The sequence below is a fragment of the Apium graveolens genome, chromosome 5, assembly GCF_009905375.1.
Source record: "Apium graveolens cultivar Ventura chromosome 5, ASM990537v1, whole genome shotgun sequence".
Taxonomy (NCBI): Eukaryota; Viridiplantae; Streptophyta; class Magnoliopsida; order Apiales; family Apiaceae; genus Apium; species Apium graveolens.
Window position 1 is genome coordinate 18,015,053 of NC_133651.1, and position 72,089 is coordinate 18,087,141.

The window sequence follows — 72,089 nt, forward strand, 5'->3', positions numbered from 1 at the left end:
CCAGTATTTACAGATATTACTATCTTTATGTATTATGTGCTTAAAATTGAAATTTTCTAAGTGCTGATTGTTGTCTGATGTGAATTTCTAAACTCTGATAGTGATATGAATGTTTCTGTGACTATTCAATCCAATGAGGATAACTGTGCTAGATGCTGACCTAGTAGTCTCTAATATACTAAAGATCCCATGTTTGCAGTAATTATTTATGTGGAAATCTTTTAACACAAGCAAATTCTGATATTGAGCTTAGTTAAAGTTTATTTTGTGTATCTTATTACTAAGTTAAAAACTAGAATAATGCTTCTTATCTGTTAAGTTCTGATGTTAGTAAATCTGATGGATGTACTAAGTGCTAATAAGCCTCACTTATCAAAAGAAAAAGACAAGAAAAGTAATAAATATCAGGTACTCCTTTGAGATCTAGAGAAAAATATATGTGGAAGGAAAGACCCAAGTGCATTGCTGGTATTCAGTAATATGCATTAGAAAAGCAAGAAAAAATTTTCTTGGTGACTTTTCACATTCTCTGATTACTGGAGAAATACTCCGATAATAGCATAAATTCTGATAAGCAGTTGTGACTCACTTACACTGAGAAGCCACTGTAAAAAGGAATTTCAAAAGATGCATAAAATGAGCATAAAATGAGCACAAAACAGTTGAGGTGGACTCATGCATGAACTCATTCTATAGTAGACTTCAGACTAAGAACATATTTTAAGCAAAGTTCTTAGTTATGCCTTATTTCTAAGATGTACTGAAGTAAATCAAACTTTACTCTTTGTCTGATATTTAGCTTAAAGCACACACCTGCACTCCATATGAATGATGAAAATTACTATGGTGATCAATGTTGTTTTAGATGAACAGTTTAAGTGTCAGTTGCATAAATTCCGAGGACAAGTTCTGATGGAAGTTCTGATGATTAAGTTCTGATGTACTCATATCAGTATTTGTGTGAAGAATTAAAGAAATAAACATTCACTTTTTGAGTTAAGGAGCCATATTCTGATGACTTTTAAATCATGATAATAATCAAGTTCTGATGCTGACGTAACGGTATTTATTTACTTGGTTTATTTTTGGTCATTACTTGAACGGTCATATCTTCTCAGAATACTGGTTTATGTGAGATAAAGCAGTGATAATCATTTATTTAGTGAGAACAGTTTTTATTTAAAAAACTGAATGTGCAATGTAATTATTACTTATTTACCATGCCCATTAACTTTTGCCTTAATTGTTGCATGCTTGACAGGTGTAAAGGTCTGTTCCACTTCTCATTAACTGCTGACACGTGGGGTGTCTAAGTAAAAGAGCTAAAAGATTTTCAAATCTTTTATTTTCATTTTTATTCTACTCACTCTCTCTCTCTTCTTATTCTCTCTCACATTTTTTGACGGTTTCCATACAGACATTTCATCAAACACCTTTCACGCAATTTTATTTCTCACTTATTTCTGATGGCGCCCAAGGATTTAATTGTTGATGGAGCCAAGTTTGTACCGAATAACTATGCTGCAATCTTGAATAAGGTTGAAGCTCCATCAGATCTGCACTTTGTGCAGGATTTATTAGCCAATAGTGAGATTGGGTATGCTTTGACCCAACCACAAACTATTTCAAGTCAACAAGTGCTGACATTTTGGCGAACTGGGCTTTTTGATGATGGTGGTGCTACTGGTACTCCAAGCATTGTTTTCACATCAGGAGATGTAGAGCATGTGGTTACTCCTGGAGCAGTTCGTAAAGCTCTTCACTTACCTGAAGGTTGCACATTCTTAACAGTGGAGGATCATGTCTTACAACAGCTTATGGCCAGTCTGGGCTATGAGAAAAGTTTGGGAAAGCTAGGTCAACTGAAAAGAGCAAATATCAGAAAGGAATGGAGCTTTTTCTTTGATTGTATCACTAAGGCATTCGCCAATAAATGCTCCAACTTTGATGATATTCCCAACATGAGTCAGCAAATCGGGTATGCCCTTATTCATCAAACTCATTTTGATTTTGCAAGTGTTATGCTAGGTTTCATAGGGGATAGGATGACAGAGGATAGGAATGTAGTATACTTTTCTAGATTCTGTCAGCTTATATATACTTTCTGTTGTGCTGATGAACTCCAACCTACCAGTGATTTAATTCCACCCTTTAAGCTTGCAAAAAGGGCTTTTAATGATTTGTTAAATGCTGACATTAAGAAACAAGTACAGAGACCCTTACAGATTCCTCAGTTAGTAAAACAAATCTTGGTAAATGTTGATCCACAAACATACACATCTGTTTACCCTGATGCCCAACCCACCAACACATCACAGCCAACACAACAACCATCAGAACATACCATCTCTCACCAACCTCAAACTTCTCAACCAACTCAACCCTCCATCAGGACATATTTCAAACCAACACAGTCATCTCAACCTCAACCTTCAGCACGTCCAGTGAAGCCTTCATCTTCAAAACCCAAGAGGACTAAGATAGTACCTCAGTCTCAACAGAAGAGAAGGAGAATTGTTCTGAGAGATGAGTTAGACAATGAGAAACAGGTTCCAATATCAGTACCTGTTGCTGTAGAAGCTGAGAAGATCTCTTCTCAGAAAGATACTGAAACTGGGAGTTCTAGGCCCCTAAAAAGGCTTAAAAAGCTAAATTCTGATGATGAAGCTCCCAAAGTCTCTAATTCTATAAAGAGACTTAAAAAGCAAAGAGCCAGGAGGGCTGTAAGTGAACTATCTCACTCTGAAGAAGTTCTGGAAGAAGCAGCTAATGAAGGGGGTCAGGAATCTCTGATCCCAACTGAACCTATAGTAATTAAATTACTTCCCACAGCTGAAACATATTTTACTCAAGCTCCAAAGTCTCCTATTCAAGAGCAAGAGGATATTCCAGAGAAAGTGTCTACACCTCTTGTGTCTCCAATAATTGATCCAGTACATACTGAAGACCCATGTACAAGTGCTGAAATTGATGTTCATAACTTGATTATGCCTGAGGTTCTGTACTTGGAAGCTCCACCAACTCAACTCACTCCACCAACAACACAAATTCCAGATGCTGATTATAATGAAGATATTTCAACAACACCAATTTTGAATCTGGATGATGAAAATCAGATTTTAGGTGGGCATCAACATTTGGATGTTGATCATAACTTAGTTGCAGATCAGAATTTAGAGGATGATGTTGAAGCCTCTATAGCCTCACATACTGTAATTTTATCAGAGGATGCTGATACTGCAGGATCTGTAAGTTCTGATACTGACAATGCTATCTACTGGTGAAGCTGCTAATAATCTAGATGTTGATGCAGCTGGTCTTTCAGGACATGCACCTCAACAAACAGTTAACAAAGCTGATTTAATCAAGAAGTTTGTTAGAGAGGATGCCCCAGTACCTTGGAGTGAAACTCCTAGAGGAAATGAGTGGACTAAGAAATGGAACAAATTTACTTTTGTTCCTACTGTAAAATTCTTGTTGAGCACCTTGTCAAAGCTGATAAAATGCTGATAAATGATGATTTCAAGGCACAGCTGAGAGTTACTGCAATGAGTACTAGGCACCTTCAAGGTCAACACTCAATAACTCATGACAAGGTGAATAAAATTCAAGAATCTCTAATCCAGCAAGATATGAATATAAAATTGGAAAAGAACAAATTTTTCAAGCCAGCCTTTGACAGAATTGGGTATATTGAAAAAACTCAGGAGAAGCAACAAGATCAAATTTCTGAAATTCTAAAGAATCAAGCTTCTCAGCAAACTCAGCTCAATGAGATCCAATCCTCAGTAGAATTGCTTGTCTCTCTTCTTTTACCTGCTGATGCCAAAAAGGGGGAGAAAGTAATTAAGTCCAAATGCAAATCTAGTCAAGTACTGAAGGGTAAGGATGATGGAAATGATGACCAGGGAAACTCTGGAATGGGTAGAGGTCATGGTCAAGGTAAAGGTTTTTCATCAAGCAAAGCTGGAACTACAAGTCAAAGAACAAGTTCTGATACTGGTAAAAGGATAAGTTCTGATACTGGTAAAAAGATAAGTTCTACTGGCATCTGGAGCTTGATGAAGAGATTTCAAAGAGATTATTTCTCAAAGAAAATCCTGGAATGGACTTTGAAAGTCTAAAGGAAGAAGAAGCTAGACTTAAAGCAAAAATTGTCAACTCCAAGTCTAAAGCTTCTGTTGTTGAAAAGAAACTTCCAAAACCTAAGGGTATTGTGGTTAAGGAAAGGACAAATTCTGAGGCAACCAAAGCCAAATCACAAGTGGAGATAGATCCAAGATCCAAGGGCAAAGAAAAAGTTGATGAACCTGTAAAGGTAAATGTGCCAGTCATGGATGAAGAAATATCTGATGAAGATGCTAGTCTTACTCTGATGAAAAAAAAGATTTCTCAACCAACCTCTGATATGACTCAAGTTGTTCAGAGTCAAGATGTAGTAAGTTCTGATATGACAGTGAATCAAGCAACCTCTGACATAGCTCAAGTTGACTTGATATCAGAAGATAAGGAAAAGGAAACCTCTGACATTGCTCATGTTAAACCTTCAAAGATACTACTACCAGGATTCACCAAAGCTCAACAGACTCAACCTTTAAAGACTACATCAAGTGGTTTTGAAGCAAGAGTTGTTATAGGAAAGGAAGCAAGAGATAAATCAGGATTGGGTAGTTCTAAAGAGAAGAGAGTACACAATACTACAAGTGATCCAACTTCCTTAAGTGAACCAGGTGTAGGAGCAACTCCTGAGAGATTGAATCAAATTGAATCTGTACAAATGGTTTACCATTCTGTTTTGAAAGAAGACATCATATTATACTTTATGATAGATGGGAGGGTATTCCAAATCAGGGAGAATGCAATTTTATTGAAGTATTTTGAAGAATTGGAACATGTTCTATTTCTGCTTCAAGTGAAAAACAGATCAACAGATGGTGCTGCAGGGTGTTTAAAATCAAATATTCAAAGACAGAAGAAGCTTTACTCTGTAAAGTCTGATAGCCCATACTGTCCCAAGTACAGATCTCACAGTGGAGAAATTGTTGAAATGAAGCCTAATACTACTAAAATCATCACTACATTTTCTGGTATTAAGGGACTTGAATTCAATCTAGAGTCTGATAAATCCTATATCATCGGACTAGATCAGGATATAAGGAAAGCTAAAATAAATGATCTCAGGGCTGCTATCTTTCAAATTGGTGAAGATACAGTTGAACTGAAAAATGCTAAAAGAAGGATGGTCAATGAACTTAAATATGCTGAGAGATGTCTGTTGAAGAACTATCTCAGAACAACTCCTGACATCAAAGAGATCAGAAATTGAAGCCAAGTCAAAGATCTACAACTGCTTAAATTCTGAAGGATATACAGACTGAAGCTGATATCAGACTTTGAGGATGCTAAAGCTATAAGGACTGTAAGTTGTAGTTATCTAGTCAAATTCTCATGCATTTATACTTAATATTTTTGACATCATCAAATATCTGTTAAACTTGTATATTATGCTAATTTACAAGTTGGGGGAGATTGTTAGACATATTTGTGATGTCATGTCTAATATGATTTGTGTTTAGTTTTCAGATCTTACTTAACATAACAAATCAGTACTTAACTGGAAATCAGTTTTATACTGAAGTCAGGACTTAAGATGTCAGAACTTAAGTTGTCAGAACTTAAGTTATCATGAGATATTTATCAGGAGATAATATCAGGACTTAAGGAGGCTTTCAGATAAGGAAGACGGCTGATTGAAAGGAAAGAAGATCAAGACAAACATACGAAGAGATATGCATGGAGAAGAATTCTATAAGGAATAGAATACTTGGAAGGAAAGATAACTGATTGATATATATTAGGAAGCAGAATTATTTTCGATATTAGTTAGAAGATTATCTTATAACTGTGTGTCTATATAAACACAGCATAGGATTTACACTATATTGTTATCTTAATCGAGTTTATTATATATTGTAACCCTATCAGCTCTCGTGATAATTTGTTCATCACTGAGAGAGAACAGTTCTTTGTAATAGAGTTTATTGTGTTAAATAAAATCTATGTTTTGTTACTTGAGTTCTTATATTCGATTTGATTGTAGTAAACACTGTATTCAACCCCCTTCTACAGTGTGTGTGACCTAACATCATACGACCAATATTTGAAATAAAATTTTATAATGAGAGCGGCTCTTATATGGACAATTAGTGACTATTCTTCTATGAGTATGATAAGTGGGTGGTCGGGCAAAGGAAAGATGGGATGTCAAGTATGTCTTGGAAGTGTGCAAGGGTTTCAGTTACAATATTGTGGAAAATGTAATTTCTATGACACAAAACAAATATTCCTTGAACCAAATGATCCACTCCGTTAAAAAAATAATTTGTTTGATAATAAAGAAAGAAGATTATTTTGTAGTCGTTTATCCGGGGAGGGTGTTAAGGAGTTGTTTGACGCTTTAGTTTTTCCACCACCCGGAAAGACTAATTCGAAAGCAAGGAGTGTCAGATACGGGGAAGAGCATCATTGGACTCATATCCCAATCTTTTACGAACTCCCTTATTGGTCATCACATAGTTTACGATATTCAATTGATATCATGCATACGGGAAAAAATGTTTTTGAAAACATATTTTTGACTATTGTGAATGCGATAAAGTCAAAAGATCATAAAAAATCAAGAGCGGATTGCAAGTATTTTGGGGTGTTACCTCATTTATGGATCGATGAAAAAGGAAAGTCACCTAAAGCACCTTATTCCCTTACTAGAATATAATGTAAACTTTTGTGTGAATGGATTAGTTCACTAAAACTTCCAGATGGCTATTCCTCAAATATATCACGTTGTTGCAATGTTGAGGGGTGTACATTTTATGGATTTAAATTGCACGATTATCATATTTTTCTTCAAAATTTATTGCCTCTTGTAATTCGTGAACTTCTACAGGCGCCTATTGCGGATGCCATCACGGAAATTTCTAACTTTTTCCAAGATGTATGCACATCCGTGGTTACAAAAACTGATTTGGAAATAATGGAAAAATCGGTAATCAAAGCGTTGTGTTTGTTGGAAACGATTTTTCCTCAAAATTGGTTTGATTCGATGGAACACTTGGTTGTACATTTAGCCGAAGAAACTAGACTTGCTGGACCTGCTTATTGGCATTGGATGTATCTGATTGAGCATTTTTTGGGGAAATTAAAACAAAAAGTCGGTAATAAAGCAAGAGTTGAGGGTTCAATTGCCGAACGATATATGGAGGAAGAGATTCTTAATATTTGTTCCTTTTATTTTGCCCCAGACACGATTCATAATAAAGTACGTCGTAACGAGGTTTTGTTTGATGTGTAAAATTCCGAGAATTTAGAAGTTTTTAAATATCCAATTCAATCTCTTGAAAAAGAAGGAACTCGATACATGAATGATGATGAACGAGAGCTAGCTGAAGAATATGTTCTTTTAAACTCTCTTGAAGTTCAACCTTATCTAAGGTACCAAAATCTTACTTTAAAAAATAATTTTTAGTTGAGGAATAATTTTTTATAGTGACACTTACATGCATGATTTTATATTTTAGAAAGTACCAAGATCGTGTTATGAGACAACACCCGGAAACAACACCTAAAGATTTAAATCGTATTCTCAAGAGTCGATTTAAAACTTGGTTTAAACAAAAGGTATTTATCTATTTATCAATCTTAATTACATATTTTATTTTTAATTCTTATAATTCCAACGTCTCATCACATGTTTTATTTTTAATTTTTTTAATCATTAGGTTGATAAAGATGAGGTGGAAGGACCTCTTTTTAAGGACTTTCTTGAAGGACCGGTATTAAAAGTCGTGACTTTTAAGACTTGTCAAGTTAATGGATATAAATTTTCAACAAAATCTGCATCCGGTTCTGATATTCTTGTTAAAGAAAATTTGCACGGAAATAATCTTGATTATTTTGGTCAACTACAAGAAATTATTAGACTTATTTATCAAGGATGCAATCATGTATATTTGTTCAAATGTATATGGTTTGATAGTGTCGGTAATGGTGTGAGGATTGATAAAAATCTTGTGGTTACACTTGATATGACTTCAAGATTAAAGTCAAATGAGATTTTTATTTTAGCTAGTCAAGCCTCACAGGTATATTATGCTCCTAGTGTATTGAATCCAAAATCGAAAATATATATAGTGGTCAAATCTAAAAGTCGCCCAATTGATGAATCTATCATTGCGCAAAATGATATAGAGGACGCTTTTCAGGAAGATAAATCTAATGCATCGACCTCATTTTCGCTCTTTGTCTATTTCACACAATATGGACAAATACCATTTATTCGGCAGAAGAAGAAGAAGAAGAAGAAGAAGAAGAAGAAGAAGAAGAAGAAGAAGAAGAAGAAGAAGAAGAAGAAGAAGAAGAAGAAGAAGAAGAAGAAGAAGAAGAAGAAGAAGAAGAAGAAGAAGAAGTTGAACTTAACATCCGATATATCATAAAAAACAAATTTTATTTATACGATCCAATCGTACGGATGTTAACTTCATGTCAAAATATGTTTATACACAAAAAATTAGATTATTTTAACGAGTACAAATACGTTTTTATAAGTAAATTAGAAAATATCCTAAAAAATGTGAAATAAATAAGTATAAATTTAAAATTATAAAATACACATGATCTAACCGTATGGATGGACAAACTCAATAAAAATTAACAAATATACCAAAAATTAGGCTATTTAAATAATATTATAATTATAATAGTGTGAACCATAATCACTTCAAAGTATATATGCCGTCAAATTAGATTATTTTAATGAGTACAAATACGTTTTTATAAGTAAATTAGAAAATATCCTAAAAAATGTGAAATAAATAAGTATAAATTTAAAATTATAAAATACACATGATCTAACCGTATGGATGGACAAACTCAATAAAAATTAACAAAATACCAAAAATTAGGCTATTTAAATAATATTATAATTATAATAGCGTGAACCATAATCACTTCAAAGTATATATGCCGTCATTCTGTAGACATAATAAGTTGAACTTAACATCCGATGTACATAGCACAAATTTTTTTTTTATTTAAAACGATCCAACCGTACGGATGTTAACTTCATGTCAAAATATGTCTATACACAAAAAATTAGATTATTTTATCGAGTACAAATACGTTTTTATAAGTAAATTAGCAAATATCCTAAAAAAATATGAAATAAATAAGTATAAATATAAAATTATAAAATACACATGATCTAATCGTATGGATGGACAAACTCAATGAAATCAAACACATGTACCAAAAATTAGGCTATTTAAATAATATTAATCATGTTTTTATAAGATTTTTTTGAATTTAGGGGTTTCTAGGGTTAGATAAAACTGACCATTAGGGTTTCTAGGGTTAGCTTATAACCGACCGTCTTAACCTAAAAATCGACCGACGTATATTTAGGTGGTCATAACCAACCGTCTGAACCTAAAATCGACCGACGTATATTTAGGCGGTTTATTTTTTGTGAAAAATTAAAAACCCCGCCTTTAACAACAACGACGTCATTTTGCATGTTGCACAGTTTCCAACTCAAAACCGACCACCTTGTCGGTCGGTTTAACCCTAGTATATATATAAAAAAACCGCTTTATTTTCTTTTATCTGTTTCTTCTCTTCTCTCTTTCTCTCTTATTTTCTCACCGAACTCAAAATCACCGAACTATGGCGTACAATCAACGAAGAACCGCCTCTAAATCTCCTCTCTATTCCTCACGTTTCACTCTCAATGTAAGATTTTTCACCCGATTATATATTTTTCACTCGATTGTGTGTGTGTGTGTATGTGTTTTGTTTTGTGTGTGTAAATATAGGATTCGAAGTTATATATATATATTGTGTAAAATATGAATCGAAGTTCAAATAGAACTTTTTAACTTCAAATCGAAGTTTAAATCGTATTTTTCAGTTTTGATGAGTTTTTTGCATGAAAAATATTCGTCGGTTTTGGTCGGTTTGTTGAATATAAGTATAAGTACAAATCTTGGGAGTTTTGTCGGTTTGTTGAATATAAGTATACGTATAAATCTATTTTTAGGGATGCCAAGATGAACTATCAAGTTCTGTTGCAGCTTTCGATTTTCAAGGATAGTTTTCAGGAAGCATAGTTAATCGTTTGTTAGGGATCTAATACTTATATATCTTATATATAATATATCTGAGCTCAGTTTTAATCATATTTAACCGTGCAAAAGTTTTCCTATTATATAGATATTTGTTTCATATCCGAACTCGTATCTTTTATATAACAAATTAATACGTTTGAGACTTATATTTTGTATATCTCTTCTTCACTCAAACGTATATTTTTTAGAACGTTGGCGTTTCAAACTGAGGTGACATTACCTTAACAAACTTGAACGTTGAATGGGATTCAAACGTTAAGTTGTTATAGTAATCTTACTGTTGTTTGTCTTTCATATAAAAGGGTGTTCAACTGTTTTCTATTTACGCTCCTGTAATTTCATTTCGTACTCGAAATTTATAATTGCACCTTATACGTGAGTTTTGTAGCTTTATTTTGTTGAATATATATATATATATATATATATATATGTGTGTGTGTGTGTGATTTTTGTGTGTAAATCTATGAATTAAAGTTTGTATATATGTTTACGCTCTCGTAATTTCATTTCGTAATCGAGGTTTGTAATCGAAGTTAATGTATGAGTTTTGAAGCTTTAATTTAATGAATATATAGTGAAATTAATTTTATTTGATGGTTTAATTTATGTAATTATTGGATATATTATGAAATTGTTGGATAATTTCGTAATCGAAGATTATTTATGTATTGATTGTTATCGTCGAGTTGGTGCAATCATTTTATATACATTTTTATGTGATGTGATTTTATATGCATTTTTATGTATGTGTTGTTGATGCAAGTCGATTTATTTGATTTAGTGCATACATTTTATATGCATTTTTGTCATCGATTTGGTGCAATTTGTATGTTCGTATATTTGTGCTAATGTATTCTTATATTTTTCATTTTAGGATCTTTTTGCTTGGATGCTACCTATGATCTTGATTATGATGGTATTGTTTACGATGGAAAGGGAAGGGAAGGGGAAGGAAGTTGAAAAAGAAAAAGGAAAGGGAAAGGGAAAAGGGGCTAGCAAGGGCAATGAAAAGGACAATGGAAAAGGTAGTAAGAGCAATGGTAAAGGGAAGAAATTGCGTGATGAGCCCACAGATTCGAATTCAGGCCTGAATGATCCGACTAGACACATGACACCTGCTGAGGAACAAGAGAGGCGAGGAAGGCGACCTCGATCACATTCAAGTGGAATCTATGGAGAAAAAACGTTATTGAAACCATACCGCATTGATATCTCCGATGGACAGTAAGTTAAATAAGTTTTTAAATTGCATTCTTCCTATATATTATTGTACTTACAACTTTCCACATTAGATTATGTTCATTGTTTTGTTTTTATATAGTATTGAAAATGATACCGCTAAAAAGATTTTGTTAAGCATGATTCAGGAGAAGTGGCCTATTGGGCATTATACTTTTACCAACATTGAACAACATAATCCGGGTTGGTTAAATGCAAGAGTTTTAGAGTTTCAAATAAGTTAAAAATCCCATTTTTTGTTTGCATTTGTTTCTTGATTTTATGATGCATTTATCCTTAATTTAATTTTTGTTGTAATTTTAAAAATATTATAGACATCTTAAGGGGGAAATCCGTTCAAAAGTAAGAAAAATTGTTGAAGATCACATCAAGGTGACAATCAAAAGGATGATGAATAAGCTTAAAGCAAGAGTTGAGAAAAAAGCAAAAGAAGAGGGTGTTTCAAAGTTGTCTTTAAAGCCGCCTTATTGGTTCGTTCCTTTTTGGAAAGATCTTTTAGAGTATTGGGAGAAAAATGAAGGGCACTTGCATAGGTCATCGGTTGGATCCGCTACCCGCCAATAAGTTAAAAGATTACACAGTGCCGGTGCTCGGTCATTTAACAAAGTGCGAGAGTTAATGCTATTTTATTTTTTTACGCACACACACATACATGTTTATTTCATTTAATAATATCAACTAAGGACGTGCTAATATAAGTTGTTTAATATTTTGAAAGGTAATGACGAACAAAAATTAGAAAAAACCGACTAGACTAGAGGTGTGGGATAAATATCATAGGAAAGTTGGATCCGATCCAGAAAATCCCGTCTACACTACTTCGTCTGTCATGCGTATTGCGGTAATTTTAATTTTTTTTAGTCTACGTGTGCATTCTCATTTTTTTTAAAGTTTTTATAGATTTAATTGTTTCAACGAAACATAAAATTTTTGTAGGAACGATAATGTCTATCTTGTCATCGTGAGAAATGTGCTTACGGAGATTCGTGCTAATCCAAATCGGTTCGCTCGCCAACTATCCGATGAGGAGATAACTATAGTTGCACGTACCGCTCTTGAGGCCTCGGATCCATCCTCCGTTCCAAGTAAAAGGTTGCAATGGAATAACCTAATTGGTGGTGAGATTGTTCATATTGTTGGGTCTTTGGTTGAAGATATCGTCTAAAAAACCGAAACTCGTGTTGCAGAGGTATAAACTAATTCGTGTTGTTTAATTATTTGTTTTCATTTGTAATTATTTTATTTCTTCTTTTTAATTAGTTTATACTTGAGCATATAGGAAAATAATCGGCGTGCTTTGGAAGATGATAAGGATTATACATCCGAGGATGAAGTCTCGGATGATGAGGACGTTGATGATATCGGTGGGGATGGTGGGCAAGAGGATGAAGAGGGTCAATCATCCGAAGTTTCATTGTTGGATTAGTTAATATTTGTCGTTTATGAAGGTTGTAATTTAAAACATTTGACGTGTTTATGGGATGTAATGATACGTTGTCGTTTAATATTTTGGTTTGTGATACTTTGCGATTTGATGCTCCGGTTATCAGAGTTTATGTTTTGTTTCATCAGATATATTATGGTTTAATTATGACATTTTAGTAGTTTTGCGAATGATTTGGAGTAATTTATGAATTTTATTGATTGGTGGTGTTGTTTGATTGAATTAGAGTTGTTCTGTATTGAATTGGAATGGTTGTGATTGAATTGGAATGGTATGAAATGGCACTGCGGAGAACCTGCAATTTTTTTTTAAAATTTAGCCGCAAAATCGACCAAAAGTTCCCATAACCAATCATTTTTTACCATAAGAGCTCCCATAAAACCGACCATCATGACATATAACCGACCATAATTTCATACAACCGACCATCTCCTTTAAAGGGTGGTCGGTTACATATCGATCGGTTATGGGTTTTTCAATTGGCTTCTGATTTTAAACCGACCATTGTGCACCTTTTGACCACGGTCGATTTTAATGTTCAGTCAATGGCCAGAATTACAGTTATAACCGACCGCAGGTGGTCGGTTTTAATCTGATGACATGGCACCACGTATGCCCACGTGGTGACACGTGTCAAAATTGGACCCACCTATTTGGCCTGGGAAAAGAAACATAACCGACCGTATATCTAATCGATATAATAGTTTAACCCGAACACAATTTAAAACCGACCAGTTTTAAACCGACCATGGGATTTCGTCTGTTTATTGTTTAAACCGGCCGGTTTGACTTAAAACCGTCCACTTTTATCGGTTGGTTTTGTCATGTTTTCTTGTAACGTTAGGAATAATGCCTACGAGAACAAGTTGGCAACCCCTTGGATCTGAGAATATAGTTTAGTTAAAACATATTTATCTTGATCATCCTCTATTCTACTATCTTTCCCGGACACTTATGGTTCTTTAAGCTTTTAAATCTTAATTTCTTCTCCGACGACTCTTATTTTTCCCCGTAAAATTGTATTCATTTCCAATCAACACAATTAAACTATCGAAATAGCTAATTAAGACTGAGAAGTGAAAGAATGAAGCATCGAAGAGTAGCCAGTTAAACGGTCCACAAAATGGGATTAGCATGATGACTATCTTGAATTAGAATATATTAGTGTCTAGTGTAGTAATATCTAGACAAAGTTTATATATAATCAACGGCAATATAAGAATCGATCGACTGAGTTCATGTGATTTGATTCTTTTTATAACTCTTTACCTTTTCATAAAGAGTTGCATTTTAGTACACATAGTACTTTAAATTTAAATCACGGAATTAGAATAACACCGAAACTAGGTAACAATATAAGTTGGTAAAAAAAACGTTTTAGACAGGATAAATCCTCGAAATTAACGAAAAATATAGTTTCAAGATTCTTGTTAAAAGAAAAAGTAGGGCCTCTCGGTCCTTTAGAATTTTGGCTCCCCACGTTTTAAATCATTAAAAACGGATATTTAAACCAAAATTTTCATTGTCATTTCTTATGTGGTTTCTATCCTTTTCTTTCCTCATTTCGAACTTAATGTGTAATTCTAGAGATATAGAAGTATAAAAATTATTATAAAATGATGTGTCTTTATTGATACAATAATATATAATAATTTAATTGATATTATTAATATAAATGTATGGGTTTATTTTCATTTAACATAGGTGAAATTTTATAACTATTTTAATAACCAATTAAGTAACTTAGGATTTTCCCAACTTAATTACATCTATAAATTGAATAGTATAAAACCTTCGAAAAAAAGATGGTAAAAAAAACTATTAGAAGATGTGTTAGCACTTGGCACAAAAATGTGTGAACTTACATGATACAGTGAGCACATAACATCCAACAAAATAGTATAGTTTGAGTTTCTGTCATTCTCGAGCCTTGTGTTTGTTCGTGATGGCTGATTAATCTAAGACTTCTTTCCTATTTACCCCCAACAGGGGCACGTATCCCAAAAATATCAAATTACTAACAAATGACGTGTATCTTGTTTTTATAAATTTATTGATATACCACTAGATTTATTATTTAAAATAAAAAATAGTCATATAAATAGTCAAGGGGAACTCGTCCTCAACAGTCGTAATCAATGTTTTATTGTAGGTGTGGCAATGAAATATTTGGCTGGTGTATTCTATTCAAGTTGGCTTGTGGATAATTTATGGTAATATATTGTGTCGGTTTGAAAAATGTTAAAATAGGTAACTTATTATTTAAAATTAATAAGTGAATTAAAAATGATAAGTATATAAATACTTATAAGTTATGTAAGTGTTTGGTTAATTTTACTTATAAGTTATATTTTTTTAACTTAAATAAATTAAAATAAATAATTTTTAAATATGATTATCTTAATTAATGATTTTTAAATTAATTTAACATTTAAAAACATATATCTAAAAACTAAAGTTAATAAAAAAATGAAAAATCAAAATAAATTAAAAAAAAGTGTTGTTACTAACATTTAACTTATCAGCTTATAAGTTATAAATTTCACTTATAAGCTAAATGGACAAACAGTACTTATAACTTATTATAACTTATTATAACTTATAACCGCGCAAACAAACGAATTGGGAGAACTGGCAGTTAGTACATTTATATATTTATTCTGTATTATTTTTAACTAGATTCATATAATGTGCAGTAGCTAGTTGAATTGGGTGAACTGGCAGACCCGACCCTGTCATAAAAAGGAAGTTGTCTAAAAAGCTCACTTTCCAACCAGTATATATACAAGAATACAGACATCAAGAAAATGCCAAGATTGCAGAAGCAGAATGTACACAGAGGATCGGATGACTTCTTTTATAAAGTATAAGTAGTTTTTATCACCCACAAAAATATTATTCATTCAATTTTGGAATTTTATTTTACCTTAAACCATATTATTATTATGGTTAAATAATGAATATGTCCAGAATTTTGAAGTCTTTAACACTTTCTCACAGCAGTAGGATTGGACAATATCACTAACATATAATATCAAGATAAGTAATTGATATTATACTTATCAAAAGAGGTTGATAGGTTTTAAAGCACAGTTAAGTAAAAATATGTATGCAAGAATTAATATGGGAGAAAGGGGTACTCAGGTGATCAATTAAAACACTATTGTTAGAAAGAGAGAAATGAGCTTCTTGATACACATAATACTATGGGTTTTTCTAGTAGAAGAGCTGGTTCCTAGGGTTAACTAAACATGTCATGAATATCTCCCAGCAGCCCCTAAATTAGGAGCTAGTAGAAATCAGTATGTTCCTTGTTTTCTCTATAAATGTACATTTCATTTGTTTCAAATTGCTCTTTTTGTGTGTTGTTAAATCAAGTGAATCACATGAGGATGCATGATCAGTCACTTTTTGTGACATATCTCTAGCTAGTGTAGTGCCTGCCCAGTAGAGACCAACACAGTAAATTAACCCCCTTTTCCCCCTCTAAAACATTAAATTATGTGTAGCAACTGCTAAAAAAACTTTTACAACTTCAAATATACAGATATTTCATAGCTAAACAAAATTTTGTTAAAACACGATAACATAACTCAAATAATAAGTATTTATCTGATCTCTAGACGTCCACGATAAATGGATTCGATAATGAACTGAATTGTTATATAGTACTAGTACTAATTGGTTTGGTTAGAACATAGAAGTCACGACTACATATAGATACGTACATGCATACACGCGTTTGTGAACAAGTTGGAGTTTGCTAGGTAGGATGGGGGTAACCAAACTTTAATTAAATTCATCAACGACATATTTGCATGCAACGGCAACTACAACTAGCTAAGCTAGGTCTAATCATATTGAATTAAATAAATGTTCCGGTGCATGCCCCCCTCACTACCCCCACCTCTCTGCACTCCCCCCCTTCCTTCCTACTTCTGTTTCTTCTATGAATCGCATATATCGCTTATTCTGTCTAGAAATGGATCAAAATATAATTATTTAAGAAAATTATTCAAAATATCAATTTTGAAAATTATGACCTAAAATGTCATGTGAAGATCGGTTATAGTGTAACATTTTTAAAGTATACTAAAATGCCAAACAAATTAGCGTTAAGGTCCTTTTATTTTTTTAAATATATACACCACGCTACATGCGTTAGTGTGTTGTTTGATTTTTTATTTTTTTTAAAGCTTTTATTCTGTATTGTTTTGGGGCCGTAAACATCATTTAATGTTATATTTTCAATAATAATTTTTAAATTAATATTTTTAAATTTAATGATGTACCATAATTTAACAATTTTTAATTTTTTAGGGTTCAGTAATCCCCTATTAGGTTTTTAGAATATTAAAAAATTGAATAATATACACATATAATTTACTAATTTTTAATATTTAATTTATAAAGTGAGCATAGTAAATATAGCTAATTTGTATTATAAAATTTTACTACTGTAATTTTTTGTAATGCAAATTTTTGCAAAAAAAACAAGAAAAAGATTAAATAAAGAAAGCTATAAACAAATGAATATAACAGAATGGGTATGATATTATTATTATCTTGTAGTTCTTTGACTTTTCTTTCTTGTCATTGTACTTGTGTACGTTTGCTTAACTTTTGAATTTGAATATAATTAGAGGTTTCGTGTTTCAAACTTGACTTTTGAATTATATTAGTGGAATTTTTATTCTTTCTAAGACGTCAAAAAGAAAAAAAGTCATATTAAATGGGAATTTCCAGCTGGTTCAGCCCTGACAAATTTAGTGGTCATATAACGTGTCCAACGAAACAACATTGTCTTATATAATATCCCAAAATGTTTGCAAATAAATTTCAATTCTTTTGACGATTTAGTTTATTTAAATGGATACTACGAAAAATTATTAGGTGATGTGGAACTTGGTTTGCAGGCACGTAGATATATATCTGTTGTTAATAAATTCTGAGGACTTTGAGTTTGTACACATTTATCCAGAAAATAATTCAAAAGTAATATTTATTATAGTTTTGAAGAATTGCAATTCATTTAATCTTTTTTACATAAAAATTCCCTTCGAAAAAAATACAATTACATTAAAATATATGCAAAAATAAATAAGAAACTTGCATTGTTCAGTACTTCAGCCGGACGCCCAGACCAGCCCTTGGCCCAACACTCATGTTTATTTATTTCTTCATATTTGACTTGCTTTATTACAAATCCTTTAGGCCCAAAAAATGAACAGTTTATTTAGAGCCTGCCTGATATAAAGTGGGCTTTAGTTGGATATAGCCCATCTTAGGTCCAAGAAAATTGGGAGAGTTAAAAAATCACATTCTTTAATAAGTTTATTTGTACTGTCATAAAAAAACAAGTTTATTTGATTTACCTAACTATTCAGATTACTAAAGAAACACTGTACCCTCTCTATTTTTTAATATTTAATTTTTGATACACAATTTTAGGAGCTTTTGTCTGTCTAGTTAGAATCAATATTTTCAAAATTTTATTTTTGTGAATAAAAATATATAATTTTAATTTTAATTTACAAAAAATAAAAAAATAATTTAAATTATACCTCAAAGCATGATATGTGCCAAAAAGTCAAAATGTCAAATACTAAAAAACAAAGGAGTATTACCTTGCCTTAGTTAGTAGTGTATATCATTACTGGTCCTTTATCTTTTTAAATTTATTATCACACCTATTAATGTAATTTTTTTGGTTTAAAGTGATGAACGCAAATGTAACACTATATACTTTAATGCAAGTCTTGATATTACACTATTTAATATTTTTAAAAAATGTGTTTGTACCCATCTATTTCAAGTCAGGTTGGTTATATTGCAAAAACACTTACCAATACACTATTCCTGTATACATTGCGATTCATCTGGATCTTGAGCCAAGACATATTCCACGTTAGAATATTTCTTTCTTACCAACCTCAGAATGTCTCGAGTGTCCTTCACTGTTACCACACAAACTAAAATCTGAAAAACCTCCATTAAAACTAACCTAATTTACTATAGTGATACCTGACAAGCTGACTCTCTACCTCTCCATTTTCGCCAGAAAAAAAGAACAATATGCCAGTCGGGAAGGGGCGTCTTAAGCGATCATCCGGGAGTTCTTGTGCCTCCACTACCACCAAGGTGGCGTTTGTAGCTTTATGTGTTTTTGGCGTATATTTAGTAGTCCCAAGGCACCTATCCTCAGACACCAACACCACTACTCGAACTATTGTCTCCAAAAATAACTTGCGGATAACTGATCCAAAGAAAGACACTGACGAGCCCGGTGATTTTCCTAAGGATGCCATAAAACGCGAGGATGATATTGTTAAGGATCAAGTAGTAGAAGTTAGTAATGATGATCGTAAGGAAGATATTTTTGATATGAATTCTGACAGACAGGATCCTTTGTTTGATCACCCGGAAAATCTTGTGACTACTGATTCCGCAGATATTGAGAATTTAGATACTAAAGATCAGCTGGATGAAGAAAAGGAGATCAAGTTGTCTGATCAAGGAGCAGAAGTGAGTAACGCCAATCTGAAGGAAGATACTTTAAATAAAAGTACTGACAAACAGGATCAGGTGACTGAGAAATCAGAAAATCATGTAACTACTGCTGCTGCAGAGATTGAACATTTAGATAGGAAAGATCAACGGACTGAAGAAAATGCAAAACAAGCAGATGCAGCTGCGGAAGATACCGTGGGGGGATTGCAAGGGAAGGTTTTCGAAGAAGAGCAACAGAAACATAATGTACAGGAAACTCAGTTGCCTAAGGAGAGTTCCATGACTCATAACCAGAGAACTGAACAGGAAATTGTAACAACTTTTAAAACTACATCCAATCACAATGAGAAAAATAAAGATGAACCAAGCAATTCCAAGAATGAAGACAGCAAGGATAGTGGAGAAAATCAAAACACCTCGGAAGATGATCACCAAGTAAAGCAAGATAGTGAGAATAAGAATAATCAAGTGGAGAATACAGATCAAACACTCTCTGAGAACCATGATGATCCAAAAGGCAACACTACTGAGTTATCAGAAGAAGAAAATGAACAGCGAATGGAACAACATCAACAGCAGGAAGAAGAACAAATAAATAAAAATCAACAGAAAGAAGAAGACTTGCAACATGATGGGAGCACCACTAATCATGAAGGGGCAACAAGCAGGCAGCAAATAGAGCATGATGAGGTAAATACTGATTCGACAGACTCAAGTGATCAACATAGCAGAAGTCAGGAAACAGCTAAAAAAGATGATCAACCCCGTCAAACCAATGAGAACTACATGGACAATAAACAGCAAAATTTGTCAAATTTTCCAAAAGGGGAGAGCTCGGGTAAACCAGAAGAATCAAAAGAGTCGATAAAAACATGGTCTACTCAAGCAGATCAATCTGATAACCACAAAGAAAGGAAAAAAGGCCCCTCAGAAAATCAAGATGGTAGCATTTACGGGTACTCATGGCAGCTTTGCAACGTGACAGCAGGGGCAGACTACATACCTTGTCTAGATAATGAGAAAGCAATAAGCAAGTTACATCGAAAGCACTTTGAACATCGGGAAAGGCATTGTCCAGAGAAAGCTCCAACCTGCTTGGTACCTCTCCCGCAGGGCTACAAAACACCTGTTAAGTGGCCTCTCAGCAGAGAAAAGGTACATGTACAATCTATTTAAAAATTGTGTTGGTTTCTGCAATCATTAATTTTGCTTCAAACATATGTATTGTTGTGACTTGCAGATATGGTACCATAATGTGCCTCACACTAAGCTCGCAGAAGTGAAGGGTCATCAGAATTGGGTAAAGCTATCTGGAGAATTCCTCACTTTCCCTGGAGGTGGGACACAGTTCATACATGGGGCCCTCCACTACATTGATTTTATACAACAGGTAATCTAATTATTCATTCCATGATCCGTCTCAATAAAATTTACAAACATATTATCTATGACTGCAAACAGGCAGTACCTCAAATTGCATGGGGAAAACGCACTAGAACAGTGTTGGATGTCGGATGCGGCGTTGCTAGTTTTGGAGGTTACCTTTTTGACAGGGGTGTTCTTACTATTTCTTTTGCACCAAAAGATGAACATGAAGCTCAAGTTCAATTTGCACTTGAAAGGGGCATTCCTGCAATCTCAGCCGTGATGGGCTCTCAGAGGCTGCCATTTCCAGGCAGGGTCTTTGATCTTATCCACTGTGCACGTTGTAGAGTTCCTTGGCACATAGAAGGTTCATCTCTATGTATATTTACATTCTTTTTGAATTTCAAAATCAGATTCAGCACTCTTACATTGAATTTAACTTCTTTTCTAAAGGTGGGGCTCTTCTTTTGGAATTAAATCGAATGCTAAGACCCGGGGGTTATTTTGTCTGGTCAGCAACTCCTGTATATCAAAATCTAGAAGAGGATGTCCAAATATGGAAAGGTATATACAAAGTACTGTTTTCACCATTACACTAGGGAAATCGTGAGCAGACAACCTATTGATTTTAGCATCTTATCTGAAAAGAGTCTTTATAATTATGTTACAAGGTTGATATATAAGAGCCGTACATTACTCTGTTAATATGATTTATTAGCACTTGACTAATGCAAGCTCTTAAAAATTAGAAATGTCCGCCTTAACGATATCCATGTGTTGGAAGCTTGTCACCATTAAGAAAGACAAATTAAATATGGTTGGTGCTGCCATATACCACAAACCAGTATCAAATGAATGCTACAAAGAAAGAAAGCAAAAGCAACCTCCAATGTGTGGAGATGACGATGATCCAAATGCTGCTTGGTAGGGTTATTTTGTTACTCTATACTACATCAATCCATGTTTGATTCAAAATTTCTTAGTAGTTATGAACGTTGAATGTTCATTCTTTGAACTATCAATCTTCTAGGTATGTACCATTGCAGTCATGCCTGCACCGTGTGCCAACAGATGCGGCTGAAAGAGGTTCCCAGTGGCCTCAGGAGTGGCCTCGTCGTCTCCAGGTATCTCCATACTGGTTAAACCGATCCCAGATGGGGATCTATGGGAAACCAGCTCCGGATGATTTTTCAGCAGATTATAAACACTGGAAAAGCATAGTGAGCAAGTCGTACCTAAATGGTTTGGGTATCAGCTGGTCCAATGTGAGAAATATCATGGATATGAGAGCTGTTTATGGAGGGTAAACATAATTTTTCAACCAATACTACCACAACTCTTTTCCTATAACTAATTGATTGACCGACACAGTAAACCAACTGCATTTGTAGGTTTGCAGCAGCCCTGAGGGACCTGAATGTATGGGTTCTAAATGTGGTGAACATAGATTCCCCAGATACACTTCCCATAATCTACGAGAGGGGTCTATTTGGAATATATCACGACTGGTGCGAATCCTTCAGCACATATCCTAGAACTTACGATCTTCTACATGCTGATCATCTCTTTTCCAGCTTAAAAAAGAGGTAATAATTATGCATGAATAGAACTTTTACTTTACTGATTCTTGATGATGGGGCATAAATGCTTAAACCTACTTTGGCATTTTCAGGTGCAGACTTGCCCCTGTGATGGCAGAGGTTGATAGAATAGTTAGGCCTGGAGGTAAATTCATTGTTCGTGATGAGTCCAGTGTTGTTAGGGAAGTAGAAAACTTACTAAAATCTTTACACTGGGAGGTTCACCTAACCTTCTCTAAGAACAAGCAAGGCATACTCTGCGGTCAGAAGTCTGATTGGCGGCCAGAAATATATGAAGCAGCTTCCTAATGTAATCTTAAAAGACTTTGTAAAGTTTGTTTGGATACTCTTATTTATTAAACAGGTATACTTTCTCACTCGCATGTAGATACAGTCAATCAAATCAATGTTGATTTGAATTAAGTGACTACTTGCTATCCACAAGGTCCCTCTTTATTAGGTCAAGTGTCTACTTGATATCCAATAGGTTATGGGTTCAATTTCAATCCCTGGAAAGTGGAAACAGTCTCTTTATGAAAAATAAAAGTAAGGCTTCCTCTATGGGAACCTTTTCCAAACCCTACTAGTGAAGGAGCCTTGTTGGTACGACCTTTGTTCAATCTGAGGGAAGTAGCAACAGAAAAGCAGCTCCAATTTAGAACTCATGCAACTTATGTATCTTTATGTATACAAGGTTCTCAGGTAATGGGCATGCATGCTGCACCTTATTACCACAAACTTTATAAACAAACTCTCAGTGTAAAAGATAGGCCCCTCCAAGAGGGGGGGTCAGTTTAACTTCAGACCAAATACCTTTAAGAGACCCAAAGAGGTAAAAGAAACTTAACGAGCTTAAAGAGGCACTGGATATTTTTAGTGACAAAAGAATCTAAAGCAGTAAGGGGCTAAAATTAAATTTTTTGTAAAACTCAAGTAATACAAACCCTCAGGCTTTATAGAATAGACAAATTTTGTACAAAATTCCTACCTCAAAAGTCAAAACAAGCATCTGTTCGAGGACAGTAAATAAACTTACTCCTTGGCAGTTACAGAGTTTATATCTGCCTATTTATTTTACCAAACAAATTCAAGTATGCGACCCAAGAAAGTCATGCAAAAATGTGAATTGGCAATCAATTTGTTGATGAATGGTTCAAGTACCTTCAATAAATTCTAAAAATTAAATAAATAAACAAAACATAATCCCTTTGTCGCACTCAATTGTTAAGATCTGGATTGGTCACGGAGATTAAGTGATGAAAAAATGTGTAAATTAGTGGGACCTACTAAATTTGGGAAAGAAAAAACATGTTAGTTTAGGAAATGTTATGGATGGATCATCTTAATAAGGAAACTCAAGAAATGGGAAATGGATGGCATGGAGGGAGTAAGAAACATCTGAATGGATAGAAGGACAATTATGCCCAAAACTGATACATCCATTTCTAGGAAAACGCATGCTGCCCGGCATAATCACAAAAACACTAGTTACAAGGCCACTTCTTGTACTTTTGAGTATTCCCTTTTATATGATCAAACAATCAAAGCTAACTCCGATTTCAAAATTTTTGTCATCTCCAGTCATTTTGAAGGCAGGTAGAGGTTTGCTAGTTAGGGTCTCAGAGATGCTATAGAACTACAGCCGATACTACAATATAAACAAACTAGATATGTTTATCCCATTTCTATGCAACATGTCCTGTTAAAACTTCTGTGTATTGGTTTTTTGAGCCTCCATTGCTAAATAATCAATATCACATGATCTATCAGCAATAGCGCTAGGGCTTTCTTTCAAAAGTGATATGTATTAACAGAATTTAGGTATGAAAACTGTTGTCTTTCAATCTCTCGGATATTGACAATAATTAATGCTACTCGATGGCATTCATATATCTGCATTTGATATTTCATGCTCTGTAGGCAGGAGTTTCTTGCAAAAGCTTAAGGGTTCAGGCTGTTTCGTAATGTAGGACATGGCCAGATCTATTTTCATGCATACGATTATGAGATATATTATCATTGCTTAAGTGTCATATTAACATGTTCTGGATCTGATGTAATTGATATTCATAAAAGGGAACTAAATCATTAATAGTGGAGATCAAATTATATCAACATTTTCATACAGATAAATATAGCTTGACGAAGCTTCAAATGTTAAAATGATTATTCTATCAACTCATATTGGGAAAACCAAGGAAAAATGGTAAAATCACCTTCAAGCTGTCATTAACATTGTCTTCCTTCAAGCTTTGCTAAGATACTTCTGCAATTCACCATTCTCAACGGCATTTTGAAGATCTGAACAACAAAGCAACATTCAGAATTCCATTTTAAAATGTATAGTAATGGTAGAACCACTTCAAAAAAAATGTAAACATGTGCAATATGAAGTATAGAGTCGAGAGCTAACCATCAGAACCACCGATATGCTTCCCATTCACAAATATTTGAGGGACAGTACGGCGACCAACAAGATCTAGAAGGACATTCTGAATTTCAGATCCATCTTCTCGAAGATCAAGCTCCACAACAAAAGGCTGCTCATTTAATTCAGTGAATATGCGCTTTGTACGCTGACAATACCTGATTCAAGATAGATAACACAAAATTAAGAGAGAGGTACGCACACATTCACAAGTATATATACGCGCATTGAGAGATTGAGAGAGGGGGTAGCTAAAATAAATATGGAGTTGACTGAAAAGATAATGTGCTATATTTAGAGATGTAAATGTGACGAGGTGAACTGATTAACTATGTGTTTGTGTTCGTCTCTTTCAAAATTTAAATTTCAACTCAAATGCGAGCATTTTGAAAATGCCTGTGGGCTTGGCTCGTCACGTTGCTTCTCCAACTCCTCATCTATAAACTGAATCTCAACAAACAAAATCATACAAAGGTCTGGGTTTTTTATTGCTCCCGATCCATGAGATAATTTGATTATTTGAAGACACAGACATAATTTGATTATTTGAAGCCCCACATAAGAGAACAAAATAATCCAGCAAGTTGCAAAATTTAAACTATGAGTACTCTATGATCCCTATAATAAGAAGACATGTAGATTTGAGACCATGCAATGACAATTTCCGGAGCGCATTGTGGTTCCTCGGTGAAATGTTGATTCTCTAACAAATTTCAACAAATAGGTGAGGTGGGAAAATTGGGTAAATGATAGGTAAATAAAAAAAAAGTAACAAGACGCTTGCTCATGATACCAATTGATTTAGGACGAGGAGAGAAAAATGGTTTAGAACAGGAGATATGCTAAATTAGGGCTCAAAACCTTGCAATGGTTAGAATTTGGGCTAACTTAAATTAACATAATAATAACAAACTATAATGAAGCAACTCCAAAAAAGCTCTTAAATTTTCTTCAATAATAATAATATTATATAGTCTCTTAAATATTTAAGATACAAAATCACCCGTTCTCTCCAAAATTCCTCCTTAAACTCACTCTCTATATATTCTTTAATAGCTTCAATTGATTGGAAATGCTATATAGTACACTTCTAGTACATGACAAACCTTATTTATTAAAATTAAACTACAGTAGGAGCGAAAATAAACTCCTCACTATTGAGGAAGAATTTAGAGCTCCTAAGTGAATGATGAGGGGTTAAGAAATTGTTGGAGATCATTTTTGCTATATTCCCTTCAAATTTTAGCTAAAGAGCCTAGGTATAGAGGTTCTTGGAGTTGCTCTAAGTAACTATTGGCAAAGTGCATTACACAGAATCTACATGTATTAACTAGATATACATGATACTGTCTCGTTATAGAAGTGAATGAACAGGCTTCCCTAACTTTCTTGACCATTATATGTTAATTTATTTCATTTAAAGATGATAAAACTATGAACACAAATTCACTACATATATATATATATAGAGAGAGAGAGAGGAGCTATAGCAGATATGAGATTGATGCAAACTAGTAGTAGAATAGAAGTAATTTTCATATGAGAGAGGGAGAGGGAGAGGGAGAGGGAGAGGGAGAGAGAGAGAGAGAGAGAGAGAGACTAACGGGCAATAGGATTTAGAAAAGACAGTAATCTTGTTGGAGTAAATAGAATTCTGAACAAAAGCTGAAACAGAATTAGCAGCTATAGCTATTTTTGGTGCGTTTCCCAGAATCAAAACCAGTGCCAAGCTTATACCAGCAACACTTAGCTTCATCAATACATCTTTTCTCGAAATCATCCTCATCGTTGGCAAATTTACCGTCGCCGTAAATTCAGAAAATCCGGTGACTACAAAAGTCTCTCGGGGAGAAGAGTAGCTGGCGAGAATACAGGAATTGCTGAATGTGATTAGTTGGTGGCGTTTTGGTATGGGTAATCCATATTGGGCTTGACGGTCCCTGATTTTATAAATTGCGGGACGCGAAAACCCGGTCAAACACAACATTTTTTAAAGGCCGTGGGTTCAAATGGAGGGATGAAAACGTTGAACATACCTCCCGGACTCCAAGTCCTGGGGATGCCCGTACGTAACAACATTTATTACGGAAAAATTACCTGATTAAGTGACTTACCACTTAAATTAATTAAGTCACCTATAAGTAATAATTTTATTTATATTTATAAGTTATATAAATGTTTAGATAATTTTATTAATAAGTTAGAATTTATATTATTAAATAAACTAAAATAAATAATTTTTCAATTTAATTAGCTTAATTTGTGAATTTTAAATTGAATTAACATTTAAAACAAATAGTTTAAAAGTAAAGCTAATAAAAATACAAAAAATCAAAATAAGTTGAGAAAAAATACGTCGTTACTAATATTCAACTTATTATAAGTTATAAATTCGACTTATAATTTGGGTCGACAAACACTCCTCGATAAGTAATTACAGACTTAAATCAAATAAGTGACTTATAAGTAATCAGTCAAACAGGCCCTAAAACAACGATTTTTATAGCGTTAGTAAATTCTAAACGCGGAATCTCATAATTTTAATTTATTTTGATTGGTGAAGTTTTTGTGTATGCAAAATGTCCACTATTATTAATAGATATGAACCAATGAAAATGAAATAAAATTATAAGATTTCGCGCTTATCATGTGCTCATAGCAGAAAATTAGAACAACAATAAAATTGTTCATGAAACTTGAAGCCTTCGTATCAAATTAATTTTGAACTTCAAATTATTTGGTTCGAAAGGTCAAGGAGATCCAATAGATTTCATCTTTTTGTGCGTTACATATTAATTTATTTTTAAAATTTTAAATTTATGTCCTTTCCATTTAATCTTATTTTTTTTATTTTTTCTTTGCTAGTTAATCATATGATTTTGCTAGTTACTCGTATGAATTCACTTATAAAATACATTTTCGCGCAATTTTTTCATTAAAACGAGTTTTTTTGAATTTTAGTATAGCTAATTTCCAAATTTATGATTTGTAACTTGATTTAACTCCGATTTAATTTTTTTTGGAACGAAAGTGTTATAATCGGGGAAAATAACCCTAATTCGAAGTACTCAAAGAATGAAGAGAATGACATCTTTTTGACTATTAAGTAATTAAGTTTACTTAGCCAATTACTTCAAGTAACAACGTCGTTTCGAGGAAGGCTCTAGAATAGCTACAAGTGGATATTATCCAATTTCTTTTTGAGTAATTTCGTAAGTTCCAATTATATAGAGATAGTGGCATAGTATATGGCCCACATATATTATATAACTAGATAGTTGTGTAACTAAAAAAGGCATGAAATGAATTATCAGAATTTTATCTTCTTCGTCTAACCCTTCTTAACTTGCAATTTATAATTTACAGTAAACTAGTATATCTAATATGTTACAAATTGGTATCAGAGAACGGATGGGCGATCTCTACCGAAACATGAAAAAGAGCTACAAAAATTAGAAACTAATTTTGAAGAGGTATGGCATAGTGGTGAAGGAGGCACAATATCAAAATCATATGATCGAGCTCACCAATCAAATGAAAGAGATAGGTCGAAAGTTCAATTCCTTAGCAACTGAGATGAGAACAGATAAGATGGATCTTACATCCCAGATTCGGAATTTGTTCAAAACTGTTAAATTACAACCCAAGGTAATTCATCGTCTCCTAACAATAATTACGTAATTATAATTATTCTGCTAATGTTCACATCACACCACCCAAAACCACTAATTCCCCCGTACAATTCGAAATTAATCTGCCCCCGATAACCACTAACACCACCATCGTTCCTACTGTCCTATACCATTGTTTATGTCAACATGCCCCGTCTATACCCAAACCCCACCCATTCCTTTCGTTCAAAACCCAAACCCCGCCCTATTTCCGTTCTCTCTCTCAACCTCCGTACATTGCTATACAAACTCAACATCACATACCACAACCAAACACCCTGACTCACCACTAAACTCACACTCCAAACTTTTCTACCCAGGCCCTTAACCAACAACATTATATTCCAACTTACAACCATTTTGGTGATACCCGATCTAACTAATCCGCACTTCTGGCTCCATATAAGCTTCCTAAAGTTGAATTTTCAAAATTCAATGGCACAAACACAAGAGGCTGGGTTGTTAAGGCTAATAAATTCTTTATGTTAAACTTGGGTATGGACATACACACCAAAATTGTGTTTGCTTCTTTGTATCTTGAAGGACCTGCGGATCATTAGTTCTAAACTATTCATGTGGAATATCCATGTCTCACTTAGAAAACCCTTATGGAATTACTCTTGCAATGCTTCTCTGCTGGTACTCAAGAGAACTTAGTAGGTCGATTCAACAAACTGGTTCAAACGGGAACAATTACGGATTATATAAATGAGTTTGAAGAATACGAGGCTACATTCTCACCCATCACAATGTTCACACGCCTGATTTATACTTATCTAGCTTCCTTAGTGGCCTTCGAGCAAATGTACAACAAGACTTGTATGTCTATAAATCCAGGACACTCACTGAAGCTATGACAAAGGAACGCGAACAAGAAACCTTGGTTGACATCCTCGAGAAGCGATGGCCAACTTCGAAGTCCACTACCTCCTGTTCCTAATTTTGCCCTCTTTCAGCAGAATGCTTCAACTATGCCTGAAATTATGCGGATGTCCACAAAAAACAGCAAAAAAACGTGAAAAAGACCTTTTTTATAACTATAACGAAGTCTATTTGAGAGGACATAAATGTCAACGACCACAACTTGACCTTATGGTGGGTGATGATATTGAGGAACCGGATATTGAAGTTTCACTTGACAAAGATAGTGAAATCGGTATGTCTGTTCATGCTTTCCAGGGTATACGAGGCTTACACACTCTGAAACTCGAAGGCTTGATCAAGAAGACCCCAGTCAGAATGTTGATCGATACAGGGTCCACCTACAACTTCATTTCCCAAACTTTAGTTAAGTAACTGGGCATTTCAACTTCTACCTGCATTACCATGAATGTCACATTAGCAGATGGTTCCGAGTCCGCATGCACCAAACTTGTTTCTCGATTAGCTTGGCAAGCAGGTACAATGACCTTTCAATTAAATTTCTTAGTCTTACCATTGGGGGATATGATTTTATTTTGGGCATACAATCATTGCAACAAGTCAGCCCGGTCTGTTTTGTCTTTAATGTCCAAAAAATGACTGTGAAATGGCAAATAAAGAAGATCATACTTCAACAGTCCACTAAATTAGCCCCCACTTCCAATTTGATCTTGGACAAATATCAACTTGGGTCGATAAGTGAATAAGCCTATTTTTTGGTCCAGTTAGCAGCTATTGAAGCTCCGCCTGACACCAAGAAGTCAACTCCCACAATTTCAGGCCCTATTAAATCTTTAGTGGAGAAATACTCACACATGTTCCAGCCCCCACAAGATCTTCCTCCTAGTCGCTCCCAGGACCATCTCATCCCGATCATCGAAGGCAGCGTACCAGTTAACATCAACCCCTATTAATGCCCATACCTGCAATGTATAGAAATAGAAAAAATGGTTAAATAAATGTTGGAGAGTGTCATAATCAAGCACAGTCAACCCCCGTATGCGTCCCCAATTTTACTTGTCAAGAAAAAAGATAATAGTTGCCGATTTTGTGTTGATTATACAGCTCTCAACGCCATCACCATAAAAAAATTATTTTCTCATTCCATTGATCGAAGAAATGCTCGACCAACCACATGGGAGTACAGTTTTTACGAAACTCGATCTACGAAGCGGATATCACCAAATTCATGTTCAGGCCAAAGACACGTATAAAACTGCTTTTAAAAACCTCTTTTGGCCATTATGAATTTTTGATGATGCTTTTCGGCCTCACCAACGCACCAGCCATTTTTCAATGTGTAATGAACGAGATTTTTAGTGTGTGCCTTGGTAAATTCGTATGCGTCTTCTTCGACGATATTCTTGTGTGCAGCCAAAATTAGACCGACCATCTAAAACACCTGGACTTGGTCTTTGAAACACTTCAAAAGAACAAACTCTGCATCAAACTCAGTAAGTGTGCCTTCGGCCAGGAGCATGTTGAATACTTAGGCCATGTTATTAGCTCCAAAGGGGTCGAAGCACATTGTAAGAAAGTCGAAGCCATGACTTCTTGGCCCACTCCCCGCAACATCAAGTCCTTACGTGGCTTCTTAGGCCTCATTGGGTACTGCCGTCGGTTTGTACGAAACTATGGCATTCTTTGTAAGCCACTTACTGATCTCCTTAAAAAAGGTGCTTTCGGCTGGAATCCTCAAGCATAAAAAGCTTTCGATTTATTAAATCAAGCAATGAGCCAAACACCAGTTCTGGCCACTCTAGATTTTTCAAAATAATTCATTATTGAATCTGATGCTTGTATGTATAGGGCATGTGCAGTCTTGATGCAAGAAGGTCGCCCGTTAGCATTCTATAGCAAAACCTGATCTCCTCGGAATATGGGGTTATCGACTTATGAAAAAGAGTTATTGGTTGTTGTTCTTGCAGTCAACAAATGGAGGAGATACTTGCTCGGCAGACCATTCACCATCAAAACTGGTCAAGAAGCTATACAATCTTACTCAGCCAAAAGATCACGATGTTGATGCAGCAAAAGTGGTTAACCAAACTCCTCGGCTTCGACTACAATATTTTGTATAAAAATGGGAAAGAAAATGTTGTGGCTGACCCATTTTCCAAGCTTCACGACAAGCCTCAACCTCTTCAGTCAGCTGTTATCTCCGTTCTTATTCTATAATGGAAAGAGGAAGTCCGCAAATCTACCCCAATTTTAGGGATACCATAGTTGTAATCGCTGTGAATCCCACAATTATGCCCAATTTCACATTCCACAATGGGAATTTAAGATTTAAATGGCGCCTCGATGTCGGCCAGGTGGGCAACACAGGACAACAAATTATGTTGAATCTCCATAACGGTACCGAAGGTGGACACTCAGGACGCCAGGCCACACTTAAACGCATCAGCTCCATCTTTTGGTGGCCTTCTTTTACTAAAGATGTAACAAGTTGGGTTCAGCAATATGAAGCTTGTCAATGCTGCAAAAGCAAACAACTTCCTTCTCCTGGCTTACTCCAGCCCATTGAACTACCCAATCAAGCATGGAGCACAATCATCATGGATTTTATCGAATCCTTACCAAAATCTATTGGTCGTGACACAATTTTGATGATTGTCTATAAGTATACCAAGTATGCCCACTTTATATCTCTACAACCCCATTTCTCTGCATCACAGGTAGCATAAACATTGTTAGATAATGTGTTCAACCTATATGGACCTCCAACAACAATTATCACAAACAGGGATAAAATCTTGAGAAATTACCAAAAATACTAACGTTTCTAATTTTTTTTTGCGATTTTACTATGTTATAATTTTTTTTGCAAAAATACAGAATCAATCAAAATCAACCAAAATCAAACAAATATGCAACTAGTTGAATGAGGTTGCAGAAACTCGTCAAAGATTGCATGCAGTTGATTCCTAATGCCAAAAATCATATTTTTGCAAAAAAAAATTGAAAAATAGAATTTTTGTAAATTAAAAAGTATTTTTGCAAATTCTTTTAAAAAATGACAATATTTTTGCAAAAATATTTTTATACTTGCGTATTATTCAAAAAAGCCCTAAAATCTTTACCTCCAATTTTTTGGCCGAACTATTCAAGAAATTGGGTACTGCGTCTCGACTTTCCATTGCCTATCATCCGCAAACGGATGGCCAAAGTGAATATTTAAATCAGTGTCTCGTAATGTATCTCCGTTGTCTCACATATCAACGACCATACCAAAGGCATAAATGGCTTCCAATGGCTGAATGGTGGTACAATACAAACCACCATTCTGCCATTAATATGACCCCGCACCTCGCTCTATATGGAAGAGCACCTTCAAGTTTCAATTATCACCAAGCTGGTTCCTCCCCAAACGCATGTGTTAATGCATTCCTTCAACAACGAGCAGAGCTCCATAAACTCTTGAAAGCCAACCTGCACAAATCACAAGAACGAATGAAATTTTATGCCGATAAACATCGTACTGAAAGACACTTTGAAGAAGGCGAGGATGTTTTTGTCAAGTTGCAAGCTTTCAAACAACTTTCATAAGAATGATGAAAGATTCCAAAAATACTCCCCGTTTCTTTGATCCTTACAAAGTCTTGAAAAAAAATTGGAACCGTGGCTTACCAGCTTCAACTTCCGGTAGGGGCCAAGGTTCATAATACCTTCCATGTTTCCCTGCTTAAAAAGAAAATTGGACCAAGTGACCTCGTCCAAGTTGACCCACTAATACCCTCAGATTTTTCTTCACCGGCCTATCCTGCTAATATTCTTGATCGGAAACTGCTGAATCGCAATAATAAAGTTATCATCTCTGTTCTTATTAAATGGGAGGGAATGGCTCCCGAAGATGCTACTTGGTTGGATTATGATACTCTTCGCTGGACTTAACCACACTTCACCAGCAAGGACGATGCGGGTCAAGAAAGATGTAGTGTTATTGTTGGGGAAACTAACCCTAATTCGAAGTACTAAAGGAATGAAGAGAACGACATCGTTTTGACTATTAAGTAATTAAGTTTACTTGGACAATTACTTCAAGAAATGACGCCGTTCCAAGGAAAGCTCTAGAATAGCTGCAAGTGGATATTATCAAAATTCTTTTTGTAATTTAGTAATTTCCAATTATATAGAGATAGTGGCATAGTATATGTGAAGGGTTTCGAGCATATAAACGCAACGAAAATGATGTAAAATTAAATTAAAACCAGAATAAAATTGAAACCTTATATAGGATCCATGCGAAAATAGATATTTAATTCGTAGTAAGAATCTTTACCTTAAAGAAGCTTTAAGAGTTCATTAATGGAGGATTAATGGAGTTCTAAACCTTGTTGAATTACCAGGTATCCTGCTCTCGCGATCTACGCTCTACGGTATCCACGCGAATGCTTTTATTGAAGGAGTGATGTGTACTAGCACCTGAAAACTCCATCTCTACCTATCTTCCTCTTTCTCCTTGAATGGTTAGGGTTTTGTAAACCATGTATCCTTATATATGTAAATCAGCCCTCAAAGAGTTTATATATAGAGAGAATAATGAGTTTTCTGATTATAATCTAATTATAATTAATACTAATCCGAAATCCCAAATTATTATTTAATTAAGTCACACTTAATTAATTAATAACTTATTTAAAATTAGTTTAAATAATTTCTCTATTTATTTATTTATTTAAGTCATACTTAATTAATATCATAATTGAAACAAATTACTTATTTAATTTAAATTCATAATTTAAATTATTTCTCCTTCAAGTGTTCTTTGTGTGTGACCCTGTAGGTTATTATTACGTTGGAAATAATTTTAATATCTCATATTAAAATTATAAACAATGAGCGGCATCTAGTAATACATCATTGCTACCCAAGTAATAATAATTAAATTAGTGATTCAATTAAACCTTTCGTGATAATGTACAATGTAATATAATTCCTTTGACCAAATATTATAGATTAAACTAGAGGCATGTAATGCGTCGTCCTCATCATAGTTTAATCCAAGTTTCCTTGATCAATGAGTAGACTATCATATCAAATCAACATTTAAGCATGGTCACGCATTTCATAGTCTAGCTCACACAAGAGGCCAATAATATCACTCCTAAAATAGGAGGGTTAAATCCCATCTAGATCATTCATATTTCTCATACAATTCATAATATACCTAATGTCTACTTTTATCATTACCCAGACAATGATAACTTTTAATGGAATCAAAATATATTAATTCTCGTATAGAAATATAATGACTTCAGGTCTAAGGACCATTACATCATTAGCACTGTGAGAATAACTTATGACACTATAAATATGTAGTATCTCACAACGGGTCAAACTAAACACCATGTATCTAATATGTGTGCCTATGTTTTGACTTTAGTATCACCATACGTATGATCAATGAGATGTGATCATCAGTCAACAAACATACTAGTCTTAATGCATTATTATTGTTCCCTATAATAATACTCGACTAGGGACCTTTAGGAATATTGATACTATTCTCATAATCTCATTTCTAAGTCACGTACTTAGAGATATAGAATTGCATATCATATTACAAGGACATTTATTAATCTAACATTTATATCGCAGTAAATTAAGAATTAATAAATTATAAAAGGAATAATCGATAGAACATAAATATTAATAATCAAAATGTCTTAAACTAAAATATCATAGTGTTGTCTTTAGGGCACAAACACTAACAATATAGCCCACATATATTATATAAATAGACAGTTGTGTAACAGAAAGAGGCATGCAATGAATTATCAGAACTTTATCTTCTTCGTCTAAACCTTCTTAGCTTACAATTTAAAATTTACAGTAAATTAGTATATCTAATTTCTTACAGAAAGAGAATTTCTATTAACATTAATAAAATCAGACTCAATTGTCATCGGTTTTCAACTAGAACTTGGAGTAGATGAAAAAGTATTTTGACAACGTGTATAAAAATATACATGAGACATCAAATGTGCTGCCTTATTGCTTATGTTTTAATAAAACGAAGAGGCATGTTCTTCTTTCCCTCTAGTAGCGCTTGACACTTATCCAAAATATGCCCAACTTCAAGATGATATACCACATTTTTTCAAATGACGTTAACTACAAGCGATGTATCACTCTCGAAAGTCACATTTTTCCCGGACAACATCACAAGCCAGCATAAAAGCTTCAAGAACTCCCCGAGTTTCAGTTTCAAATGCAGTCATCATCCCAACAGTTCTCAAGTTTCTCCCCTCTATAAAATGGCCTTTGTGGTCTCGATGAAAGAAAGCCCCATCAATAACATATGCATGTACGTTCAACTTCAAGTCACCTTCTTCTATAATAGCCCATTTCTGGCATCCTTCGTCACATTCTCAATTGTCACTAACTTCAAATCATACTTTTTTTTGTCTTACACCATACCGTGACTTGCTTTCTACTCCAAGCCATTGCTAACGTCGACGAGACGCATTTGTTCTTCTATAATTTTTAGTTCCACGTATTTCAAATCCCCCATAGAGTCGTAACATTTTTCACTACATCTTTTCTGGATAAGGTGTCAAGCATCTAGAGCAACCAAACATAGGCATATCGCTCATATCATAAACACTACCCGTATATTGCTAACACTGGTTAGCAAACTCGCAATAAAAGAAAACATGAAAAAATGCCCAACATCCTAGGTGAAAATATGACATGAGATAGGGACTATGACATCCTTACTTCTTAAAAGGTTTTTTACTGGAATTTTATTACGATAAAATGTCACAAAAACACCTTGATCTTATGAGGCACATCAAGATTTCAAAGTCTATTCCACCCTCCTAATTGGACAATACTGAGGCAATCAGTAACCTGAGCATGCTAGAATCGATACACACTTTTAACATTATACTTCTCATCAGTCGAATCTGTTAGAAAAAATTCACTAATTATGTGAAGGCCAATTATATATAATCACAAGAACAGGAAAAACCAAATAACGAGATAAACAACGAAGGCAAATAATGAGATATAATCAGCGACTAAAATTGACAAAGATCGAAAAGAAAGCTTACTTTTATCGTCGCTTTAAGCAAAAATCGATAGGAGACAATTATAACAAGCTGAGTCGCCTAGCCCTTCCAGAAGACTAGACTGTTCTTGAAGAAACATTTGCCTCACTTACACTGTGATGGGTTCGTAATGTCCTTCCCAAGATAAAACAGCTACAAACCTATTCGTACACAACCTGTTATTCCCTAAAAATACAACAAGAATTACAGAAGGGGGGTTGAATGTAATTCTAGCTCATTTTTCAGATTTTAAAACAATTCTTACTTAATACATATAACAGTGTTTGATTTGCTAAGGTGCAGAATTGAAAGATAATTGAAATAAAAATCACTAATTAATAAAACACAGGTTTTAAAACTTTCTGTTGGATTTGAATGTATCCACCAGATATAATATATATATATATATCAGTTTGAGAACTCTGTGTAGCTTAAAATGGCTCACAGCTGCTTTATAAGTAGAACAAACAAACTATAGAGAAATTCTTGACAAGTACAGCTTTTTCTATCTCTCTTTAAAATGTGTTTGCTTAGTTGAATGTTCTACTAGCTACACTTGGTTTATATATCACCAAGTTTATATAACAATAAGACAAGATAATAAAACAAAACATATCTAGTCTAACTCCATGCTACTTCACTACTCTATTCGAGCATCTTTGAATATCTTCATAATTGCATGGAAATGATAATGCTTCTTTGTTCTCAAGTTCCTGCTTAACAGGCTGCCACATTCCTTTTGCAAACACCCAACACATGTGACTGTATTGTCACTGTCAACATATACTTGAATTTGATCATCCGTCGGGTACATGTTTGTCATCCGTCGGGAAACTTTATTGATCATCCGTCGGGTAGCTTTGTTGATCATCCGTCGGGTAGCTTTGTTGATCATCCGTCGGGTAGCTATTTGTCACTTGACTCCATTTCACTTATACAGAATTATAAGACATCTTATATTTACAATTAATCAACCTATTCAGCATATCCACTAGTAGTCAACATGACTTATATACTCCTACAGAATCTACACAAAGTTGTTTACGGAAATGTGCTACAATTCTTATTATTATATAAGCTACTCACTCAATGGATGTTAATCTGTCATCCGTCGGGACTGTAAAGTTTATCCGTCGGGACTATATTAGATTATCCATTGAGTGCTACAAAATTCACTAAGTTAAATCTACTAAGGTAATTTGTTTAACTTATCATCAAGTTCACAACATAATCCTAACAATCTCCCCCAATTTATGTCTACTGGAATTGTATCCATAAATAAAGAGAAACTTGATGATAACAAAACACCCTAAAAACACAGATTAAAAAATAATAGATAAAACTGATAAGTACTACAATTTTTACTGAAAATTGAACAAAACAAACTGTACAAAGAATTCTTACAATCATGATCAAGGTGCTCCTCTAGTCTGAGCAGTTAAATATATTTTCTTGATTGTCTGGATTTCTTCCCAAGCCTCATATTGTTCTCTTCTATTTGATTCTGGAGTTTTCTGTGGAATTCAAGTTCATTAGCTTCAGATAAATCCAACATTTCTTGCATTTCCAAAAGCATCTCATTGCTAGAGATACTCAGTTGGTCATCCAGTCTGAAGAATCTTCTGACTCCCTTATCATCCATGAATTCCATCAGCCAATAAGGCCTCAATGCACTCTCTTTCCTGTGAAGAGAATAGACAGAGTTTTTGGAAGTGCATCTTTGGCTCTATTGCTCCTTAGCTCCTCTATTTTCTTTAGGACTATTCTCCTTGCAGTCACATTAAATCCAAAGTTCTTCTTGAAGGATGGATAGACCTTTATCAGTACATATTGGCTTTCTAGAAGAATCCTGTGAAGTGGCCATGTGATCTCTTTCCCTCCTTTGTATTTGAACACTAGCCTTTCAGGAAGATGTCTGTAAGCATCAATCCCTCTTACTTCTTCCAATTCTTCTAAGTAGAGGTTTATTTCAGAGAACTTCTTGATGTCACAGATATATAAGAGATCTTCCTTGTTGACTGTGGGTTGAGATTTGGTTAGGGTCTTGGATCTAAGAGTCACAAACTTCACTTTCTTGATTTCTTTAGTTTTTGTCTTCTTTGGCTTGTTGAAGATAGGAAAATTCAGATCAGGAATTGGCAAATTATCCCATTCTACTGGCTCATCCTTTGGAATTATGGGCTCACCATGAATATTCCTACTTGGATCCACCACCTTGAATTCTTCAAATACCACTGAGGATTTTGATGTCTGAGTTGAAGTTGTAGACTTTTTGGGAATATAGTCTTCCATTTCCTTATCACTGAAGTTCATTTTTCTCTTGATTTTTTGCTTGTACCTTGGTTTCTTTATCTGTTGGGATTCCTGTTGCATTTTCTGATCTTGAGGTTCAGCAATCACAGGTGGTTGTGCAGAAATCTCAGTTGTAGTCTTCACAACTTGAAGTTTGGCCAAGATAGCAGCTTGCTCCTTCTTTTGTTTGAGCTTCTTAGCATCTAAGGCAGCCTGCTTCTTTTTTTCCTGATTTTTTCCTTCTCTTCCTTCTTAGCTTCTACAAACAGAGGGTGTCCAGCCACCACACAAATTTCTTTACCAATTCTGTAGATTTTGGCAATTCTTCTTTTAAGTGCTGAATCAGTAGGATCTTTGAAAAATGCAATTGACCTAGCCAACAGCTTCTTCTCATCTGGCCTAGGTGTTTTAAATACTGTATCCATAGGATTTTTTTCTGAAAACTTTGAGTAGTTTCTTTTAGGCTTCAGGACCAGATTTGCCTTTGGAGGCTTTATGCAAGATGTTTGACCCTTTTCCAGATAATTCAAACTCATTTCATTCACAGAAATTTGCTTGACTTGAGAGTGATGATTAAAGATTTTGTCTGGTTTCTGAATTGGTCCAAATTTTTGTTGAAATTCTGCTTCTATTTTCCTCCATTTTCTTTTAGTTCCCTCTCAGCTGCTGCTACATCAATCTTTAGCAGTTTGTCATTTAATTCCAGTTTTGCTGCTGCCAGATTGATGATGTCAATGCTGTCCATGGCCGGTGGCTTAGTGAAGGCAATTGTTGACAATTAATTTGCTGACTTGAATGTTGAGCTGTTTCTCCCCTCACTTGATGAGCCTTTCTCCCCCTTTTTGTTAGCATCAAGTTGTTGAGTGGAAGGGAGTTGAGCAGCCACCAATTGTTGGAGCAGAGCAATCTGAGTTTCTTGGTTATCAAGTATCTTGGCCATTGACTTCTCCATATTAGATAATCTAGAGTCCATGGCCTCAACCTTTCTATTGAGATCAGCTTCATTCCTCAGTTTCTGAGCTATCTCTGTTATGGTGGTTCCAGGAAGCCTAGCATCCAACCTTGCTATGAAATCCTGTTTTACTTCAGAAACTTCTTGCTCAATTTCATCCACACTTTGACTGTGTTGGAGAGCTTGAATCTTATACAGCTAAAAAGCTTCAAGATGTGCTTATGCTGGCATTTGTAGATGCTTGAATAACTATTTGGGTATCATGAATTAGCTTGAATAGTGTGGGTTGGAGATGTGAGTAGGAATATTCTTTAGTTAGCATCCAGGCAGGAATATCTGCATCTCCCCCAATAATTATGATGTCTTCCTCATCATCCCCACCAGCATCCCCAAAGGAGTCTTCAGTCAGTTCAAAATCACTGCCAGTACTTGAAGGAATAACAGTGATTACATCATTTGCTCTTTATAGAGATTGAGTAGTGTGCACTAAGTTGAGCATCTTTTCAGCCTCCTCATTGCCCTGTACAGCTAGAGTTTGATAAGCTGTAACAGGATGAGTAAATGTCTCAACATCCAGGGAGATAAAATTTATGACAGCTTTGATATTCTTACTGAAATAGTCTCTCCCTTTTTGCATCACTGACATTCATTGACTCACTAGCAATGGTGTCCACCCTTATCTCTCATGTGCCTGCATTTCTCTCATAATCTCTCTTTTGTTACATCAAGGGCTCCCCTTGGCTTCCCACCCTCACACCCTTACCTTCACCATCTAAGGTGGGACTCCCCTCACTCACTTTTGCCAGTCCTGAAGAAATGGACTGCATAGGTTCACTCATTTTTTCTCCTTTTTCCTGGGAGCAACCCAGCCTCTCACTCAATTCACCCCATGCCCTCAGTCCTAAGAGTGATTGCATTACTACTAAGTTATCTGCACTTGTGATAATTGTAGGAATTTGAAGTTGTGCAGAGACTCCTGATAGATGATGAATATCTATCAGATAGTAGTTTGGCTAGCCGACAAATGACTGCTATTAGGCACATCCATTGGGATACAATCACTACTCGACGGATGAAGAATATCCATCGGGATAGAAGAAATGAATGAGTTTGGAGTGGAGGCTATTGTAGACTCTGTGCTGATTGATGAAAATTTAGGCACATATGTCTCAATAGACTCCGAATGAATTGGCAAGTGAGCCAACAAATCATCTAAAAGATGATGCTCACTTGCTTGGATTTTTAGCTTCTCCAATAGAGTTAAAGATGGAGAATTTGGAAGTGATATATTAATCATGTCAACATCCATCGAGTGTGTGGGTGAATTTAGTGTTTCAGGTGCTTCAATTATTAATTATTTTGGCTGTGACTCCACATTTATTGGAGCCACATCAATCTAACTTTGAGATGGTGCAGTGACTGGGTCTTTAGCTCCAGTTTGCACTGTGTGTATTCCCTGCGCATCCCCAAGGGTTTTTGATCTTTTATTTCTAGCATAAGTCTGTGGTGAACTTGTGTCCCTAACCCTCTTGGCCTGTACTCCTGGTTGAGAGCTTGTTTCGATAGTAACATCTTTTTGGGAGGATTAAACTAGAATTGAGCTTATATCCTTATTAACAACCACAGTTTTTTGGGAAACTGTGGTGTGGCTAGGCTTTGGTACACTAAACTCACCAGCCTTATCCTTAGGGTTTCTTTGATTTCACCCTGTCCCTCACCTTGCTCACTCTCCTTCACACTCCCCTCTTTGTGTTTAGTAGATTTTATAACTAATTTATTTTGAAAGACTTTCTTAGTTTTGGATTTTGAAATTGTTGATTTGGTAGCTTGGGTAGGCATTTGTTGGGTTATTGACACAGATGTCATAGCTACACTTGAAGGCAAAGAAATGTGTGAGGTTAGAAGAGTGGAGACAATGGTGCTTACCTCACTTACCTGAGGTCCTTCCATGATTGGAAAGTAAAGGAGGGGCACCTCTTTGTGGTGACTTGCCCTGTTGAGATCAACAATGACTCTCCTTTCTTGAACTCAACAATTCAGTTTATTGGTTTGGTTCCCAACAACAATGTTCTCAAAAAGATGGTTAGCAAGCATCATAAAAAATCTAGAATAATAGAAACTTTTACCTCTCTTATTAAGTTCCCCTAACTTATAACCTAACTCAAACATGATTAAGTCACTGAGATTAAAGTATTTATCAGTAACTAGCATATAAAGCATGTTATGCATGGAGATGTTAACAGAATCAAAAATGCTAATTTTATCAGAAAATACTTTAGTTATCACATCACACGGATAGCTCCATTCATTTCTAAGACCTAGCCTCCTAATTTCACTTAACTTAGAATTAGAAAGTGCATAGCCCATAGAATTTAGCATGTTAACTATATCAGTATCTGTGTGTGGAACAGTAGCAGTGTTATCTGGAATTCTAAAGCATGCTTTGATAATGTCACTATTGATGCAAAACTGCTTACCTTTAAGTGTAAAAGTTATGGTTTTGTCAGATGGGTTGTACACGGCAGTTGTCCATATCTCCTCCACAACTTCACAGTAGATTGTGGGTGATTCCAACATAGCATAACTGAGTTTACAGCTCTTAACAAAATCCATCATCTTGTGAAAGTCTCTAGACTGAGGAATCTCCTTATTCACAAGAGCTACGAAGTTGTTCTTTTCATAGATATATCCAGATTGAGACATGATTTTTACTACTGGTGCCATTGTTAGAGAATGAGAAATTTGCAGAAAGAATATTTGTTTTGGAGAAGAAAGGAAGTTAGAGCAATTGATTTGAAAATAATAAAAAAGTAGAATAAAAAATAAATTCTGCTTTTATACTATCTCAGAAATAAACTGTCCAAAATAATAAAGTGAAGTAAAGTAACCAATCAAAATAGCCCAAAATAGCCGTTTAAAAATAAATAAACTGTAAAAATTCTGTCACTTATCCGTCGTGTTATACTTATAAACTGTAAGTATACTCGATGGATAACGTTTAGAGTTTTAACGGCTAAGATTGAGACAATTCGACGGATGATAGTAGAATAATTATCCATCAGGTTAAAAAATAATCCAGAAAAGTAATTGATTTTTATTAACAAATAATATTCCGACGGATGATCAAACTCGATGGATAATGAACATCCGCCGGGATTTAAATTTTGACTTAGCCAAAATTTCATCCATTACAGAAAAATCAATTAAGTTTCTGGCTACATTATAACTTGAAAAAATATCTGAAATAATTCAAGAATAATTAAGCATACCTAACTCACTTACCAACCTTGAAAAGGTGGATTCATCAAGTGGCTTGGTAAAGATATCTGCAAGCTGCTTTTCACTTGGAACAAAATGAAGTTCCACAGTACTATTCATCACATGTTCCCTAATGAAGTGGTACTTGATGTCTATGTGCTTCGTTCTTGAATGTTGTACTGGATTTTCAGTGATGGCAATTGCACTTATGTTATCACAGAAAATGGGAATTCTATCCACTTGTAGACCATAGTCCAATAATTGGTTTTTCATCCACAAGATCTGTGCACAACAACTACCAGCAACAATATATTCAGCTTCAGCTGTAGAAGTAGAAACTGAAATTTGCTTTTTACTGAACCAGGACACAAACTTATTTCCTAGAAATTGACAGGTTCCTGTTGTACTTTTTCTGTCTATTTTACAACCTGCATAATCTGCATCTGAATAACCAGTTAGATCAAAACCATAATCTCTAGGGTACCAAATGCCAAGTTTTGGTGTTCCCTTGAGATATCTGAAAATTCTCTTAATAGCTACTAAGTGAGATTCTCTAGGGTCAGCCTGAAATCTAGCACAAAGACAAGTAGCAAACATTATATCTGGCCTACTAGCTGTTAAGTACAAAAGTGAGCCAACCATGCCCCTATAGCTTGAAATATCCACAGGCTTTTCAGTAGTGTTTAATTCAAGCTTAGTTGCAGTGGTCATGGGAGTTTTTGCAGATGTGCAATCCATTAGTTCAAACTTCTTTAAAAGATCATGAATATATTTAGTTTGACTAATGAATATTCCATCACTAACTTGCTTAACTTGTAAACCAAGAAAGTAAGTTAGTTCTCCCATCATGCTTATTTTTATACTTACTTTGCATCAATTTGACAAACTTTTTACAAAGTTTTTCATCTGTAGAGCCAAATATAATATCATCTACATAGATTTGAACAAGCATACTAGAGCCATTAACATTTTTAAAGAATAAAGTTTTATCAACAGTACCTCTTGTGAAGTGATTTTCCAAAAGAAACTTTGATAAAGTGTCATACCAGGCTCTAGGTGCTTGCTTTAGTCCATAAAGTGCTTTCAAGAGATAGTAGACATAAATAGGAAAATTTGGATCTTCAAAACCAGGAGGTTGACTGACATAGACTTCCTCCTCCAAATCTCCATTTAGAAAGGCACTTTTGACATCCATTTGATAGACCTTAAAATTGGCATGAGCTGCATAGGCTAAGAAAATTCTGATGGCTTCAAGTCTTGCAACATGAGCAAAGGTTTCATCAAAATCTATTCCTTCTTGTTGACAGTAACCCTTAGCAACCAATCTAGCTTTGTTCCTGACCACTATGCCATTTTCATCCATCTTGTTTCTGAATACCCACTTGGTGTCAATTGGATTCTTTCCTTTAGGTTTGGGTACTAGCTTCCATACCTTGTTCCTTTCAAATTGGTTTAGCTCCTCCTGCATAGCTAAAATCCAATCAGGATCCAACAAAGCTTCTTCAACCTTCTTTGGTTCTTCCTTAGATATGAAGCTGTTATATAGACATTCTTCTTGAGTTTCTCTCCTTGTTTGAACTCTAGAAGATGCACCACCAATGATGAGCTCAAAAGGGCGATCTTTAGTCTATTTTCTTTGTTGAGGTAGATTAGCTCTAGATGAAAAGGCCTCATTGTTGTAATGATGTGTGACTGAGTTTTGATTATGAGAAACTCCCCCTGAGTTTGTGAATCTTTGATTTAAGAAAGGGGAACTTTCTGTAGGTGATCTATTCTGATTTCCAGCTTCTCTTGATGTTCCGACGGATGATGTACTTAGTGTTCCAACAGATGAAGCCGATTGTCTCCCGACGGATAAGACAGATTGTCTCCCGACGGATGAAGCATTTTGTAACTCGACAGATGTTGAATTATGTGGTTCATTAGTTATAGATTTTTCTACATTATCCTTATGTACTGTTTCTTGATCACTTTCATCATTACTGTCATCACTAACCATCTCCACATTATCAAACTTGAGGTTTTCATGGAAATCTCCATCTTGCAGTCCTTCAATCTTTTTGTCATCAAACACAACATGTACTGATTCCATAACAATGTTGGTTCTTAGACTGTAGACTCTATATGCCTTTCCCACAGCATATCCAACAAAAATTCCTTCATCTGCTATAACATCAAACTTCCCATATTGATCAGTTTGATTCCTTAAGATATAACATTTGTAGCCAAAGACATGAAGAAAATTTAGAGTTAGCTTCCTATTCTTGAACAATTGGTAGGGTGTCATGCACTTTGCTTGATTAACCAAAGAGATATTCTGAGTGTAGTGGGCAGTATTCACATCTTCAGCCCAAAAATATGTTGGTAATTTTGATTCTTCAAGCATTGTCCTTGCAACTCATGCATAATCCCATTCTCTTCACAAAATGATCTCATCACAGAATTCTTGAACTCAGTTCCATTGCCACTCCTGATTCTTCTTACTTTAAAATCAGGATGATTGTTGACTTGCCTTATGTGATTGATGATGATTTCACTAGCTTCATCTTTAGACTTTAAGAAATATGTCCAAGAGAACTTTGAGAAATCATCCACAATTACTAGGCAAAATCTTTTCCTTGAGATAGACAACACATTGACTGGTCCAAACAAATTCATGTGTAACAATTACAAAGGTTCTTCCATTGTTGAATCAAGCTTCTTTTGGAATAATGCTTTGATCTGCTTTCTTCTCTGGCAGGCTTCACACAATCCATCCTTAGTAAACTCCACTTGAGGAATACCTCTAACCAGTTCTTTCTTGACAAGCTCATTCATGGTCTTGAAGTTTAGATGGGACAACTTCTTGTGCCATAGCTAACTTTCATCTTGACTTGCTTTACTGAGAAGACAAGAGACAGATTCTGCATTAGATGAGTTGAAGTCAGCTAGATACACATTTCCTTTTCTCACTCCAGTGAGAACCACTTTGTTGCTATTTTTGTTTGTCACAACACAAGCTTCTGAATTGAAGGTTAATGAGTTGCCCTTATCACAAAGCTGGCTGATACTCAACAAATTATGCTTGAGACCATTCACTATGGAAACCTCTTCAATGATGACATTATCTTTTGAAATCAAGCCATATCCCACAGTATAACCCTTGCTGTCATCTCCAAAAGTAATACTTGGGCCAGCTTTCTCCTTGAACTCAGTGAGCAGGGTAGAATCTCCAGTCATGTGCCTTGAGCAACTACTATCCAGATTCCAAAGATTCTTTCTATTTCCCTGCACACATCAAAATTAAATCAAGTTGATTTTGGTACCCAAGTTTCCTTGGGTCCTGCCTTGTTAGCTTTCTTCTTTGGTTTCTTAGGTTTGATCTCATTTGACTTGGAAATTTCTTATTCATCCTTAGTCATTTGAGTTGAACCTTTAAAACTAGTCATTAGAACATAATTATCATGCACATTTTGATTTACAGGGAAAGGCATGCTATTTGCAAACATGTTATTCCAGTAAGGCATGTTAAATGGCATTTAAGGCATACTAAATGCAGCATAATTAGGATTAGGTGCAAATGGCATATTAGAAAATTGTGCATTCATATTCTAAGCAGATATAGCATTCATAGACATGGTAGGCATGGCAGTCATGTTGAGAAAAGAAGAGGGTGCATACATGGAAGTAGGCATAACAAGTTTGCAATTAACAGACAAATGATTAACACCACCACCACACTTAACACATATTTTTATGGGTGCATATTTATCAGGTGTGTAGTTGTTATGTGTGTTAATTCCTACTTTCCCATTTCTATTGTTTTTCTTTTTAGCTTCTGTTTTAACCTCAATCTTTTCTAATATATCATTTAATTTCTTAATAGATAGATGACCAACATTAACTTTCTTTTCCTTCTTGACTTGACTTGATTCTCCTGGAATAAAGTTCTTAGAAACTGATCTATATTTCTCATTCAACTTAGCTAGCTTAGCTTTGCTAACTGGTTTACTCACAGCCGACGGATGTGGCTCCTTGTCACTAGACGGATAATCCTTTTGATTATCCGACGAATGATTTTCATCATCCGTTGAGTCCACATCTGTAAACAATCCTTCAACCAAATTGGACTCAAGCTTCTCTTTACTCTTCTTACAGGCTGCATCACAAAAGGACTCAATACCTTGAAATTTAGTGATTTGAGCATGAACATCTCTAGATGATTTCCATGCCTTAATCACTTCCTGTTCTCGTTCAAGCTGCTTCGTTAAGATATCTTCTTTCTTCAAGGACTCAGTTAATTCATCCTTAGCAATCTTACACTCAATTCTCAATTTCTCAAATTCAATACACTGAGACTCTAGCATATTATTCCTCTCACTTAAAAACAAATTGTTTTCTTTAGTTTTAGCATTTTCCTTAGTGAGAGACTTAAGTGTAACACGCAGGTGATATAATTCTGTGAACATGTCATTTATTGCATCATTACACTCAACTTTAGAAAAATATGCTAGGTTAGTGGTGATTACCCGATTGCTTGAAGAACTTGTTTCTATTTCATCAGATTTGGCCATTAGGGCTAGATTGACATAGCTTGTTTCTTCATTTTCATCCAATCCATCTGCAGCCCAGTCATTCTCCTGTGTGATGAAAGCCCTTTCCTTTTGTTTGAGCAACTCAAAGTATTTCTGTTTATAGTCAACAGGCTCAAACTTCTTTTTGCTGGAATCAGACTTTCTACATTCACTGGAAAAATGCCCTGCCAAGCCACATTTGAAACATTTGAATTTGGATTTATCCACCATGTTTCTACTTGGCTTGGCTGCTCCAAAATTCTTTTTGAATTTGAGCTTGGAAAATCTTCTGGATAGGAATGCTAGATGTCCATCAATATCATCCATGTCATCTTGGCTCAAATGATCTTCATTTTCAGCTACCAGCCCTTTAGCCTTGCTTTCACAGACCTTTGATGTACACTCAACAGTTTCTACCTTCATCTCTTTCTCCTTTTCTAACTCAAAAACCAATGTTATGGACCCTCCTTTCTTCCTTCCTTTCTCCATCCTCTCATCTTACTCTATTTCAAGCTCATAAGTTTTCAGGATGCCATACAGTCTCTCCAAGGTGAACTTCTTATAATCCTGAGAATTTCTCAATGAGACTGTCATTGCTTCCACTCTTTTGGAAGAGATCTAAGGAACTTGAGATTAGAGTCTTTTGTTTGATAGACTCTTCCATGCAACTTCAGAGCATTTAGTAGCTTTTGAAATCTACTAAAAATATCAGTGAGAGATTCACTTTTTTCACAGTGGAAATGCTCATATTGCTGAATCAGTAGCTACATCTTGTTCTCCCTTACTTGCTCAGTACCATCACAAATAATTTGGATTGTGTCCCAAACCTCTTTGGCTGTTTTACAGTTAATGATGTTATCAAACATATCACCATCAACTCCATTGAACAATATGTTCATTTGTTAGATATATTTGAGATGTCATGTCTAATATGTTTCATGTTTAGTTTTCAGATCTTAACTAACAGGAAATATCAGTTCTTACTGGAATCAGAACTTACTGGAAGTCAGGACTTAAGGATATCAGGACTTAGATTATCAGAAGATAATATCAGAAGATGGATATCAGAACTGAAGTACTGGAGGACTAACAGTTAAGGAAGGAAGCTGATTTACAGGAAAGAAGATCGAGACTAATACAAGAAGAAGATATGCATGGAAAGAGTTAGAGGACTAGAAGAATTATATAAGATATTTGATTGATATATTTTAGGAGACAAAATTATATTCCATATCAATTAGAAGTTATCTTGTAACTCTGTGTCTATATAAACACAAACAAAGGTTTACTCTATATGAGTTACGATCATCGAGAAGCTCATACAATTGTAACCTAGCAGCTCTCGTGATATTTGTTCATCACTGAGAGAGGACAGTTCCATTGTAACAGAGTTTATTATATCGAATATATCTGTTTTCTGTTACGTGTGCTTTAAATCGATTTGATTGTATTCTATACTGTATTCAACCCCCTTCTACAGTGTTGTGTGACCTAACAAGTGGTATCAGAGCCTATATGTTAACACACATACAGTAAAGATCCAAAACAATCATGTCTGAAGAAGTTGAAAATCCAACCAAGCCCGCCAAAACTGAAGAAACTCCAAAGACTCAAACCCACAGTCGATATGAGACTATCAGGGTTCCCATGCTGAGACCTTCTGAGTATCCCATATGGAAAGTGAAGATGGCTATGTTTCTGGACGCTACAGATCCAGAATACCTTGACAGAATTTATGAAGGACCGCCTAAGCCAACCAAGCTCTCTGTTGTAGTTGCAGATCAGCCAGCAAAGACCATACCAAAGGAGAAAAGTGAATACACAACTGAAGATATCTCATCTATTGCCAAGGACGCAAAGGTAAGGCATTTGATGCATAGTGCCATTGATAATGTCATGTCAAATAGGGTAATTCAATGCAGGACTGCAAAGGAGATATGGGATGCTTTGGAGACAAGGTGTCAGGGAACTGATGCAATCAAGAAAAATAGAAGGACTATACTCACTCAAGAATATGAGCACTTTGACTCAAAAAGTGATGAGTCATTAACTGACTTATATGACAGGTTTGTCAAACTCTTGAATGATCTGTCACTGGTGGACAAGGAATATGACATTGAAGATTCAAATCTAAAATTCCTTTTAGCTCTTCCTGAAAGTTGGGATTTGAAAGCTACTATTATAAAATACAACTATGCTCTTGATGAAACTACTCTTGATGAAATTTATGGAATGCTCAAGAATTATGAACTTGAGATGGATCAAAGAAGCAAGAGATATAGGAGAAAGTCAAGGATAGTTGCTCTTAATGCTGAGGAGGAATCCCCCAAAGTGGCTGTCTCAAAGAAAGGAAAAGGAAAGGCTCTCATCAAAAAGTCTGATTCAGAATCATCAAGTTCTGATGATGATGATTCAGAAACTGAAAGTCTACCTGAAGTAGATGCTGATGAAGAGATGATGAAGCTGTGTGCTCTTATGGTGAAGGGTATCAGAAAGATAGCCTACAGGAAATTCAGAAAGGGAAAGAAGTTTTCCAGGAAAGGTAGAAGTTCTGATAAGAAGGGATTCAGAAAATATGAAGGCAAAGGAGGAAAGTCTGACAGAGGAGATTACTCAAATGTCAAATGCTACAACTGTGGTGAGAAAGGCCACATATCTCATGACTACAAGAAAGGAAAGAGTGATAAAGGAAAGGCTCTTGTCATAAAGAAGAAAAGTTGGATAGACACTTCAGATTCTGAAGATGAGGAGAATAATGCCTTGATGGCAAATGTTGATAGCAGTTCTGATGCTGCTGAGTTAAAGGTACCTTAAACAACTTATGCCGTTCATACTGATGATATTAATGAGTTGAGATTATATCTTAAAACCATGTTTATTAGCTATAGAGATCAAACTTTAACATGTGAAAGATTAACTTCTGAAAATCTTGCTTTTAAAAAGAGGAATGATTATTATTTATATTCCATCAAACTCAGAAGGATAGAGATGATGCTTTCTATGTTAGAGATGAAGTGCTAAAAATGAATAAATCTCTAAAAACTGAGTTAGAAAAGGAGAGAGAGATTATCAGGACTTGGATTGACTCTGGCAGAGCAACTCAGGATATATTAAGTAGTGGAAACTGGAAAGAGGGCTTAGGTTATGAAGATGAGAAAAGTGAAAAAGGAACTGAACAAGTTAAGCCAATTATTAACAGACTACTAAGCCAAAGGTAAATCCTGTTAAATTTGTAGCTAAAACTGTAAAGTCTGATTCTGAAAAGATGAAAGATATTGAGACAGAAGTGATAGCAGAGTCAACTTCTGACAAATTAGAACTAGATAAACCAACAGAAGTTAACATAGGCTTAATGACAAAGAAGCATCTTAAACATAAGCTGAAAGAGATTACCAATGTAAACAAGGTAAAGGCAGCTAGGAAAAATAGGAATGGAAAGGAAGGTGTGAATAAAAGCAACAATTATATGCCTGTTCCTAATGCTCCTAGAAAGAAATGCTATAACTGTGGAAACTCTAACCATCTGGCTTCTTTTTGCAGGAAGAATAAGAATATAAACTCGTTACCTTCTAAGTCAGGAGTTAAGAGTCAGTCTGTTAGGTTTACGCCACAAAATCCTTGTTTTCATTGTGGTAGTACATGGCATTCCATTTATACTTGTAAGGAATATCATAGTTTGTACTATGATTATTATCAGATAAAACCTTCTTTGAAGAAAGTTGCTTTAATTCCTTCTAGTATAAAGTATGATGCAAAGTCTGATACTGTTAATACTGATAAGAAAAATGTTAGCATAAACTCTGATGTTAAATCCACTGCAAATGTTAACAAACTTAAAAAGGCCAAAGGATCCAAGCAAGTCTGGGTCCTTAAAACTAACCATTAGTGGTCTTTGTGATTTCAGGGTAACAAGAAGAACATCCTAGTTCTGGACAGTGGATATTCAGGACATATGACTGGAAATAAAGCTCTGCTATCAGATTTTGTGGAGAAAGCTGGCCCAGAAGTTTCTTATGGAGATGGCAACATTAGAAAAACTCTGGGATATGGCAAGATCAATCTTGGGAATGTCATCATTGAAACAGCAGCTCTTGTCTCAGGACTTAAACACAATCTGTTGAGTATAAGTCAAACCTGTGACAGAGGTTATCATGTGGATTTCTTTGAAGAACACTGTGAAGTTATAAGTATATCTACAGGCAAAGTGGTTCTGAAAGGATACAGGCATGGTAACATTTATGAAGCCAGACTTTTAACAAATTCTGATGGTTCTGCAATCTGTCTGTTGAGTAGGCAATCAATTGAAGAAAGCTGGAATTGGCACAAGAAACTCTCTCATTTAAATTTCAACAATATAAATGAGCTTGTAAAGAAAGATCTTGTGAGAGGACTGCCAAAAACAGTATTTGCTCCTGATGGCCTTTGGAATTCATGTCAGAAGGCAAAACAAAAAAAACTTCTTTCAAGAGCAAAACTGAGTCATCAATTCTTGAGCCTTATCACCTACTGCATGTTGATCTATTTGGTCCAGTCAATGTCATGTCTATTGCAAAGAAGAATTATGCTATGGTTATAGTGGATGAGTTCACAAGGTACACTTGGGTGTACTTCTTGCACAAAAAGACTGAAACTGCATCTACTCTAACTGATCATGTCAAACAGTTGGATAAATTGATCAAAGATTCTGTTAAAATAATAAGGAGTGATAATGGCACTGAATTCAAGAATTCAATCATGGAAGAGTTCTGCAAAGATCATGGAATCAAACAGGAATTTTCTGCACCTGGAACTCCACAGCAAAATGGAGTTGTAGAAAGAAAGAACATGATTCTCATTGAAGCTGCACGAACAATGCTTGATGAAGCAAAGCTACCAACCTATTTTTGGGCTGAAGCTGTGCAGACTACTTGTTTTACACAAAATGCTACACTTATAAACAAGCATGGAAAAACACCATATGAGATGGTGAAGAAAAAGAATCCAAATCTGAAATACTTTCATGTATTTGGTTGCAAGTGTTTTGTTATTAAGACTCATCCTGAACAGCTGTCAAAATTTGATCTAAAAGTTGATGAAGGAATTTTTGTTGGATATCCACTTTCCACAAAAGCCTTTAAAGTCTACAATTTAAGAACACGAGTTGTCATGGAATCTATCAATGTCTCTTTTGATGATAAGAAGATTACTGGACTTGAAGATTTTGATGATCATGATCAGCTGAGATTTGAGAATAAAGATTTAAATTCTGATGACTTAAATTCTGATCCTGTAAGTTCTGATGGATTAAGTTCTGATGTCATTGAAACTGTGGTAAAAACTCCAAAGGAAAATGCACCTGTCCAGGGGGAGCAAGCTGAAGAACCTACCACATCTCAAGACTCTCAAGAAGCATCAGAACCTGTCACTGGCTCTTCAAGTTCTGATTCATCTAGTTCTGATGAGCCAAATTCTGATAATTCTGGAAGCTCTGATTCTTCAACTCCTGAAAAATCAAATTCAAATTCTGAAGTCTAAGAGAGCATAACTACAGGGGGAGCATCGGAAAATGTTGATGGAGACAGAATGGATCATGAGGGAGGATCCAGTTCTAGAGATCAACTTCCATCTGCAAGGAAGTGGACTAAAGCACATACACCTGATTTAATCATTGGAGATCCTGAAGTAGGTGTCAGAACTAGAACTGCAACTTCAAATGAATGTCTCTATCATTCTTTTCTATCTCAGACTGAACCAATGAAAGTGGAAGAAGCTCTTCAAGATGCTGATTTGGTGCAAGCAATGCAGGAAGAGTTAAATGAATTTGAAAGAAATAAAGTCTAGACCCTAGTGCCAAGACCAAAGAACAGATCAGTTGTTGGTACAAAATGGGTGTTCAGAAACAAAACTGACAGTGATGAAATAATTACAAGGAATAAAGCAAGACTGGTTGCTAAAGGCTACTCTCAACAGGAGGGTATTGATTATGATGAAACATTTGCTCTAGTTGCTAGATTAGAAGCCATAAGGATCTTTTTGGCTTATGTTGCTCACAAGAAGTTTAAAGTCTTTCAAATGGATGTGAAAAGTGTTTTTCTCAATGGAGAATTGGAAGAAGAGGTATATGTTGAACAACTTCCAGGCTTTGTAGATCCTAAATTTCCCAATCATGTCTACAGGCTTGACAAAGCACTTTATGGCCTTAAGCAAGCTCCAAGAGCATGGTATGAGACATTAGCTCAATTCCTTCTGGAAAGTGGCTTTCACAGAGGCACAATTGACAAGACTTTATTCTACCTCAACCATAGAAAGGACTTACTTTTGGTATATATATATGTTGATGATATCATATTTGGTTCTACTAATATCAAACTATGTGAGAAGTTTGCAAAGCTAATGCAGTCAAGATATCAAATGATTATGATGGGAGAACTCAGCTATTTTCTGGGCCTTCAAGTCAAGCAAACTGAAGAAGGCACTTTTATCTGTCAATCTGAGTACACCAGAAATTTACTGAAGAAAGTTGGAATGCAAGATTGTTCAATTGCATCCACTCCTATGGCCACTGTAACCAAGTTAGATAAGGATACTGGTAAATCAGTAGATATTACTAACTATAGAGGTATGATCGGCTCCTTACTCTATCTAACTGCAAGTAGACCTGATATCATGTATGCTACCTGTCCTTGTGCAAGATTTCAGGCTGATCCAAGAGAACCTCACTTATTAGCTGTGAAAAGAATTTTCAAGTACCTTAAGGGTACAGCTGATCTAGGATTGTGGTATCCTAAGGAATCAGATTTTAAGCTAATTGGTTACTCAGATGCAGATTTTGCAGGATGCAAAATAGATAGGAAAAGCACTAGTGGAAGCTGCCAATTTCTTGGTGGCAGATTGGTTTCTTGGTTTAGCAAGAAATAAGTCAATTTCCACATCAACTACAGAAGCAGAATATATTACTGCAGGAAGCTGTTGTGCACAGATTCTTTGGATGAAGAATTAGTTACTGGATTATGGGTTAGAATTTTCTAAAATCCCTACTTACTGTGATAATCAAAGTGCTATTGTTATGACAGGTAATCAAGTTCAACACTCAATGACAAAGCACATCAGCATTAGGTACCATTTGATAATGGAACATGTGGATGAAGGTACAGTGGAATTGCATTTTGTTCCAAAAGATCAATAGCTAGCAGATATCTTCACAAAACCACTATGTGAAGTTACTTTTATAAGATTGGTAAATGAACTTGAAATGGTTTCTGGTTCTTTCTCTAAATCTGCTTATTTTTTATTCTCATGCATCAGACTTTATGATCAGTGTTTACAGATTGTATTATCTATATATAATCAGTGCTTAATTTGAAAATTCATTAAATACTGATTGTTATCTGATGTGGATTTATATACTCTGATAAGTGTTTTGAATGTTCTGTGGCTATTCAATCCAATAAGGATAACTGTGCTAGATGCTGACCTAGTAGTCTTTAACATACTAGAAATCCCATGTTTGAATTAGTTGTATATGTGGAAACTCATTAACATAAGCAGATTCTGATATTGAGCTTAGTCAAGTTTACTTTGGGTATCTTATTACTAAGTGTTAGTCCCTTAACAATATAGCAAGAATTACAGAAGGGGGGTTGAATGGAATTCTTGAACTTTTTCTTTAAGATAAAAATGTTCAACTCGATTATAGATATATTTGTTTTGATTAGCACAATGCGGAATATAAACTTTAATAAATCAAAACAAGAGTAATTAAAAACAAGAGTCTTTAAAACTTTCTGGTGGATTTAAACAATTCCACCATAGATATATTTAATATATCGAGAGAACTCTGTGTGCAGAAATGCTCACAGCTGCTTATACAAAATAGAACTACTAAGAACATAGGAAATGCTAAAGATAGTGCTTACAAAGATTTCTCTATTTTTGTTTCTTAGCTCTCTTAGTTGTTTTTCTATTTGCTACTCTCTTGGTTTATATATTACCAAGATTACAAAGTCAAAAGAACTGAATAAATATAAAATCTAACAGTCTTGATCTTTGCTGCTTTTCGTCCTCTATTACCCAGTTAATGGGCTTCCACAGTGTGTTTGTATCCATCTCGACGGCTGTGTGTCAGCTTTCACTGTTCAACTGATGTTTGAATCTTGATATTATCATCCGTCGACTTTCAGATCATCCGTCGATGACTTACTTGATCATCCGTCGACTGCTATTTTAAACATCCGTTGAAAGTCATTTGATCATCCGTCGAAGCTTTGTTAAGCATCCGTTGATAGCTATTTTGGCACTTGACTTCATTTCACTTATACAGAATTACAAGACATTGCTTATGTACAGTTAATCAACCTATTCTGCATATCTAGTTAAAGTCAACATGACTTATATACTACTACAGATTCTATACAAAGGTGTATACAACACTGTGCTACAAACTCATTATTACATAAGCTACTCACTCGATGGATAATAAGTTGCTCATCCGTCGGGACTAAAATGAGTTATCCGTCGGGACTATAATTCTTATCCGTCGAGTGCTACATTATTTCACTAAGTAAAATCTACTTAGATGTTTTGTTTAGGTACTCATCAAGTGTACAACATATTCACAACAATCTCCCCCAATTTATGTCTACTGGAATTGTAGCCATAAATTAAGAGATACTTGATGATAACAAAACATCCTAAATATATATCTTTAAAGATAAGTAGATAAAACTGAAAGTGCTTCAATTTAAACAAGATATACAAGGTTTGGCTCACAGTCAGTTCAAGATGCTCCTCTAGCCTGAGCAGATTTTTCTAATTTCTTGAAGGTCTGGATCTTCTTCCAAGCTTTCTGTTGTTTTCTTCAATTTGATTCTGGAGCTGTCTGTGGAATTCTAATTCATCAGATTCCGAGAGATCTAACATTTCTTGCATTTCCAAGAGAGTCTCATTGCTAGAGATACTCAATTGGTCTTCTAATCTGAAGAATCTTCTCACACTCTTGTCATCCATGAATTCCATCAGCCAGTAGGGCCTTAGATGCACTCTTCTCCCTCTTCTCCCTGTGTATGGGATGTTAAGAGTTTTGGGTAGTGCATCTTTGGCTCTAACACTCCTTAGCTCTTCAATCTTCTTTAATACTAATCTTCTTACAGTTACATTAAACCCAAAGTTTTTCTTGAAGGATGAATAGACTTTGATCAACACAGCTTGGCTTTCTTGAAGTATCCTATGAAGAGGCCACTGAATCTCCCTTCCTCCTTTGTACTTGAATACCAACCTTTCAGGTAGGTTTCTGTATGCATCAATTGCCCTTACCTCATCCAGCTCCTCCAGATAAAGGTTTAGGTCTGAGAATTTTTTGATGTCACACAAGTACAAGTAGTCTCCCTTGTTGATCTTGGGTTGAGCTTTGACTACTCCCTTGGATTTGAGAGTTGACAGCTTTACTTTCTTGACTGCCCTTGATTTTGTCCTTCTTAGCTTGGTGGGAATTGGCAAGTTGAAGTCAGGAATTGGTAATTTATCCCACTCTATTGCCTCATCCTTTGGCACAATAGGCTCTCCATGTATGTTCCTGTAGGGGTCCACCACCTTATGTCTTCAAATACCACATAGGGCTTTGATGCTTGAGTTTCAGCTTTAGTGGATTCCATTGGAAATTGATCTTCCAATTCCTTGTTAGCAATATCCAACTTTCTTTTTGTTCTTTTAGCCAGTTCTTTCTTTCTTGGAGATTTCTTCTGTTCTTCAATCTTCTTCTTTGATTCAGTAGCTTGAGAGAGAATTTGTTGAGAAGAGTTCACAGCCTGTAGCTTGGTCAAGATAGCAAACTGTTCTTTCTTTTGTTTAGACTTCTTTACATCTAGAGCAACTTGCCTCTTTTCCTGCTTCAATCTGGCTTTTTCTTCTTCCTTTGCATGAGCAAATTGTGGATGTCCAGCTACCACACAAATTTCCTTCCCATTTCTGAATATTTTTGCAATTTTCTTTCTTGAGGCTGAATCAGCTGGATCTTTGTAGAGGAGAATAGATCTTGACAGAAGCTTCTTTTCATCAGGCTTGGGTGTCTCATACACAGTATCCATAGGGTTCTTCAAAGATGACTTTGGATAGTTTGCCCTTGGTTTAAGAATTATCTCAGCCTTTGTAGTCTTGATGCAGGAAGATTGTCCTTTCTCCAGATAGTTCATGCTCATCTCATTCACATTGATTGACTTGACATGAGAGTGATGGATGGCTGACTGATCTGGTTCCTTGACTAATTGAAACTTTTTCTGTATTTCCTCATCAATCTTTTTCCAGTTGATCAGAGTCAACTCTTCTTTATCAGCATCTTTCAAATTTGCTGCTGCTGCATTTATAAGATCTATACCATCTGCAACTGGTGGCTTGAAGATAGTAATTGAAGGTACAATTACTTTGCTGATTTGAACTACAATGTTCTCCCCCTCAGTTGGTCCTTTCTCCCCCTTACTTGATTCTCTCTCCCCCTTTTTGTTATCATCAAGTGGAGGAGTTAGGCCTTGTGCTTTAGCCAGTTGCATGAGAAAATTTGTCTGAGTTTGTTGATTTTGAAGAAGTAGAGCCACTGAATTCTCAATAACCTGGACTCGGGTCTCTAGCTTGGCTATCTTCTTGTCGGAATCTGATTCTCTTCTCAACCTTAGTAAAAGATCATGCATGGTATCATATGGCAATAGTGAATCCAGCTTCTCAGAGTTGTATGTCTTTAAGTCAGCTATCTCCTTTTTCAATTCATCCACACTGATATTCTGTCTAGAGTGTTGGATCTTCATTAAGTGCAAAGAGTCTAGATGAGCTTTAAGAACAGCCTTGGTACCAGCATCTGAAGCTTCCTGAAGGGCTTGCTGAATAGCTGTTACTTGTTTTACCAAAGACACCTCAAATTGTCCTGGAGTAAAGTCCTTTGCCCATGCCCATTCAGGTAAACTTAAAGCAGAACTTGGGCCTTCAGCTCCCCCTAAGTTCATGCTTCCATGCAAAGAACTAGAGTCATCATCATCAGAATTTACTCCAAATTCTTCAGATGGCTCTCCAGCTTGAGGAGGCATCCTGTTTACAGCAGCTTTATCTATTTGAAGAGATTTTGTGGTGTGCACTAAGTGCAAAGTCTGCTCTGCCTCCACATTGCTCTGAGCAGCCAACAGTTGATAGGCTGAAATAGGGTGAGTAAAAGTGTCAGCATCCAAGGAAATGTTATCAATTACAGCTTTGTAATGTTGCTGAAATTGTCTTTCCTTTTCAGCATCATCCACAATCATTGACTCACTAGCAATGGCTGGTTCCATTCTTATTTCTCCAGTACCTGCTTTTCTCTCATGTTCTCTCTTTTGTTGCATCAGGGTCTCACCCTGGCTCCCCACCCTCACACCCTCACCTTCACCTACTAAGGTGGGACTCCTCTCACTCACTTTTGCCAATCCTGAATAAATGGATTGCTGAGATTCACTATTTTCCTCTCCTTTTGCCTGGGAGCAACCCAGCCTCTCACTCAAAGCACTCTCCTCTCTCAGTCCTAAGAGTGATTGTATTACCACCAAATCTTCTGCACGTGAAATTATTGAAGTTTGAAGTTGTGCAGAGACACTCGACGGATAAGTGATATCCGTCGGGTGAGTGGTAAAGCTATCCGACGGATAACTGCTGTTAAGATTATCCGTCGGGACACAATCACCACTCGACGGATGAGCAATATCCATCAAGAGAGTAGAAATGAATGAGGTGAGAAGAGAAACTATTGTTGACTCTGTGTTGATTGAAGTTATTTGAGGCACAGATGTCACAATAGAATCAGAAAGAATTGGCAAGTGAGCCAACAAATCATCTAAAAATGATGCTCACTTGCACTGGATTTTGGCTTCCCCAACAGCGTTAAAGAAGGAGAATCAGGAATTGAAGTGTTTATCATGTCCACTTCCAGTGAGTTGGTTGGTGAGTATTGTGTTTCAGTGGCTTCTATAATGAGAGATTTTGGCTGTGACTCCATATTTATTGGAGCCACATCAATCTGAATTTGATAAGGTGCAGGGACTGTGTCTTTAGCACCAGTTTGCACTAAGTGTGTGCCCTGTGCATCCCCAGTTATTTTGGATTTCTTCTTTCTAGTGTAAGTTTGGTGTGAGCTTGTGTCCCTAACCCTCTTGGTCTGTGCTCTTGGATGAGAGCTTTGTTCAATAGCCACATCCTTTTGGGAGGATGCAGCTAGAAGTGAGCTTCTGTCCTTTTTAAGCACTGCAGTTTGTTGGGAAACTGCAGTGTGGCTAGGCTGGGATTCACTCATCTCTCCGACCTTATCCTTGGGGTTTCTTTGATGTTCACCCCTTCCCTCACCTATCTTACCCTCCTTCACACTCCCCTCTTTGGCTTTGGTAGATTTTTCAACTGGTACCTTTTGAGAGATACCAGAGGGGGTTTTCTTTGATTTGGATTTAAGAATTGCAGTTGTTTTGGAAGCTTTGGTAGGCAATTGTTTGGTCATTGTCACAGTTGCCATAGCTATGCCTGATGTCAAGGAAATAGAAGGGATTGGAATAGTTGAGGGTGTAGATGAACTTACCTCACTTACCTGAGGTGTCAGTATTACAGGAAAATAGAACATTGGCACATCCCTGTGATGGTTGGCTCTGTTCAAATCTGCAATGATTCTTCTCTCTTGAACCCAACAAGCTAATTTGTTGGTTGGGTTCTCAAGTACAATCTCTTCACAAAGATGGTTAGCCAAAAGCATAAAAAATCTAGCATAGTAAATATTCTTTCCTCTTTTGGCTAAGTCACCTAGTTTAAAACCTAACTCATACACAACCAGGTCACTAAAATTGTAATATTTGTCTGTAACTAGCATGTATAGCATGTTAAGCATGGAAATGTTCACAGAATCAAAATTACTGATTTTTCCAGAAAAGACCTTAGTTACTACATCACACAAGTAACTCCATTCCTTCCTAAGACCTAGTCTTCTAATTTCACTTAGTTTTGCAGTAGGAAGTGCATAATGAATGGAATTTAGCATATTGACAATATCAGTGTCAGTGTGTGGTGCAGTAACATTATCATCAGGAATCTTGAAACATGCTTTTATTACATCACTATTGATACAGAAAACATTACCTTTGATGGTCAGAGTGATGGTTTTGTCAGTAGAGTTGTAGATTGCTGTTGTCCACATCTCCTCAACAACTTCACAATAGATTGTGGGTGATTCCAGCATAGCAAAACTTAACTTGCAGTTCTTCACGAAGTCCATTATCTTATGATAGTCTTCAGATTGCTGAATCCCCTTATTGACCAAGGCAGTGAAGTTGTTCTTCTCATAGATGAACCCAGTCTGTGACATGATCTTTACTACGGGTGCCATTGTTAGAGAAGAGATGCTTGAAGAGAAAAAGGATTTTTGCTTGAGAGAGAATGAAATAACACAGTTGAATTTGAGAATGATAAAAGAAAATAATTAGAATGAAATAAGCTTTTATACTCTACTCAAAATCAACGGATAAAAATAATAAAGAGAAGTAAATTACCCAATAGAAATTGCCTAAAATAACTGTTTTTAAAATAAACTTTAAAAATTCCACCCATTATCCGTCGTGTAATGCTTACAAACTGTAAGTATACTCGATGGATAATGTTCAGGGAATTAACGGTTAAGATTTAGAAACTTCGACGGATGAGGATAAGATGTTATCCGTCGAGCTTTAAAATATTCCAGAAAAGTAATTGATTTTTATTTACAATTTGTATATCGACGGATGACTCAACCCGATGGATAATGGTCATCCGTCGAGATACAAATTTTGACTTAGCTAAAATTTTATCCAAGACCAAAAATCAACTAAATTTCTGGCTTCTTTTCAACTTGCAAGAATAATTCAGATAAATTCAAGAGTAATTAAGCATACCTAACTCACTTACCAACCTAGAAAAGGTGGATTCATCCAGTGGCTTGGTAAAAATATCTGCAAGTTGCTTCTCACTTGGAACAAAATGTAACTCTACAGTACCATTCATTACATGTTCCCTTATGAAATGGTACTTAATGTCTATATGCTTTGTCCTTGAATGTTGCACTGGATTTTCAGTGATGGCAATTGCACCTGTGTTGTCACAGAAAATAGGAATCCTTTCAACTTGCAAACCATAGTCTAGCAATTGATTTTTCATCCATAAAATCTGTGCACAGCAACTGCCAGCAATAATATATTCAGCTTCAGCTGTAGAAGTAGAAACTGAATTTTGCTTTTTACTGAACCAGGACACAAGCTTGTCTCCTAAAAATTGACAGGTTCCTGTTGTGCTTTTTCTATCAATTCTGCAACCTGCATAATCTGCATCTGAATAACCAGTTAGATCAAAACCAGAATCTCTAGGATACCAAATGCCAAGGTTTGGTGTTCCTTTGAGATATCTGAAAATTCTTTTAATAGCTATCAAATGAGACTCTCTAGGATCAGCCTGAAATCTAGCACACAAACATGTAGCAAACATTATATCTGGCCTACTGGCTGTTAAGTACAGAAGTGAGCCAACCATGCCTCTATAACTTGAAATATCCACAGTCTTTTCAGTAGTGTTTAGTTCAAGCTTAGTTGCAGTGGCCATGGGAGTTTTTGCAGATGTGCAATCCATTAGATCAAACTTCTTTAAAAGATCAAAAATATATTTAGTTTGACTAATGAATATTCCATACTAACTTGCTTAACTTGTAAACCAAGAAAGTAAGTTAGTTCTCCCATCATACTCATTTCATACTTGCTTTGCATCAGTTTGGAAAACTTTTTACAAAGTTTCTCATCTGTAGAGCCAAAAATAATATCATCTACATAAATTTGAACAAGTATGCTAGAGCCATTCACATTTCTGAAAAATAAAGTTTTATCTACAGTACCTCTTGTGAAGTGATTTTCCAAAAGGAACTTTGATAAAGTGTCATACCAGGCTCTAGGTGCTTCCTTCAGTCCATAAAGTGCTTTCAGTAGATAATAGACATACTCTGGGAAATTTGGATCTTCAAAGCCAGGAGGTTGACTGTAATAACCCCAATTTTTGAGAAATTTTGAAACCCTTATGAATAGTGTTTTTGCTGAACGAGAAAACTTTTCATGCCACACTATGTAGGGGTTCTGATATGGATATTCTGAGATTTTATTAGTACTTTATATGGGATATAAGTGTATGTAAAGATCGTCAGAATCCAATTCCGAACACTTTGGTTTTTCCCAGAAATCCACAAGATACGGAGAGAATTGAGTGTAAGGTAACAGGATAAAAAGGATTTAAATTAAAGGATTATAATAGAGGATCATAAAAAGGAATATAATGTATTGAGAAAGGTTAAGGGAACCTAAGTAATGAGATCCCGGGTATGATCCTTCAAACGATAAACGAGAATGAAAGTTAAGCAAACCGTATAACAGATCAGCGGTCATTAGGCAAACGATTAGGAAGTTAATCAAAGGGATTAGTGGGAATGATGTCATCCAACCAATAGAAAGAGGACAAGGAAGGGAGGATGACATCATGAGGGTGACACAAGCATGACAAGGGAAGGAAGGAGGTGTGGTTGAATGAGAACCACACAAATTCAAGGGCAAGAAGGTAATTAACTAAAGAAAATACAAAAACCAAGCAACCAAGCCAAGTAAATTCATTCTTCATCAAAAATCAAAAAGAACCAAGGCATTAGTTCTTCATTGCTCACGGCTTTTCACTATTCAAAAGGCAAGAAAAATTCAAAATCAAAGATCCAAGCTTCCTAAATTGGTAAGATAATTCCCTAACCATCTCCATGCTTAGTTAGGACTATATCATGAGTTTAAGCCATTAATTCCTTCTCAATCTTCTTCATTTAATCAAAGAAGAAGACTATGAATAGTGTTTTCAAGTTTTTTTAACTTGAAGTTTTCTTGTTTTTCTTGAAGATCCAAGCTTTCCTAAGACTTCTCAAAGCTTCTTAAGGCTTCCTAGCTCCTCCCACCACTTCAAGGAAGGTATACCATCTCCAAACCCTAGATTCCTATGTATTATAAGATGATTTTGATTAGTAGGGTGATATGGTAGCTTAATGTTGGTGATTTAGAGTTTGGGATTGAATTGGTATTGAAATGGAATGGTAAATGTTGTTGTTTTAAAGAACTTAAGTATGATTAAAGTTAAGCTTAGGCATAAGTATGAATGATTAAATTGAATTGGTTGGGGTTGTTATGATGTGATGAGGATGGATGTTGGTTGTATGTTGGATTTGAGGTTGATTTGGAATGGGTTTGAATGGTTTAAAATATTGGAAATCGCGTAAACATAGCCGTCGTAACGTCCGATTTTCTTTGGACTGTTTTTGTGCATAGCATTAGGACCTGAGAACCCCCTGCTAGATTATTACCACTGCCATGTTTAGATAGCTCATGTTACGAGCTTCGTTTTGATATGTAGTTCGTTCGATTCCGATGCACGGTTTAGGAGAAACGACCGTTTCAAGTAACGGCGTTTCGCGAACGAAACTTTTCCCCTCGCCTTACTTTGAAACATAGGTTAAAGACCAAAAAGGGTTAATTAATGTATGAAACATTTATGGTAAGTGTTTTAGTCAGTTGGTAAGACACTCGCGAAGGAATCGCTTTAAAACTCGTAAAGGTTAAATTATTAAAATGGTGGAGCCGAGGGTACCCGAGTGACTTAAGCGAATCAGTGAGCGCAAAACAAGCGTTAGAGTCTAAGTTAGTTAAAGTGTAGATTTACAAGTGACTTTGGTTTAATTCCAACTTACTTGTTGTTTATAGGTTACCAGACTCGTTCCGAGCCATTCGTAACCCCAGTCGCTCAGGCAAGTTTTCTACCCGTTATACTGTTGTTGTGATGTAAATATATGTATATGCATTATCTTGTGATAAGTGCATGATTGTTATTAGCAAATTTTGCGATATATTGGAGCATGCTGATATGGTATATATGCATGTCTGTTTTGTAATCTGGTTATCTATCTGTTGATTTCGATGCTTATAGTTGCATAATACCTATGCTAGAGATAAGCAGTAGTTGCGTATACCCTTAGTATAGGGGACCCAAAGGTGAACATATTTCTAAACCGGGAGTCGATGTTCCCGAGTATAATATATATATTTTTATATATATATGGTTATAGTTTTCCAAACTATTAATCGAATAAGGTTTATTCGATAACTTTATTTATTAATGAATATTATTTTGAATATTCATTCGAGGACTTATGACTCCTTTTATTTATTTATCTGAATATTATTTGAATATTCATTCGAGGGCTTATGACTCTTTTATATTATTTATTGAATATTATTTGAATATTCATTCGAGGATCTATGACTCCGATTATTTGCTGAGGTATATTCTTTATTTTATTAAAGAATAAGGTGTCAATAATCAAACTTATTTTCGATTATTCAAATAAAGATAGTACTTTCATATAAGTATATCCTTGGTTATTTAATACTCGTTTCAAGTATAAGTTTTAATACTTCTACTTCAATTATTTTTATAAAGATTATTCTTTATGGGAATATTATTTAATTAATAATATTCAGTCATTTTCTAAATATTCTGGGGACTGATTTACTTCATTAAATCAGCTTTACTCCAAACACTCTATAAAGTGTTTTCGAGTCTTCAAAATGATTTTTAAAAGTTAGAGCGGATCCCAAAACTCATTTTTATATTTAAGATCTTCCTTTTTAAGGGGATTTAAATACTCGCTTAAAACCTGAGGGATCCGGCTCTGTGGTGTATTTTATATTCGCAACAAGGTTGCAGTTTTGGTAAATGAATTGATTACTTACCCAACGTTCGGGAAGTAAGTCCATCTATTGAGTCGGCATAAGCAACATGGGCTCAGTGGGCGTCCATGATAGTGTAAGTGGCTCAGTGGGAGTCCATCAAATGCATAAGTGGCTGAGTGGCAGTCCAGCATAGGTCCTAATGCGGCCAGGGTGATGACCAGTGGGGAATTCGTCCATCTACTAGTAGAAAAGGTTACTTATGGGTATCTTTGCCTGATCAACAAGATATCTGGTTTATGCCAAATTCTTTTCCTTCCAAATTCATTGGATATTGCAACTCTGTTCATACTTTACATGACAGAGGTTTTCAGGAAATGTATGGGAGATATATATATATATATATGAATATATTTATATATCGGGACTTAATGAAGTATCTCGTAACTTCATTATTTATAATGATATTCAAAGATTGAATCTATTCAAATCTTATCTTGTAGTCTCATCTATGTGATGAACCTTTGAAACTGATTATAACTTGAACGGGGGTAGTTCAAGTAGTATTTGGGAAAGATATAAGTATATTGGAGTACCTTATAACTTCATCTTTTAAACTTATATCTAGTAAATGATTATCTTATGCATGACAAAGATTTACAGAAAAATGTTGAGACAAGGTTAGATATATGAGATCACCTTGCAACGATATTTTTATACAGTTATACACTGGGACTTTGTGTATATTATGCATGGAAGAGGACTTCCAATATTTTGAAAAGTATATATGTATATATACTGAATATTTTGCGACTTCATCGCATTAAGATATCAAACTTGGTTCATTTCTTTTGACCAAGACTTTCATGAGTATTATGAGTAGGCTCATATATTGTAAATCATTATACATATTATTTTGGTGGGCTTGCTGCTCACCCTTGCTTTATTTCTTCATCACACAACAACAGTTAGGAAAGATGGCCAGACTCCAGCAGACCCAGCGCAAGCGCGTGGGAAGCGTCCCGCGTCTTCCCGTTGATGTTGTAGCTGCTATAGCTGCAGAGGTAGATCTATTGTAGATCAGACCATCTACTTTTGAGAATCAATTATGTATAATTATAACTTGTGGCAGATAATGGCAATTAACTGTATATTTATCAAGTAATCATTTTGGGTTGTAATAACTTTTAAATTGTGGATTCAAAGACTTGTACTTATTTAAATTTCATCTCTGAGACTATAACGGGTTGTGGTGTGTGTTAGTGTGGGGTCACAGCATAAGGTTATTTATTATTAATTAAGTGAAGTGATATTGTGGAAAGAAAGACCGTGGCGACCCGGATCCCCGACCCCGGATCTGGGGGTGTTACAGAAATGGTATCAGAGCCAAGCGTTATAAACCTCAGAGATGATGGGACGTTAAGATAATAAGTTCACTAAGATAATAAGAACTCTTGCCAAGTTCATAGTCGGACTACCTAACGTAGTACTGACAGTTAAAACCCTTACGGGAACCCTTATAAGTATCATGATAGTAACATAGTTCATTCTCGTATAGGGCAGCGGGGCACCGAACCTTGAGGTTCAGGAGCATCAGCATGAGGATGTTTTATTACAAGTTGGAGATCAAATTGTGAATCCGATGGAGTACCCTAATGAGGGACCAGATGAGGTTCAGATATAGAATGTTGCGGTTGAGGATGTTATTCCGGAAAGGATTGTGGCTGAAGAGGATCTCATGGAGGATCCTGATGAGAATGAAGAGAGGACCACTGAGGAACTGATGACCGTAGTCAGGGCGACTACCAGAGCAAGAATGGCCGCGAGGGTGGCACTAGAGGATGAAGAGTTCCCAAGGGCACAAAGGTTAATGAGGGCAGAAGGAGTGGGGCCTTTCACGACACCAATTATACCAGTATCAGACCCTCTTCCAGAGGTTCCTGTAGACATCCATGAGGTCCCACCAATTCCTGTCCCATCCCCGGTACAAAGCCCAGCACCTACTGAGGAAATGCCACCTTTATCTCCTGCACCATTGTCACCTGATACCGTGCTTGGTTATCCATTTGGATCTCCTGGGTCTGCGCCACCTGCGCCCCATGGACTGCTAGATGCTACCACTCAGGCTTCTCTTATCGCCAATTATTATATGACTTTGGGTGGCCTGTCTGAGGCCCGTAATGTTAGGAGTGATCTGTTGGATCGACTTACTGCACCAAGGATTGAGGGTGGGATACTTCCGGCAGGATTAGCATATAGCATGGAAAGGATTGAGGCTACCACCCGTGTTACAGCTAGAGGCCATCTTGAGGGTCAGGTTGATCCAGCTCTACTTGCGACTATCTTAGACCTCATCACCTCTGTGATGGAGCAGGTTAGGGATGTCGTGCGTGCTCGCATCTCTTAATCCATGGTAGTGTGCAGAGCCAGAGCAATCAAGCAAGGGTTTTATGTAGCACCGCTTTTGGAGGATTAGCCTAAGTTATGAATGATTAGTTTTAATGACGAGATGACTATCTATGGTAGTACTTTTGGGATAGGAGCGATAAGTTCATATGATGTAAACCTCTTTAATATGTTCAGTTGTTGTACCCTCGAACAAATGGTTATGTATATATTCGTTAATTTCAGTTCAGATCAGTTTGTTTGTGATAAATCACATTGTTAATTGCTCTATTAACACTTAAGAGAGTGTCATGAAGTTTATCGAACTTAAGAATTCATAATTTGCAATCGTTCAAGGACTAAATGAGGGGAAGACTTAAGCAAAGTAAGTAAGACAAATATCCGGAGATTCTCAAAATTTTCCAAGTAATATGCCCCCACAAGGAATAAGATGAAGGGCAAACCTTGAACGTGATAATCAGGGAGGTCGCAATTAAGATATAAAGAACCCGGAATATAATAAAGTGGAAAATGAAGATTTTAAATTAAAAGATAACTCCAATTATGGGGAGTAGGAAGAAATATTTAGACTAAGAAAGCAAAAGTCGAGCGAGATAAGGAGATCCGAGACGGTACTCCTATACGGAAATTCATGAACCTGTCTAAACAGAACTTATATTTTATTCCCAACCACCACCTTGAGGAAACAATGTGGTGTGAAATTCTTTCATGACCTTTAAATCCCTAAGCTCTCAGAGTTCCAAGGAACAGGCTGACCCAGCCGAGGCAAGAGCCTGGCTAAAGGAAATATAGGAATCATTTGAGATTCAAAATGATTGATGAACCACAAAAGACCATTTTTGTCACTTACCCTCCTAAGAGAGAGACCACCCGCTGGTGAAAGACCAAGAAAGGCACGGAGCCAGAGGTTAGAATAAACTGATTTAAGTTCAGTCAATTGTTTTCGGGAAAGTAATTCCCAAAGATAAGGAGATAGTGTAAAAGCTTTAGAGCCAGAACAAAGGCAGACGAGTATGATGAATTATGAATCTAAGATGTAAAAGTTGTCAAGATTCGTTCTGAGGACACGAATCCAGAATGACGGGATGGTTGAAATCAATGCTTATGTTGTGTTGGTTCATGAAATAATGATAAGAGAAAGGAAAATAAAAAGGAATTGAGGTGGAAAGGAATATAAAGGCAACAGAGTTTGAGGAATGATAAGGGAGTTGGGTATGAGGAAACCCTAAAGACTCATATTAATAGAAATAGAAAAGTATATGATCGTCAGGATGAGGGTGATTCACCATAAGTTAAAGTTGACGGTTGAAGGCATAAGAGGTGCATATATTTTATCCCCTTTAAGTTGGGAGGATTCGAGGAAACATTGAGATAGTTCGAAGGATAAACAATGAGACGCGGATAGACTGAGGAGACAAGAAAGTAAGAAATTAAGAAAATTGGACGAAGGAAGTGACCTTCAAGAATGTGAAGTGTAAGACCGGTGGCTTGATACCCAGGAAGGGAGACGCCAGGTATGAAAGATATCCCAACATTGAGATGACTGTTGAGATAAACAACAAAAGTAAATAAGGATTTATTAAGAAGAAGTTCACGTTGAACACGACCAATATCTTCCAGATCATCCATGTGATCATTACCAAATCAGGAAAGAAAAGCGGATAACCATTTTTATCTTTTGGAGGCCATGTGGATTGACCTTAACTTGAATAAGGATGCTATTGTGAAATTCGGTATAGAATATCGAGGTGGAACTGATTGAATAAGATACCCTTATCAGGGATATATGACTTTATTTATCCATGGAAGGATGCTTGTACCTTTTTAAAGGTGGAATTAAGGATAGAACAGCGGTAACTTAAAACGAATCCTAGGGGAATGCATAAAGGTTGGCATTTCACCCTTAATAGGGATAGTATGAGTTTTGACAGTATGAATTGGAAAGGATTAAGGTAATAATAACCTTTAAGGATCAGTGGAGAAATTTTTCAGAAGTAAATAGACAATGGTTCTAGTATTAGTAAATGGTATTTTGATACGCCCTGTATCTAGGGAATACAGGAGGAACGATTGAAGGATAACCTTAGAGGTTTTATAAGGAAAAAGGTAATATTCAAAATTCTCAAGAATAGAAATGTGGATAAAGGAAATATGACGTAATTATAATGATGCCAAGTGGGGCACGTGTTAAACCACGAAAAAGTATGGATCGAACCAGTAATGGTCGAAATTGTTCAGGGCAATTAGGACTTAAGATAAAAAAAAAATGTTCTAAGTATGATTGAGAGTCAGTCTTGACAGTGATTAGCCTCTAAAGACTGAGGAAATAACTTATGGAAAAATGGTGATATTTTTTTTTCTCTTTTTCCCATCTGATTTTAAGGAAAACATCTTCACTCAAGCAGTGATCGGAAATAAGGTAGAAAATTTATTTGGAGGTGGTTAAAATGACATTGACTGTAAGGAAATTTTACTATCAGGAAAGGCCAAAGAGGTGGCCGACACTTTAAAGGTAAGAGGATAATTATAGGCGCTTGTGCCAAAATAATACAGTGAGGATGGTTAAAACTGTGAAGGTTGTATTATGGTTTGGAAGATTGACATTCCTTCTGATGACTGTGCAATACCCAACCGTAATAGTAGTTGGTAAAGGTTTAATTTGTGTAATCGCCATGAGCGGGCTATCTATCTTAGGAGGTCCTATCTTTAGATAAGCCAGGACCATGTTTCAAAAAGGACTAGACGAACCTTTTAGTTAAGTCTTCTATTTAAGGCATATGATTAAGAATGGTATTAACCTGCTATCGTTGCTTTGATTTAAACTCTTCTGCAATTTTATCTACTTCATGTCATGAAAGCACGTCAGAGTTTGGAGTGTTCTCCATGAATTGTGATTGGTGGTTATGTTAACTCCTTAGGAGAATTAGATACGAGATGTATGGACTCCGTATGGTTAGCTATTAAGACTTCATGGAAAATGAATGACTACAGTAGGTCAGTGGTGGACCATAGTAAGGCAGCAATGATTCTGCGAGTAATGAGCTGATTACAACCGTGAGAGTTGTATTGGAATGGGTGTTGAGATTGAGTACCACTAATCGGGTCGTGGTAGTGTATAAGTTATCATTGATAGACTAATTAAGTAGAGTATCTACCTAGTGAATTATTATTCTTTCTTATTAATAGAGAGTCGTATTATTATACGAGGAAGGTTGCGGTGCAAGCATAGAATTCTAGTAACGATGATGTATAGAATGAGATCCCAGATTCGATTTTCGATGTCGAGGGAGTTTCAAAGGTGATTGTGTATAAGCTCGAGGAAGAGCATGGGTCCATAGAATGATGGACGGAATAGCAAAAATATTTAGGCATGTGAAATAGGATGCTATAATACTTGATGTTGATATAAATACATATATGTTTTGTTCTTCTATGACAAACCTCTATAGTTCAGAGGTAGATTCCAAGCCAGATATTTTATGGCAATAATTTTTTTTTTATGAATATACAATTCTCTTCAATTCGTTCTTTTCTCTTCTTTTCATTTCATGTAAGCTGAGAAGAACAACCCTTCCAGAAGGGGAGGTATTGCCGAATGACTATCTATCTGTGTGATAGAAGCCGAGTAGGATACCAGCTATTGTTTAATTGCTTGTCAAGTACTAAAGGCTGGCCACCTTCTGTACTAACTATGCGATATAACAAGTGTTCATGATCATAGTGATCTCTCAACAAATTCCTTTACTTCTATATGATTGATCAAACTTTGGGAAATAGAAACAGCTGAAAAAAGAGTAATAAAGTTGTGGTAGTATTCGGAATGGAAACACATTCGTGATACTAAGGTTGACGTGGTTATTAAAAGGTTATAGAACGCTAACGAGCAAAAGTATAACTAGTATAATATTAGGAACGGAAGATAGTAGCGACTACGAACTGGGAAAAAGGATGGGCAGTGAGAAGCAAAAGCTCTAATGCTAAAAGCTATAATGAGAGTCTGTGCAATAGACTTGAAAGAAATTGGAATGATCACTTAACACGGGTTGAGTTTTCTTACGACAATAGATCATATGTCAGTATTGAGGTATCGCCTTATGAGATCCTTGAGGGAAGACAATGTCGATCTCCCTTATATTAGGATGAAGTTGTAGAGCGCAAGACGCTCGGACCCGCAGTAGTCCAAAGGACCAAGGATATGATAGATCTAATCAGAGGACGGCTGGTAGTAGCCCAAGATGGACATAATAAGTATGTTGATTTGACACGAAAGGATAAAGAGTATGAAATAGGGGACCTAGTAATGTTATAGGTATCCCTTGGAAAGGATTGATGAGGTTCGGAAAGAAAGGAAAGCTAAGTCTACAATTTGTTGGACCCTTGGATATATTAAGACGTTTGGGAAGTTAGCATATGAGCTAGCCCTAACCCCGAACATGTAGCAGGTCGTAACGTGTTCACGTATCAATGTTAAGGAAGTGTAATTCGGATGCCAGACAAATAGG

General features: G+C 35.6%; 2 protein-coding genes across 3 annotated transcripts; one reads left to right on the forward strand and one right to left on the reverse strand.

Annotated features, from left to right (window-relative positions):
• Positions 1 to 18,750: 18,750 nt before the first annotated feature.
• LOC141723553 (putative methyltransferase PMT24) lies at positions 18,751 to 22,696 on the forward strand. 2 transcript variants are annotated; one of them, XM_074525385.1, is made up of 8 exons: positions 18,752 to 20,529; positions 20,615 to 20,764; positions 20,836 to 21,106; positions 21,193 to 21,303; positions 21,489 to 21,663; positions 21,770 to 22,042; positions 22,131 to 22,325; positions 22,412 to 22,696. In XM_074525385.1, exons 1-8 carry the CDS (start codon positions 18,940 to 18,942, stop codon positions 22,626 to 22,628), a joined length of 2,982 nt encoding a protein of 993 aa, XP_074381486.1. In that variant the 5' UTR covers positions 18,752 to 18,939; the 3' UTR covers positions 22,629 to 22,696. The 2 variants fall into 2 exon arrangements, with proteins under 2 accessions (XP_074381487.1, XP_074381486.1); XM_074525386.1 differs by lacking the exon at positions 22,412 to 22,696 and having other exon boundaries at positions 18,751 to 20,529; positions 22,131 to 22,329.
• A 1,683-nt stretch (positions 22,697 to 24,379) lies between these two features.
• On the reverse strand, positions 24,380 to 26,797 carry LOC141723554 (monothiol glutaredoxin-S6-like). Its single transcript, XM_074525387.1, has 3 exons — positions 26,352 to 26,797; positions 24,733 to 24,905; positions 24,380 to 24,620 (listed from the first exon to the last, which is right to left on the reverse strand). Exons 1-3 carry the CDS (start codon positions 26,732 to 26,734, stop codon positions 24,565 to 24,567), a joined length of 612 nt encoding a protein of 203 aa, XP_074381488.1. The 5' UTR covers positions 26,735 to 26,797; the 3' UTR covers positions 24,380 to 24,564.
• Positions 26,798 to 72,089: the final 45,292 nt, after the last annotated feature.

Bases quoted from the DNA above. Each gene is read 5' to 3' on its own strand.
- LOC141723554 (XM_074525387.1), bottom strand. From the start codon at position 26,734: ATGTTGTGTTTGACCGGGTTTTCGCGTCCCGCAATTTATAAAATCAGG. The intron at 24,906-26,351 runs GTTAGTCTCTCT...ATCTTGAATCAG, and splicing joins TTTTCTAAATCCTATTGCCC to GTATTGTCAGCGTACAAAGC. The intron at 24,621-24,732 runs GTTAGCTCTCGA...TTTGTTGTTCAG, and splicing joins GCATATCGGTGGTTCTGATG to ATCTTCAAAATGCCGTTGAG.
- LOC141723553 (XM_074525385.1), top strand. From the start codon at position 18,940: ATGCCAGTCGGGAAGGGGCGTCTTAAGCGATCATCCGGGAGTTCTTGT. The intron at 20,530-20,614 runs GTACATGTACAA...TGTGACTTGCAG, and splicing joins GGCCTCTCAGCAGAGAAAAG to ATATGGTACCATAATGTGCC. The intron at 21,664-21,769 runs GTAGGGTTATTT...TCAATCTTCTAG, and splicing joins GATGATCCAAATGCTGCTTG to GTATGTACCATTGCAGTCAT.